This window comes from Rhinoderma darwinii, unplaced genomic scaffold (assembly GCF_050947455.1).
Source record: "Rhinoderma darwinii isolate aRhiDar2 unplaced genomic scaffold, aRhiDar2.hap1 Scaffold_68, whole genome shotgun sequence".
Classification (NCBI taxonomy): domain Eukaryota; kingdom Metazoa; phylum Chordata; class Amphibia; order Anura; family Rhinodermatidae; genus Rhinoderma; species Rhinoderma darwinii.
In genome coordinates, this window is record NW_027464238.1 from 1283815 (window position 1) to 1355903 (window position 72089).

At 44.3% G+C, this 72089-nt stretch overlaps 1 pseudogene; it reads right to left on the bottom strand.

Annotated features, from left to right (window-relative positions):
* Positions 1 to 24339: 24339 nt before the first annotated feature.
* LOC142728494 (syncoilin pseudogene) lies at positions 24340 to 27019 on the bottom strand (annotated as a pseudogene).
* Positions 27020 to 72089: the final 45070 nt, after the last annotated feature.

A 72089-nucleotide genomic window follows, 5' to 3' on the forward strand; every position in this document is an offset into this window, starting at 1 on the left:
CATTAATCGACTCCCCATAGATTTTTTTTTTTTATCCCTTTTTTTTTTTTTCAAAATCTATTCTTTAACCCCTTAGTGACCAGCCTATTTTAGGCCCTAATGACCAAGCTAATTTTTCCGTTTTTCTATAGTCTCGTTCAAAGAGCTATAACTTTTTTTTTATTTTTCCTTCGACATAGCTGTATGAGGACTTTGTTTTTTGTGGGATTAGTTGTACTTTTTTTATGGCACCGTTTTGGGGTACATGTTTTTTGAACAACATCTGGCGGGGGGGGGGATAGAGAAAAAACCCTGAAATTCCGCCATTGTTGTATGCGTTTTAAATTGATGCCGATTACTGCGGCGTAAATAACACATTACTTTTATTCTATGCGTCGGTACGATTACAATGATACCACTTATGTATAGGTTTTTTATGTTTTACAACTTCTGCACAATAAAAACAATTTTGAACTAAAATTATTTGTTTTTGCATCGTCTCTTTCTAAGAGCTGTAATTTTTTTTTATTTGTCTCTCAATGTAGTGATTTTTGGGGCTTGTTTTTCGTAGCACGCGACGTAGTTTTGATTGGTACTGTTTTGGGGTACATGGGATTTATTTAACTGGTTCCCGACCGCTGGCTGTGCTTTTACGGCCAGCGGTCAGGGTCCTTAAAACCCGAGCCATAGACTTTTTACAGCTCTGGTTTTAACTTCCTGCCCGAGCGATCGGGCAGCTGAATGTCTGGTCTCCGGCTGTCAGTGACTGCCGGGGAACCTAAGGAGAGGATAGATTCTGCCTTCTCTGATCACTTGTACACAGTGCTCAATGAACGCTGCGTATAGGAATAGAGGCAGTGGCGCTGTCTCTATTCCTCCCGGTGATCATGTGACTGGTCACATGATCGCCGGGTGCTGTTACTGACAGACTGCTGCCGGGTCTTACTAGACCCAGCACAGTCCTATTAGTGACAATCGTCACTATGAGAGGTCTGATTTCACCTGTAACTGGGGCTGCTGTGCAACATCACCCCAGTGGGGCATTTAGTGCAAAATATTTTGGAGTTAGCCTCTAGTATAACTTTCCGAATTTCCTACTCCATAATAACTTAGCAATTTCCCAGGGATATTCTCAGTTATTTAAACGCCAGCCTCTCCACTGAGACATTTGGCCTGCCAGGAAATACATTTGAGTTTTTGGAACAGCTAAACCCCTCCCCTCTCTATTTCTCTGCAGGATGTTTGAACCTATTCTTTCATTGCGGCCTTTCCATATTATATCCCTATAATTTGCATCTATTGTCTTAAATATTTTAGGATTCCGCCATACTGGGCTATTTACCAGGATATACAATACCTGGCGGTGCAGCACAGATTTAACCAATGCAGACCGTCCATGTAAAGAGTGGGAGTTTTGACCAGATTTTGACCTCCATCTAAATAGGGGTTTTGTATTCAATTCAAGATAATCATCAATATTTTTAGAGATATTTATCCCCAAATATCTGAACGAGGTGTTACAAACCGGAAGAGAAATGTCCACACATGAGTTATCCAGAGGCATAACTAAACTTTTCTGCGTTAATCTGAATATTCATGTATTTTTTTTCCATATCTCTGGATAGCGATCTCCCCCTATCCTCCAAGAATAACATTACATCATCTGCATATAACATACATTTTTTTCTCTAACCTGCCATATCTAAAGCCACGTATACCCAAGTCTCCTCTTATTGCTACAGGAAGAGGTTCAATTACGAGGGCAAACAAGAGTGGGGACAGAGGGCACCCCTGACGGATACCTCTACCAAGCAGGAAGTTAGATGTTTTTCCCCCCATTAATTAGAACATGTGCCCATGGTCTAAGATATGTTATTTTTATCCATTGTCTGACTATTGTACCAAAACCCATCCTCCCCAGTACGTCTTGCAAGAGCCCCCACTTAACCGGGTCAAAGGCCCTGGAGGCGTCTAGTAATACCAGCAGATGTTTAGGATCAGGTGGGGTGCCCTGCGTATTCAAACATAAACTACTAATATTTTACGTTGTGCGTCTATTGGGCATAAACCCTGCCTGATCTCTAGTCACCACTTCTATAACTTTTGAAACTGTTATCAAAACCCTTGCCAATATTTTGCCATCCACATTAAGTAGAGAGATTGCTCTATATGAGGTGATTTCCTCTATATGATTTCCTGGTTTTGGGAATATCAGCACTGCTGCTTCATGCATTGAATCAGGGAGGTCCCCAAAAAAAAATTACGGCTTTTGGAATGCGGCGATGCAAAAATAAGTAATTTTCTTCTAAAAGGGTTTTTATTGTGCAAACGTAGGAAAACATATAAAACCTTTACATATTTGATATCCCCGTAATCGTGCCAACCCATAGAATAAAGTTAACATGTTATTTACGCTGCATAGTAAACAGCATAAATTTTTAACTTGAAAATCAATGCTGGAATAGCTGCTTATTTTCAATTATCTCCTAAAATAAAGTTAATAAAAGTTAATCGATATATTATAAGCATCTAAAAATTGCACAATTACAAAGTACAACTCGTCCCGCAAAACACAAGCCCTTATACGGCTATATCGACGGAATAAAAAAAAAGTTACGACTCTTGGAATCCGACCGTGAAAAAACAAAAAATAATCCTTGGTCATTAACGTGCAAAATGGCCTGGCCTTAAGGGGTTAAATAAATAAGTAAACCACAAAAAATGGCACGTTTACTGTGGTAGTTTTCTAAAGATGGGCTAGTTTTCAAGGGTATGTTCCAAATTCACATCAACAATTGACATACTGCAGAATGAAACTCCGTTCAGAATGTGAATTTCTGACCACACTTTCTGTGGGTTTAACCCCTCCCGACATTTGTCGTATGGATACGTCATGGAAACTGGTGCTTCCCGCATTTTGCCATATCCATACGACAAATTGTGGAAAGCGGTGCCACCATCTTCTAGCCGACACCCTGGGGTAATGGCGAGGACCGATGTTTAAATGCAGCTGTCAAAAGCGATCGCTGCATTTAAGTTGTTTGCAGCTCATCGGAACCCCTGCAATAACATTGCAGGGGTTCCGGTGGCTTCAATGGCAACAGGAGGCCTAATACTGGCCTCCCGGTATGCCTAACACGGGAGCCTTACAGGACCCGCCCGTCGGCGAAGCCTGAAAAGCTCCCGTAGCCGACTGCAAGATGTCGCTGGCTCAGGAGCTGAACCGGCGTAATCAGCGGTGGATGTCAGCTCTATGTTACAGCTGACATCCACCTGTGAGCTAGCTCCGATCCCTGCCATTAGCCCCTTAGATACAGCGATCGGAAACGATGGCTGCATCTTAGAGGTTGCTTGCAGATCGCCAGCTATGAAATCAGGGCTGGCGACTGCTGCTATGGCAACAGGAGACCTAACAATGTCCTCCTGCTCTGCCATTACGGAAGCCGAATAGGCCCCGCCGGGAGGTGAAGCCTAATCGGCTTGCTGTTAGTGAATGACTAACAGATCTAATACATTGCACTAAATAGGTAGCGCAATGTATATATATAAAAAAAAAACAATCTGAGAGTTGGACCTTCAAGTCTCCTAGTGGGACTTGAAAGAAAGTGTAAAAATGTTTTAAAACATATAAGAAAAGTTTCAAGTAATAAAATAAAACACAATCGCCCTTTTCACTTATCAAGTCCTTTATTATTGAAAAAAAGAAACAAACCAAACATGTTTGGTATCGCCGTGTCCGTAATGGCCTGAACTATAAAAATATTGTGTTATTTATTCCACACGGTGAACGGCGTAAAAAACTATACCAGAATTTCTGGTTTTTGGTCACTTCGCCCTACAAATATCGGAATAAAAAGTGATCAAAAGTCGCATGTATCCGAAAATGGTACCTATATAAACTATAGCTCGGCTCTCAAAAACAAGCCTTCATACAACTCAGTCAGCAAAAAAATTTAAACGTTATGGTTCTCAAAACTTGGTGACAGGAAAAACAAATTTTTGCAAAAAGTTGTAAAACATAAAAAAGTGCTATAAATTAGGTATCGCCGGAATCGTACTGACCCGCAGAATGAAGTTAAAATGTAGTTTATAACGCATGGTGGACGCTGTATAAAAAACCCCTAAAAAAAACAATGCTGGAATTGCAGTTTTTTGGTCACCTTGCCTCCCACAAAATAGGATAAAAAGTGATCAAAAAGTCGCATGTACCCCAAAATGGTACCAATAATAACTACAGCTCGTCACGCAAAAAAACATCCCTCATACCACTACGTCTATGAAAAAATAAAATTAGTTAAGACTTCCATAAATCAGGAAGTAAAAAATACGCAGTTGTGCAGGCCCGAGGGGAACATTTCTTCTGTTTCAAGAGGTGAATTATCAAGGCCCTAAAATTAGGGAACCAGGAAGGGGAGGGCCTAAACATATCTTCTGGACAACACTTTCCCAGAAAAATTCCTCAAACTGCAAAGGTGCGAAGTGTGGACCAGAAGTGGGGGATAAGGAAGGACATTTATCAGTGCGACACTGGCCTGTGCAGAAGGGATTGTGTCACAGTGTAACACACATCTATGGATTATTTTACTGTTTTTTTTTAACCCAATTATTATACCACATGACTATGCCCCTGATGTACTCTGCCAAGCTTACATATGCCCCCACATTATAAATGGAAACACCAGCAATACTCAAACAAAATTACTACCAAGCATATCCACACTCCAAAAGCCAAATGGTGTTCCCTTCCCTCTGAGCCCTACAGTGTGCCCAAACAGCTGTTTACTTCCATATATATGTCATCGCCATACCCGGGAGAACCCTTTTAACAATTTTTGGGATGTGTGTCTCCAGTGGCATAAGCTGGGCACAACCTATTTGCCACTGAAATTGCATATCTAGGGAAAACTTGACAATTTTACTTTGCACCATCTGCAGCGCAATCATTTATGGAAAAGTCCTGTAGGGTGAAAATGCTCACTACACCCCTTAATAAATGCCTTGAGGGTGTAGCTTCCAACATGGGGTCACTTCTCAGGGCTTTCTTGTATTATTTCACATCAGAGGCTCTGCAATTGTGAACCAATACTTTGTAAATCGCCAAATTAGGCCTCAATTTTACATGGTACTCTTTCACTCCTGAGCCCTATCAAATGTCCAGGCAAAAGATTAGGGCCACATGTAGGGTGTTTCTAAAATCAGGAAACACAGCATAATAATTCGAGAGCTGTCTTGTTATGGCGGCACAAGCTGGGCACCACGTATTGGCATATCTATGGAGAAAATCCCATTTTCACTCTGCAACATCGAGTGCACACTAATTTCTGCAAAACACCTGCGGGGTTAACATGCCCACTACACCCCTAGGTGAATACCTTGAGGGGTGTAGTTTCCAAAATGCTGTCACTTCTGGGGGGTTTCCACTGTTTTGGTCCCACATGGGCTTTGCAAATGTGACATAGCGACCAGAAACCAATCCAGCGAAATCTGCATTCCAAAAGCCAAATGGCGCTCCTTCTCTTCTGAGCCCTACTCTGTGCCCAAAGCAGTTTATGACCACATATGGGGTATTGCCGTACTCGGGAGAAATTGCTTTACAAATGCTGGGGTGCATTTTCTTCCTTATTCCTTGTAAGTATTACAAATTTCTATGTTTTTTCAGAAAATAATTATTTTTCCTTTATTTGTTGAGAAAATGAAAATCGTTGAGCTAAATCTATGTCTTATTGAAGAAAAGGATTGTTTTTATTTTCACTGCCCAATTCTTATAAATTCTATGAAACACCTGTGGGGTCAAAATGCTCACTACACCACTAGATCATTTCCTCAAGGGATGTAGTTTCCTAAATGGAGTCACTTTTTGGACGTTTTCACTGTTTTGTCCCCTCAGGTGATTTGTAAATGTGACATGGCCTCCGCAAACCATTCCTGCTAAATGTGATCTCCAAAAGCCAAGTAGTGCTCTTTCCTTTCTGAGCCCTGCCGTGTGTTTTACTCGGGAGAAATTGCTTTACAAATGTTGCTTTTCCCCCTTTAGTCCTTCTGGAAATTAAAAAAAAATTAGCTAAACCTACATTTTCTTTGAAAAAAATGTAGATTTTCATTTTTATGGCCTACTTCCTATAATTTCTGCAATAAACTTTTGGGGTCAAAATGCTCACTATACCCCTAGATAATTTCCTTGAGATGTGTAGTTTCCCAAATGGGGTCACTTTTGGGGGATTTCCACATTTTTGGAACCTCAAGAGCCCTTCAAACCTGACATGGTACCTAAAATATATTCTAATAAAAAGAAGGCCCCAAAATCCTCCAGGTGCTCCTTTGCTTCTGAGGCCGGTGCTTCAGTACATTACCACACTAGAGCCACATGTGGGATATCCGCAGAACCTGGGCAATAAATATTGAGTTGCATTTCTCTGGTAAAACTTTCTGTGTTACAAAAAAAATGGATTAAAAATGAATTTCTGCAAAAAAAAATGACATTTGGAAATTTCACCTCTACTTGCTTTAATTCATGTAAAACGTCTAAAAGGATAAAAAAAAAGCTTTCTAAATGCTGTCTTGAATACTTTGAGGGGTGAAGTTTTTAAATTGAGACTTATTGGGGGTTTCTAATATATAAGACCCTCAAAGCCACTTCACAACTGAACTAGTCCGTGAAAAAATAGCCTTTTGAAATTTTCTTGAGAAATTGCTGCTAAAGTTCTACGTTTTGTAACGTCCTAGAAAAATAAAAGTATGTTCAAAAAACGATGTCAATCTAAAGTAGACATATGGTGATGTTAATTAGAAAACATTTTGTGTGGTATAACTGCCTGTCTTACAAGCAGATACATTTAAATTTATAAAAATGCTAATTTTCTTAATTTTTCGCAAAATGTTTGTGTTTTTCCACAATTAAATACTCAATGTATCGAGCAAATTTTGCCAGTAACATAAAGTCCAATGTGTCACGAGAAAACAATCTCAGAATCGCTTGGATAGGTAAAAAGCATTCCGAAGTTATTACCATATAAAGTGAAACATGTCAGATTTGAAAAATGTGGCTCTGTCAGGAAGGTCAAAAGCGGCCAAAGAGGGAAAGGGTTAAAACTCTTTGTGTGGATTAGATTTGTTTAATCTCATGTACCTTGCTGCTACTGTAAACACTGCAGAATTTCTGGACGGAAAATCTGGTCAAATTCTGCTGTGTTTACGTTACTTGGGAACAGCCTTAGATGGATAGTGTTGGGCTGATTGTAGAATTAATTTGCTATAGACTTTTATACGACTATTTTTTTTCAGTAGTTCACAGCTCTGTACATTATGTCTGTTTAGGGATGCTTTGTTACCTCTGAGAATATCGTGCATGTTAGAACGTTTTTAACATTTCACCAAATGTAGATTTGTTTGTTGTATTTTTAAAATAAGGTGTAATAATTACTGCTGGATTTCCATTGTTAAGTATTTTATAGTCCAGGCTAGATTTTATTAACTTAAAGGGTAACTAAATGTTTGACAAACTTCTGACATGTCATAGTGACATGTCAGAAGTTTTGATTGGTGGGGGTCCGAGCCCTGAGACCCCCACCAATCGCTAAAACGAAGCAGCGGAACCGCTCGTGTGAGTGCTCAGCCACTTCGTGTCTGTTCGGCTTTTTCCGGAAAGCCGATGTATCGGAGGACGGGCTCATAGACTTTCTATTGAGTCCGTACTCTGATACACTGATTTCAGGAAAAAACCGAACAGACACGAAGTGGCTGAGCACTCACACGAGCGCTTCCGCCGCTTCGTTTTAGCGATTGGTGGGGGTCTCAGTGCTCGGACCCCCACCAATCAAAACTTCTGACATGTCATTATGACATGTCAGAAGTTTGTCAAATGTTTAGTTACCCTTTAATGGTAATGATTTTAAAAGCTGATGGAATGGAATTGTAAAGTGTATGTTCAGCTTAGAACATCCCTTTTTTACAGTTTATATAATATAAAACGTTCATTACTTTTTAGATCCAAAGTAACAGCCTGTGTTAAATTCTAGAGCCGCATTCATTGCAGACACTGAAGCGCCTAGGGAGAGTGTCAGGGACTGCAAGGGGTTAAGAAAGGATGGAACGGTTTAAATAATGCCCAGGACCAGGATTGGTTAACAAGGGGTAAGAGGGGCGTGGTTAAGAAGATATAAGGCAGGGGTTTGGAGCAGAAAGCCCTCTTACCTTCAAGCTGCAGTGGAAGAAACACCTTTGCTGCTGCTGTGGAGATTCAGAGCGGGTTCCTTTCAAGAAGATGGCAGAAGAACTGTTGCGGAAGGTGGCACAGCGGGTAGCATCGGAGGAACCTGCCTGGCTGGAATCCCTGCTGGAGGAAGGAGAAAAGCGAGGATCAGAGCGCGGCACGGAACAGTCGGGAGCGGCTACCCGAGGTAGGCCGCAGCGCGTTACACGCCCTCCGGTTCGACTGAGCCCTAGCCCCGTTGCTATGAGGGGTGCTGTGACTGCTGCACAGTCATGCGGTGGTCCCAGCAGGTCCCCTAGGCCTATGTCGACGGGCGCTTCGTCGGTCGACAAAGTGCCCCCCTCCCCCCGCCCACTCGTCGCGCTGGCGTCCTTCCCCATGGCGGTAAGAGGGCGGCTGTTAAACCGGCACGGGCATGGTACAACCCGCCTCGAGCTGCTGATGCGGGCGCGGAGGCAGCGGTCGACTTTCGGGACAGTGGGGTGAATATGGCGGGCACAGGTGATTGGTCCGACATGGTCGCTTACCATGCGGCATGTTCACGGGAGCTGGGACTTGCTTCCGGTGCCTGTGTGCAGCCGGGGTCGGCGCCATCTTTCCCCGTGCTGTTCTCTGCGCAGCCAGAATTGGCGGCGGGGAGAACAGAGGCGGGACGTCCTGGCAGGCGCAGTGCGGCCAGGAAACAAGATGGCGGCTCACATAAAAAGAAGATGGCGGCGGGTTCGGGGAAGCGGGCGGTGAGCAAGCAGCCCAGCCAGGGAGCGGGGGCTTCTGCGGTGCCTGTCGCTTCTCCACCCCGGTCCCCCCCGGGCCCCTGTCAGCATGGGTCAAGGCCAGGGGGGGAGTGTGCTAGGAGGGATAGGGTCGAGGGTGTTTTGGACTCGATTTGCCCTTCTCCTGCCTTGTCATCTTTTTCTCCTGCAGGTCCAAGGAGGGAGCGTTCCAGGCGAGGGAGGAAACGCCGGGCTGGAGGACATCGCCGGCACGGCCATCAGAGACGTCGCAGATCAGGTGACGTGAAGAGGCGTGGTCGGCGGTATTCCTCGTCTTCCAGCGATGGATTCTCCTCGTCGGCGACGACGTCTGCATCATCAGGATCGTGGAGGAGGTCGTCGCGGAGATCATCACGGCCGCAGAGACGCAGTCGACGCCGGGAGGTGCAGCGCTTGTCGGTGGATCGGGAGCAGCTGTCCCAGGTTGTCCCTCTCGCCGGGCCGGTGGAGGAGGTGCAGGCCGTGGTTCCAGTGCCGCGGCAAGTGGCTGAAGGACCCTCTGGAGTCGGTGGGACCTCTGGGAGCGGTGAGTCGGCCTGCGGTGACGCATGGCTTAATAAATCTAATGCATCGGTTGCGGATTTGATTTCTGTTTTAAAAGCCGTGGTGGCTGGGTTAAAAGTGAATGAGGGAACGTCGTGTCCCTCGGTGCCACCAGAGGGAGCTATGCCCCCGTCTGAGAAAGAGAATGCTTTAGCTAGTTTGACGTTTAGAGATTCATTGTTTTGTGGAGTCGCTCCTCTCGGGACTCATTTGTCAGCTGAGATCAAGGACAAGATTTGGAGGAATGAATTTGTGGATATTTGGTCCTTGGTCTCGGTGGAGCAGGTGACTGTCGACAAGGAGCGGGGTTTTGAGAGAGGTTCAGATAGGAAAGCAAAAGTCGCGAAAACGTTTGGCAACTGGGTACAGTGTTATGCTACACTGGCTCATGTTATTTGCCAACGCTATCCTGGGAAAGGGGCCGAGTTGTTTGTCTATTTTGACACAATTTTCAGCGCCCACAGGCTGCACGGTGGTGCGGCCTGGTGGCGATATGATGAAGAATTTCGGCGTCGTTTGGCTTTGTCGCCTGATATTAGTTGGGCGACGAAGGCAACGGACGTGTGGTTGCAGCTTATCTTAGCGCAAGGGAGCAGGCAACAACGCCCCTTTCCCAGTGCGGCCGCAGCGCCGGGCCCCGCCCCTGGAGTTGCGGCCGCTAGGCCCTGGGTGCCTGTTGGCTCTACAACGAGGGCCACTGTCGTTTCTTTGCCGCGTGCAAATTCCGACATGAATGCTCCATCTGTGGGGGCGCTCATGCGGCGCTCCGGTGTTTCCGGAGAGGTAAGCAGCCGGTTAAGGCACCTCCTTCCGGCGCAGCGGAGAACGCCGGTGAACGTGCTCGAGATGGGCCCATGGTTAGAGCAGTACCACAGGAGACGGGAAGCAGAGGTGCTCACTAGCGGGTTTTCGTTTGGTTTTGAGATTCCTTTTGAATATTCTGCGACATTGTCATTGGCTGACAATTTGAAGTCGATCAATGAGAATGTGGGCATTGCGCGGCTAAAATTGGCGAAAGACGTGGAATTAGGGAGAATGGCAGGTCCATTCAGCGAGCCGCCGTATACGAATCTGCGAGTTTCCCCCCTTGGTTTAGTTCCAAAGAAGGAACGGGGAAAGTTTAGGCTGATTCATCACCTTTCCTCGCGGTGGTTCTGTTAACGACGGTATTTCTAGGGCGGAGGCGGCGGTTTCGTATACGTCTTTCGATGTTGCAGTAAGGCTGGTACAGGCGGCTGGACAGGGGGCGTTGTTAGCTAAATCTGATATTGAAGCGGCCTTTCGTTTGCTGCCGGTTCATCCAGAGTGTTTTCACCTGCTGGGTTGTTGTTTAGATAAAGGGTTTTACGTTGATATGTGCCTTCCCATGGGTTGTTCAATATCATGCAGTTACTTTGAGATGTTTGCGTCATTTCTAGAATGGGTAGTTCGTTTGGAGTCTGGTTGTGACTCGGTCATTCATTATCTGGATGATTTTCTTTTTGTAGCTCTGGGTTGTGCAGCACGTTGCTGAGAGTGTTTCGACAGGTGATGTCGCGTTTTGGTGTACCTATTTCCGAAGATAAGACGGAAGGTCCGTTAACTGTTTTGTCATTTTTGGGTATCGAAATAGATAGCGAGCGGATGATTTTTCGCTTGCCTGATGAAAAATTGGCAAGGCTAGTGACGCAAGTTGACCAGGTCATGGGGTCGAAAAAAGTGACGTTAAAACAGTTACAGTCGTTAATGGGACTGCTGGTGATTGCTTGTCGGATAATTCCAATGGGTCGTGTTTTTTCTAGGCGTTTGTCTTTAGCCACTAGGGGTATCTCGAAGCCGAATCATTTTATCCGGGTAACCTCTTGGATGAAGAAGGATTTGTTTGTCTGGCATTCGTTTTTGAGTTCGTTTAATGGGAGGTCGGTATGTCAGGACGCGGAGTTGTCTAATGTAGACTTGGAATTGTTTACGGATGCAGCCGGAAGTGATGGTTTTGGAGCAATTTTGGGCCGAAGTTGGTGTAGGTCCCCTTGGCCCTCGCATTGGAGTGATTTGGGAGTTTTACGTAATTTGACACTATTGGAATTGTTTCCTATTATAGTTGCAATAGAGTTGTGGGGTAGCGTGATGGTGAATAAGAGGATTGTATTTTGGACAGACAACATGGCGGTGGTGCATGCGGTGAACGGGTTGTCGTCTAGTTCATTGCCGGTATTAGCTTTATTAAGACGGTTGGTTTTGAAGTGTTTTCGTTTGAATGTGTGGTTTCGTGCAAAACATGTTCCGGGAGTCCGTAATGTGATGGCTGATGCTTTGTCTCGTTCACAGGTGTCCCGGTTTCGGGAATTGCACCCGGCAGCTTTGGCAGAAGGGGAGTCCCCGCCCCTTCACTTATGGGCCCTGGTCGAGGACAACTTATGAGGCTGTTGAGGGGTTCGGTGGTACCGGCGACTTGGAAGAGTCATTGCAGAGCGTGGGATCGATGGTTGGAGATTGCGGGGAATAACTTCCCATCACAGGATGGGTGTCACCTGGACGTCACGTTAGCAAGTTTGGTACAATTACGTCAGGAAGGGGGTAGTGCGGCCACGGCGAGCAAGTTTTTAGCAGGGGTGGCCTTTATGTTAAAATTGTGGGGATGCAGAGATGTTACAAAAGAATTTGTAGTTCGGCAGTCTTTAAAAGGGTGGAAAAAAGAGGCGTGTTCCAGGGACACGAGGCGGCCAGTATCTTTTTCGTTTCTGGGTCGGCTTCTAGCCGTTTTATGTTTTGTGTGTCGGGATGAATATGAAGTGTCCTTGTTCGGCGCGGCGTTTTCTTTGGCTTTCTTTGCCGCATTACGGGTTAGTGAGCTGGTTCCGCACAGCGTGGGTGCAAGCGGTGGTCTTCTCGGATCTGATGTAGTGACGTTGGGAGATTCTCTCAGGGTCTGTGTGCGGAGGTCAAAGACTGACATGGTAGGGAGGGGTGCTTGGCTGTCGATTGGGAGGATTGGGGGGCAGGATTGCCCGGTAAAATGGGTCCAGGAATTCGTGTTGGTCCGATTGCCCGGGGCTCAATTCTTGATCCATCAGGATGGATCCGCAATGTCGCGTTTTCAATTTGAGGCGATTTTTAAGGCCGGTTTGAAGTACCTGGGTTTGCCACCGGGCGAGTTTGGTACACATTCGTTTAGGATAGGGGCGGCAACTGAGGCGGATGCATTGGGCTTGGATTCAGCGGCTATCATGCGTCTGGGTAGATGGCGTTCTAATAGCTATAAGTCATATGTGCGACCTGATTTGGTTTTAAGAGTGTGTAAGCTGGAAGGTTTTCATAGTAAAAATGCCCCCCCCTCCCCCCCCTACCCCCCCACCCCTGTTTTTCCTTCCTCGTTTTATATGGAGTGTTATGTTAATCCTGCCTGTATCTTCATTTGACCGGAATGTAGCTTGATTTTCTTTGTTAGGGTCGCGGCGCCCCCAAGTGTGGATCTTGGGGCATTCGTATGTGCATTGGGCAGCAGTTCGAGCGGGACGGAGGCCGTTGGGTCCGAATTTGGGCCTCTCACAGGCCGACGTCCATTGGAGAGGTGTCCGGGGATTACGGTGGGTGCAGTTACTGCCAGAAGTAGTGGCAGTTACAAGGCACACGTACGGACCTGTTGTCCTGTTCATACATGCTGGTGGAAATGATATCGGCCAAGTAAAAATGGCCGAGTTATTATCATTTATACGGACTGATTTGGCGCGTTTTCAGGACCTGTTCGCCCGTTGCGTGGTAGTTTGGTCCGAGATAGTGGCGCGCACGGTGTGGCGAGGAGCGAGGAACATGGCAGCATTGGAGAGAGTGCACAGGCTAATTAATGTGCGGGTGTCGCGGTTCATTCGCTCTATAGGGGGGATAGGGTTTGCGACACCAATCCCTGGAGGGGGATAATGCAGATTTGCTGGCGCTGGATGGAGTGCATCTGAATGATATCGGGCTCGATATCTTTTTATTGGACCTCTTGGATGGTGCCGAGAGAGGGTTGGCGTTGCTTGGTGGGGGTGGTCGGGGGACTGAGTAGGTTTCTCAGTTCCCCCTTCTTGGCGGAAAGTACGGCAGATGAAGACGGAGGTAGCACCCTACATGCCTGATGGAGACAGGGAGCATCGGCATTTCAGGAGAAGGAGAGAAAAATATATATATATATATATATGTCTTCATGCCGATGTTTGTAAATAAGAATAAAGCTGTGGCCACTTCCACATTTCCATAAAGAAGGTGTTGGTGAGTTAATTCAAAGAAGGATGGTTAAGGTCCTGGGCAGGTAGCGTGGATAATGGGTCCTTGCAGTCCCATTCTGCCTGTCATTGGAAACGATAAACAATCTTACTCAGACACACTTTAAAGGGGTTGTCCACTACCGGATAGCTGATGACCCATCCACCAGAGCACTTATTAGCAGACGTGCTGCAGGATAAGTGCATGTCTGCTAGAACACTCCTCTCTGACGCTGCACACGCAGCCAGAGAGGAGCAGGTCAGGAGGAGCAGAGCGGCCTGTGATTTAAAAGGTGAGGCTAACAGAGCGCCGCTTACATTACTCAGCCTCCTGCCCCCACTAATTTAAAAGTGATCGTCCGACAGCAAAGGGCTCTGTGGGGGAGAATAATCCCCCCCCCCCCCATACAGCCCTCAGTAGCTACTATACTGCAGGGGGGGTCTGAGCATCTGACTGCAGAGGGCTCTGTGGGGGGGGGGATTAATTTCCCCATAGATCCCTCAGCAGTTAGACACTCAGACAGTAACTACTGAGTGCTCTATGGCGGGATTCTCCCCCACAGAGCCCTCTGCTGTCAGCAGCATGACGCTCATACACCCCCCCCCCCTTTCCAGTATAATCCCACCCCCAGCATCAGCCGATCACTTTTAAATTAGTGGGGGCAGGAAGCTGAGCGTATGATAATCCTTCCACATAGAGCCCTTAGCAGTCAGAAGCTCAGACCCCTCCTTGTAGTATAATTTCCCCTATAGAGCCGTCAATATTATACTGCAAGGGGGAGGTTTGTCTAACTGCTTCAACTGTATCTAAACTTTTAAAAAATTCTGAGACACTTCAGTGACATGTCAAAAGTTTTGATCGATGGGGGTCTGAGCACTGAGACCCCATTGAGCACTAAAACGAAGCCGCAGAAGTGCTCGGGTGAGTTTTGCTTCGCTTCTGATCGGCTCTTCCCAGAAAGCCAACCAGTTGGTGTACGGACTCATAGACTTTCTATTGAGCTCATACACGGCTCCTAGAAAAGCCCATCAGAAACGAAACAGCTCAGCGCTCACCCAAGCAGCTCTGCCTCTTTGATTTATCGATCGGTGAGGGTCTCAGTGCTTGGACCCCCACTGACAATAACTTCTAACATGTCACTATGACATCTCAGAAGTTTTTAAAAGTTTAGTTCCCATTTAAAGGAAAGGTATTGTGTTATATTAGGAGTCCCTGTGTTAGCTTTTTCTGGCACACAGGACCTCCCATTATCTATTAATATTTCTGGTGCATCTCTAGGTCCTGTGCGCCACAATAGAAATGAGAGTTTATTGATGTCTAGATTCTATTGCGGCACAGCAGAGAAGGAAGAAGACAGAAGACTGCTATGGGTGAGTATACGTTTTTTTTATTTTTCAAATTGCTTATTTTGCAGGTTCCACTGGACCGTTTGGACTACGTTGAAGATTCGTTGGACTACTTCGATGATTTACGCTTTATTTATTTTTTTCTTTATAAAATGGTCAAGGAGATTTGTGTGGGGGAGTTTTTATTTTAGTCCAAAAATGTTTTATGCCTGTATGTTTTTATTGCTTTACCACCATTTTTATGCCTGTATATTTTTTAACACTTTATTACCATCTTAGTAATGGCAGTTGTCTGTTTGACGACGTCGATTACTAAAGCAGGACTTAGCACTAGCCAGTAAAAAGGTTAACATAAGCCCCCCATTATTACTTCGGTACCCACTGCCTCCAGGGCACATGATTTACACATAGGTGCATGGCTCGTTACAGTATGTGTATCAGAGCTATGTCTTCCAATGATTTCAGCAACTGTGTGTTCATCACGTGACTATGGACAGGATTTTATACCCTGAGAGTTAACAATGAATATTCCTACTCTATAACAAGAAGCAGAGATCTTGAAAACATTAATACAGAAAGTAGATTGGGAAATTTGCTAAAAAACTAAAGAACGCTTTAACGACATGTCACGTACTAGTACGTGACAGCCATTAAGGGGAAGTATGGAGTGGGCTCACAGGTTGAGCTCGCTCCATACTCAGCGGGTGACGGCTGTGTTATAAAAGCCGACACCTCACTGTAACCGGCGGAATCAAAGATCACTTTGATTCCACTTTTTTAACACCTTAAATGCCGCTGTCTATCGCGACCGCAGCATTTAAATTGTAAGAATCAGGGGGGTGCCCCCTCCGAACACGCCATCGCGCCCCCCAGGACGCAGTCGGCTGGTGACAATGGTTGTCATAGCAGCCTGGGCGACTAATAATGGCCCCCAGGTCTGCCATCTATGTACTATGAAGCCCTGCCTTTGAAGCCAAGGCTTCAAAAGAGACTTTCAGAATCACGATATACTGCAAAACATTAGTGTTGCAGTATATCATGCAAGCGATCCAACGAGTTTTTCCCATTTTTCCCCTAAAGAAATGTTAAAAATAAATAAAAGTTAACATAACTGGTATCGCCGCGTCCGTAAAAGTCTGAGCTATCACAATATAACATTGTTTAACCCGCTCGGTGAACGCCGTAAAAATAAATAAATATCTAAAACATTCAAATTGCTGCTGTTTTTTGGTCACCTTAGCTCTCCAAAAAAATAGAATAAAAAGTGATCAGAAAGTCGCATGTACCCCAAAACAGTATCGGTGAAAACTACAGCTCATCCTCCAAAATTTAAGCCCACACACCACTAAATTGATGGAAAAATAAAAAAAGTTATGGCTCTCAGAATATGGAGATACAAAACTTTTTTTTTTTTTTTAGCAAATGCATTTATTTTTTCAGAAGTGGTAAAACATAAAACAAAACATATGAATTTGATATCGCCGTAATCGTATAAACCTGTAGAATAAGGTGAATATGTCGTTTTTACCGCCTGATGGACTAAAAAAAATGGCGTAATCTATGTTTTTTGCCCATTTCACCCCACAAATATTTTTTTTTTCAGCATCCCAGTAAATTCGGCGGTACAAGAAATGGTGCCATGAAAAACTACAACTTGTCCTGCAAAAAACAAGCCCTCATATGGCTATGTCGACAAAGAAATAAAAAAAAATATGGCTTTTGGAATGCGGGGAGGAAAAATCGAAAATGAAAGAACTCAAATCGAGCGTGTCCTTAAGGGGTTAATTACACTTTCCTGCAGTTAAAAGCGGACTTCACCTCAGCATGAGCAACTATAAAACGGATTAAGGGTAAAGCGACAGGCTGCGCTCACGGTGCGTTTATGTTGCGTTTTTAAACTGCAGCAAGTCATTTTTCAATAGAAGTCAATGGTGAAATTTGTGTTATGGACAGACGGCTGCTATTATATTGCAATGTGTTTTTTGTGCAGTTAACTGCATCTTCATAATGTCTGACCGCATGCAGTTAATGACCGCGCTGCCAATGTTGTTGCTGAACTGCTTGCGTTTTTGCTAACAGTTCTGCAATGCATTGTAATGAACTATATACAGGAAGCACCTAATAAACTTCAACACGGGTGAAAACTATGTCCATCAATTATTTCCTTTAAAAACGCAACAGAACTGCAGCATTACAGAGGCAAAAACGCATGCAGTTGACTGCATGCGGTTTTCAAACGCAACAAAACCGCAGCAAAACCATGTCAACGACGCACCGTGTGGCCTTACCCTAAATGTTCAGTATGTAAATACACAAATCATTTAATTTAGCATAGTATAACAACTCATATTTAGCTACAGGTAATAAAAAGGAATAATACAGGTAATAAAAAAGTCGACTACGCTATTGCTTCCGGCAAAACGACGGATCCGGTGCACAAAGGAGACAAACGGAAACCAGGGGCACCGGCTCCGTCCCCATTGAAATCAAAGGTGATGGAGACTGAAACCTCTGGTTTGTTTCTGCTCAGGGTCCCGTTTTGATGGAAACCTCCGACGGAAAGTCAGAATTGGACCCCAACGCAGATGTGAACATAGCCTTAAAAATACACCCTGATGAGCAGGTCAATTAGATCTGTCTTATGGCTATTTGTGTGAGGACATGCATGCTCATGGGCTTCGCCTAGGCAGTTTCGTAGCTGGGAGATTATTATAAATGAATTCTGAATCTAAGGGTATGTGCACACGTAGTGTTTTCAGGCATATTTCGGGGCATTTACGCCTCAAAATATGTTTGAAAAAACGGAAGCAGCACACCTACAAACATCTCAATGGGAAATACGGCGTTCTGTTCCGACGGGGCATTTTTTTACGTCTCATTTTTAAAAAACGGCGCGTAAAAAGACACCCGTGAAAAAGAAGTGCATGTCACTTGTTGAGCTGTTATTGGAGCCGTTTTTCATTGACTCTATAGAAAATCAGCTCCAAAAACGGCCATAAAAAATACAGCGAAAAACGTGAGTTGCTAAAAAAACGGCTGAAAATCAGGAGCTGATTTCCCTTGAAAACAGCTCTGTATTTTCAGATGTTTTTTTAGTAAGCGTGTGAACATACCCTAAAGTGTGAGAGACTACAGACATAGGTGGAGTTTTATAAGGCTGGGTTCACACGACCCTGCCTCTGCGTGGAACTTCTGTCCCGTACTGTAATCATGATTACAGTACGGGACAGTTGTCCTGCAGCGAGGCAGGGACTCCTAGCATCGTACATAACTATGATGCTAGGAGCCCGGCTCCCTGCACTGTGTTCGGTCCGGGTCTTCCGGCCGAAATACGTTCCGTACATTACGGACGTAACATGGTCGTGTGAACCCAGCCTAAGAACTGATCCAATGAATAAGTGGAGTAGTAGCCCATTGTAACCAATCGGATTTAAGCTTTCATTTTTCAGATGCTATTTTGAAAATGAAAGAAGCCGGTTGATTTGTTGCTATGGGCAACTGCTCCACTTTTTCTTTGCACCAGTTTTGATTAATCGCCACAGATTCTAAGTATTATAAAGCATGAAATAATAGGCCTTGTATGCTAACAAGTACACAGTTTAAAACGTTATTTTTTTCCGAACCAAGACTGCATTGGAGTTTTTTGCAGGCAGAAAATTCTGCCCCAAAATTCAGTTTGGAATTTTGAAGCAGATTTTGATGTCAATGGCAGGTCAGAGACGTAAACGCCCGAAGATAGGGCATGTCGCTTCTTTTTCCCGCGAGACGGTTCTTCCGCTCGTGGGGAAAAAACGCCTCCGCCTCCCATTGAAATCAATGGGAGGCATTTTCGGACGCGGTTTCCGATGCGGTTTCCTTGTCAAAAAATTTGTCAAAAAACTCACTGTGAACTGAAAGGGTGACCAAAATAGATATTTGCAACCAGTACTTATCTGGTCTTCTGGTGAACATTTAAATGAATTTTGGTGCAACCATGTTGATCTATAGGTTAGGCTATTTGAAGTTGTACTATTAGTCTGGTATAGAACGTATCACAGCTAGGGTATGTTCACACGGCTTAGCAAAATACGTCTGAAAATATGGAGCTGTTTTCAGCCGAAAACAGCTCCTTTGTAGCAAGTCGCGTTTTTTTTACGGATGTTATTGGAGCTGTTTTTCGAGTCAATGAAAAACGGCTCCAAAAACGTCCCAAGAAGTGACATGCACTTCTGTTTCACGGGCGTCTTTTTACGCACCGTATTTTGACAGCAACGCGTAAAAAAACACCTTGTGGGAACAGAACATCGTAAATGCCATTGCAATCAATGGGCAGATGTTTGTAGGCATAATGGAGCCATTTTTTCAGGCGTCATTCGAGGCGTAAAACGCCCGAATTACGTCTGAAAACAGTGCGTGTGAACATACCCCTAGAAGAACTGAGATTCATCCATTCGCTGTAAACCTAGTCTGTTAGATCATGAGCTTGCAGCCAAACTATAGTCTAACTAGTGGTCTTCAACCTGTATCTTTCGAGCTGTTGCAAAACTGCAAATCCCAGCATGCCCTGAGTGCCTGTTGGAGTTGCTGGGAGTGCATAGGTAGGTTGGGTGTTGTTAGCAACTACTGGAAAGTCACAGGTTAAAGAGGCTTTATCACCACATTATAAGTGCCCTATCTTCTACATAATGTGATCAGCGCTGTAATGTAGATTACAGCAGTGTTTTTTATTATGACCTATTTTAGATTTATGCTAATGATTTTCTTAATGCCCAACTGGGCGTGTTTTTACTTTTTGACCAAGTGGGTGTTGTGGCGAGAAGTGTATGATGCTGACCAATCCGCGTCATACACTTCTCTCCATTCGTTTATCAGCACATAGTGATCTTGCTAGATCATGATGTGCAGTCACATACATCACATCAGCTGATGCTCTGCTTGGGGACTCCAGTACTGCTGCCAACGTCACTGCCCATATATGGACAGTGACAGTGAAGTTGGGTCTATACCTGGCCCTGCAAATCCCTGACTAAATCTGGAGACATGATATGGAAGGAGACCTCATGTGAATTGTAATTCAACTTACGGCCGGCATATGCTCTTGCCCTCCCGGACCTCGTGCCTCCTTATTCACGGTGTGGAATAAGCGGATATTCAGAAGAAAATCGAAAGCCATCCGACCTTGCGGTGGAGCTCCAAAGTGGGCTGAGAAACAGATGAATATATAGCCTGGAATTTGCCTTTGGAAGGCTTTTTCGTCCCACCTGTTAACAAGATTGCTCCCGCACATGGATTACAGAGGCTCACCGGAAAATTAGAGGTAAAAATACAAGTTACCATACGAAATCTTGGAAAATTGATTGCCTTTTGAACAAAGGGTATGGTTTAGCCATAACCTGTTTCTTTTTTGTGTCAACTATTAAACATTTTTGGTCCCCAGATAATCCCTTTAATTGACCACTACAAAACTGCATTTACTGTACTGTGGATATTGACGTTAAATGAGCACTGGTGGTATACAGCATTAATTGGACACTGAATGGCAGCATTAATTGATAAATAATTTTATGGGGGTATTAATAGAGTACTATATTGGAGTTTTATCTGGGCCCTTGGGCGACACAGACTTAGTGGGTAAATTACAGAGGCAGTAAAATGGCAGAAAACATCACTTTGTTCCCCCATATAGAAGTTAGACCCTGTTTATGCCCCCATAAAGAAAGTTAGGTGCCCAGATTGTACCCCCATAAATTTAGTGCCCACTGTAGATAGTGTCACACAGCCCCCTCCCTGGAAGTGGCACACAGCCCCTCCTCCCTGGGAGTGCCACACAGCCCCTCCTTCCTGGGAGTGCCATACAGCCCCCCTCCCTGGTAGTGCACACAGCCCCCCCTCCCAGGTAATGCCACACATCCCCCTCCCTGTAGGTAGCGACTTTGGGGCTCACTCTAGGAGTGGAATCCCCAACCAGAGTATTGCCGACTCTCTGGCTGGGGATTCCGCTTCAGGAGGAGCCCCTAACGTCACTATCCATATATGGACAGTGATGTCGGGGGCTTCCCCAAAGATGGAGTCCCGGGCAGAGCTGCTTCTAGCGCTCTGCCTGGGACCCCTTCTCTCCTCCTGGCGTCACTGTCCATATATGGACAGTAATGTCAGGGGCAATCCCAGAGCCAAAGTCCCGGGCAGAGAGCTAATAGCACTCTGCCTGGGACACTGCACTGCTCTGCTTCATATGACAGTGGACAGTAATGTCAAGGGCATCCACAGAGACGGAGTCCCGGAGCAGAGCCGCTTCTAGTGCTCCACATGGGCCTCCTTCTCCTCTCCTGGCATCCAAATATACACAGTGATGTCAGGGGCAACCCCTGAGTTGGAGTCCCGGGCAGAGCGCTAGTAAAGTCTCTGCTCCAGTACTCCGGCTCTGAGGAAGCCCCTGACATCACTGTCCATATACGCATAGTGACGTCAGGGGCAATCCCAGAGCCAAAGTCCCATGCAGAGCGCTACTAGCACTCTGCCTGGGACAATGCTCTGCTCCTGACATCACTGTCCATATATGGACTGTGATGTCAGGGGAAACCCCAGAGCTGGAGTCCCGGAGCAGAGCGCTAGTATAGGCTCTGAAGCAGAGAACAAAGATTGGATCTAGCGCTGATATGGATAAAAAGGAGACTTCTTCCAAGTTTTATTTGAGTGTTTAAAAACAAAATTGGCAGGATAATTTCCTGGTACAGAGGGAGGGTCAATGGAATGAATAGCCTACACGTTTCAGACGCTTGCTGCGTCCTTACTCATGGCTTATGCTCTTAAGCCATGAGTAAGGACGCAGCAAGCGTCTGACACGTGTAGGCTATTCATTCCATTGATCCTCCCTCTGTACCAGGAAATTATCCTGCCAATTTTGTTTTTAAACACTCAAATAAAACTTGGAAGACGTTTCCTTTTTATCCATATTAGCGCTGGATCCAATCTTTGTTCTCTGCTTCTACTCCATGCCGTGTGCCGACACGAGGACCCGAGCGCTATAAGCAGTACAAGTCTACATACACGGTGAGCTGGAGGATTCCTCCTTTTCTCTTCCTTCAGTATAGGCTCTGCTCTGGAACTCTGGGGAAGCCCCTGACATCACTGTTCATACGTGGACAGTGGCTTGCCCAGAGGCGGAGTCCCAGAGCAGAGCCGCTTCTAGCACTTTGCCTGGCAGGCTGTAGCCGAGTAAACGGCAGAATAGCCGTCGGCAAAACTCTGGCTGGGGATTCCAATCCTGGAGGAGCCATGCAGCGACAGTACCCGGCGGCAGAGTGGGTCCCCCAAAGGGTAGTGGGCGCCGGTACTTGCCCGGGTTCGCCGGGTGCTGACGACGGTCATGCCCATATTGACTGACAACTTTCTCTTGTGTTGCTTCTTACGCCTATTGTATTTCATTATTTGTGATTTATTTATGCATGAATTTGCACTAAGTGTAATATCCTGCCAGTTGAGAACATTTGCTGATGGAACGTAGGTTATGGGGAACTTGATTCAAATTTCTTTGACGAGGATTTACTAGGCTTAGAAAGGTTGAGAAACACTGGTCCAAAGGATTCCCCGATAAATAATGACTGACAGGCACAGAATTACTTTTTGGCCTTTGCGTTTGTGTTATATTTTTATTGTGTTCACACCTAATATGGTTCATAATATGGATAATGGCCAATACTGAACCATACTATATATTTGCATGTTTGCAAGTGTAGAAGCACCATGCATATAAGTAACATTAACCATGCATGCAGGAGTCAATACTTGGGCTCTCCCGTGTCATTTGGGCTGAACCCACGTATTGCCTGCCCAATGCAAAGGGTGAGTGGGCAAAGGGTGAGGATAAAGGGAAGTCTTTCAGATCTCTGCTCATGAGTAAAAATGTCTTATAAATAGGTTATTCCTCCATGAGCGTTCAAGATGGAAGAGGTTAGTATCAATATCAGGTGTGAAAGACATTTAACCACGTTGCAAGTCATATTTGAAGTTATCCATTGTAAGAAATGCTCAAGTAAGTTCAAAAACGGGGCAAGACATAAACCAAACTTTAGTTTAGCTTCAGTTACAACATACAACTTCGGTGCTCCCATCTGAAATTTGAATATCTTGCTGTAGGAAAAGCAGGCGCTTCTGTATCCTAGGCAAAAGTATGACGCCGGACTCCTCTCCTTCATAGATCCTATTATTTATAGGAGATGGAAGCTTCTGGAATCATAGATACCTATGATACAGGATACCAGGCACTCTCGGTGGCACATTTAAACTTTGAGCTGGAGCTACACTTTACAACACCATGGGGCACATTTTACTATGATTGGCGCTTTAAACGCCAATGTTAGACTGAAGCCCGCAGGAGTAAGATGCGGCTAATTTATTAAGAGGCGCGCACCTCTTAATAAATTTTTCGCATCTTCTGCTTTCTGTGCACCAGAAGGGGAAAACTACACAGTGACATAATTTGCGCTAAGATTTACTCTATTTTCTTGCGTAAATTATTTTGTGTGGCTTGCGGTGGCGCGTACTCTTCTGCTAAGCTCTGCCCACTTTTTAAAAAGTGCAGTGGGTGGCGGAAACCAATAAAAAGTTGCAAATTGTTGCACAAATATGGCATATGCCATAATTTGCTACTTTTTAAAGTCAGAAAACGTTATCATATAACTCTGTATACAATTGGCTATAGGCATTTTACAACTGGCTACTAATCAAAGTAGGCTAAGTTGTGTGCAAAGACCGTTAATAAAAAACAAACATTTAAATATATAGAATGATGTATTTGTATATGCAGCTGCTTGTTTAGTAGTTCTTTTTTATCCAATGGCAGAGATTGCAGATATACATTGCCATCAGTATGCATTTATTTACTGCTGTATAGTTGAATACAATCTGTTGTGTGTCAATTGCTAGTTCGGGATGGGTAGAGGCTGTAGTGTTTTTTACTGAGTTTGCAGCACTTCAGAAAAATGTCCACCCCAATGATCACTACTTTATCTCACATATCTGCAGTTCTCAGAACCCACAAAAACATTTACACTATGTTCACACTTGCATTTTGGCTTTTGTACATAATGAAAATCAAGCCGCTGTGCCGGATCCGTCGTATGATGGACCCAATTGACTTACAATGAGTTTGGTCAGGATGTCCATCGTTTTGACGGGAAGAATAGTGCTGCATGGCAGCGCAATTTTTCCTGTTAAATCTGATGGACATTTGGATGGAGGTTCAGAGCCTACAAAGCAAATGTGAACAGAGGCTTACATATATGAATTATATTAGTAGCTCTTTTACAAGATGGACATTTATGAAATCTGTCCTTGACTCCATCCATACCCTGTATAGCAGCACTTCTTCTTCCCTCTTCTTCTTCATGAGATTAATTTGCTCTTGTAGACTGCATTTCTGAGCCTGCAGTTGGCAGGCTTCTCCTTGGAGTGGCCTTATTTCCCCTCTTAGTTTTCGCAACTCTTCCTGCGCCTTTCTTAGGGCTTGTGTCCCTCTTTCAGCACACTCCAAGCGTTGAAGAAGTTTGGGCTCATAATGGTCTTGGAGGGTACTGTGTTGTTCCTCAGTCAGGCTTTGCAGGTCTGCAGAGAGCCGTCTTCTTTCCTGCAGTTCACGTGAGATTCGCCTGCGTTGTGGAGCTCTAACTCGCTGCTCTTCCCCCTGTCTCTGTTGAGTAAAGGTATTCCGCAGTTGGGAAATCTCCTCTGTCAACCGAGCTGCAACAGTCTCTAGTTCCTTGTGTTCTGCTGTTTTCTGAGCTAATTCAAGCTGGTATTGGCAAGCTACACATTCTTTAGTCACTCGGAACAATCTGCGACGTATTCCTCGTATCTCTTCCTGCAAAGTGTCCCTCTCCAGTTCTGTCTGAGCCTTCTGTCCATATGCCTGCACTATTTCCTCATGTGCCTGTTGTACAGCTTCCAATGAGGGCTCCTGAAGTATGGCCAGCTCTCGTATGAGCTCATTTCGTTCCCTTTCCAAGTCTTCCACAGCTGCGATACAATACTGGAACCTTACCCCAATGTCCTCGAGGGACAAAAGTTCCGGAGTGACTGGTGAAGGGGGACTAGGCACAGCAAGTACCCTAAAGAGACAGGAACCACCTTATGTAAATAAAACTGACAAATTTGTGTTTTTAGGAATGGATATATATACACATATATAATATATTACGCTCATAAAATCCCCCTATCCCAAGTAGGAATCTCAAACAAAATGATCATAAGAAATACAAGCTAATGCACCCCCGCCAAATTGGTAGATATGGCATATATAAAAACAACTCCACCAAATACATGCCCCTTATATACCACAAACAAATGTATATGGTGTATAGTAGTATCTATAGCAGGCACTTGGGAGCACCGGATACATGCTTGTTTGTTTAATTTTTCCTTTTTTTTTTTTTAAGCTGAGGAAACATAAATTAAGTGGTAGAAGCCGTATCTTTGCCTCTTAAAGAAATACATATAGAAAAACCCAAAGAGGTTGTGTGAATTATACATAGGTACTGGTAGTGGAGGCGGGGGGAAATCTGAAGTGGAATCTCAAAAAGACACAGCTAAATCAGTCACATGAATCATCAGCAAATAGAGCATATTTCTGCAGTAATGCAGTGTCGTTTTCAACTTTCGTTTTTTTCTGCGGATGTAGTGTAAAACATTGATTGTAACAAACTTTATGTGCGCCAGCGGATTTGCATCCATTTTTACGACGTTTCTGCTGTGCAAACGCTGTACAAAATGCAACAAAACTCAACTTGTGGAATTTAGGCTTCCCATTCTATGGCCCAAACACGCAGCATCTTCGCTTGTAATACACGGCATCGACATGCTACGGATTAGAACGCCGCGCCGCAGAACACTTTCCACGCGACTTTTCTGTATTTTCTTTCTGCAGCATGTGGCTGACATTTGCTGCTACTGTAAATGCTATGACATTTTCACACAGAATTCGGTTGCGCAAATTCTGCAGCGTATCCTGCCTGTGGGAACATAGCCTAAGTTTCCAAATATTGTGGGTATATAAACGCCACAATTGCAGTTATGCAGTGATGTTAAAATTGTTCAACTAGACTCAAAAATCAGCTTGGCCAGTACTGTTTTAGAGAGATTCCCATTGAATCCAAAAATAATTATTTTTTTCTTGGTCTAAATTCCCTCAAAAACTGAACTTATTCCGGTGTGACGTCCGCTAACCCCACTTGTGTCCCATGAATCCGTTTAGGACTCCTTAACCCTACAAAGTCAATATTTTGTAAGGAGAAGAACTTTACCAATGACCAGTGTAAAGACCCTTCCAAGCAACTCTTTTTCCTAGACCCCTTTGAGAGGGACATGCAGGTTGATGAGGAGGGAAGGGTATATGGGTTATCTGGTCTAATCCTCAGGTTTTGAGTCCTGCTAAGCTTTAATCATTTTTATTATTCATTTTTCTTACAGTTCAATTTCTGTATGGATACTCAGTTTGCTATATATTCATGTTATACAGAGGAGCCCATAATACTATACATAAGAAGTTATACAGAAAGATGTTGTCACATTTCTTCCCATTCCCATTATTAGAATTTCCTTCTGTGCTTCTTCTTTATGTAGAATCTCATCTTTGTCTGGGCCATTACGTGAACTGTTAGTGCAGCTGTTTATTGAAGACTGTCACACTCCCCAACCCCAGTGGTGCCATTTTATGCGCATCTTTCCATTCTGAGTGTGCATTTGTACAATCCCACCTTACATTGCTCCCCTATGTGGCACTTTTAATAACTTCCGTCTATCCTGCTTCAGTATCATATGTAATTCTACTTTCCTTGCACCTGAACTTCTGAAAAAAAATCCATTGTTTTCTACTCCTTAACCTGAGGCTGATACTACATCTAGGTGCTATTATATATAAAATCTTACCTCCCTTCTTGTGAGTTTTCTCCTTCCTCCTCCGGACTGGACATTTCATCTGCACAAACGGACTCCTCTGTTATAAATAAATGGTGCACAAGAGCCTGTGTGTAACGTCCCCCCGTCCCCCCCCTTCAGAGGCAGGGCGAGACTTGTAAGCTGTCACTTTATCTTCCACATGCTTCACACAAAACTTGGGCCCTTAAGTCTAGCTGGGCACGCCTGAGATGACACTGCAGCTCTTTTCCTGGCAGAGCTATAGTTTACCAGGGGTTAATTTGTACGGTGCCAAAAATTTGAGGATTGGCTAATCCAATAGAAATCTGTCAGCGGCACCCAGTGTGCTTGGTCAGGCCCAGTGAGATGCCTGTTCTAGATGCAAGCACCAGCTGCAGCACCATTTCACATGAGCAGATTTTTTGGTGTAAGGGCATGACCACACGTGGCGGATTTCCTCCGCAACTGTCCGCATCAATGCCGCACAGAATCTGCGTTGCAGATTCTGCTGCGGATCTGCACAAAATGTGTAGAAAATTGATGCAGACTAGCTGCTGCGGACTGCGGAAAAAGTGCTTCCCTTCTCCCTATCAGTGCAGGATAGAGAGAAAGGACAGCACTTTCCCTAGTGAAAGTAAACAAATTTCATACTTACCGGCCGTTGTCTTGGTGACGCGTCCCTCTTTCGGCATCCAGCCCGACCTCCCTGGATGACGCGCCAGTCCATGTGACCGCTGCAGCCTGTGCTTGGCCTGTGATTGGCTGCAGCCGTCACTTAGACTGAAACGTCATCCTGGGAGGCCGGACTGGAGACAGAAGCAGGGAGTTCTCGGTAAGTATGAACTTCTATTTTTTGGACAGGTTACTGTATATTGTGATCGGTAGTCACTGTCCAGGGTGCAGAAACAGTTACTGCCGATCGCTTAACTCTTTCAGCACCCTGGACAGTGACTATTTACAGACGTCTCCTAGCAACGCTCCCGTCATTACGGGAGCCCCATTGACTTCCTCAGTCTGGCTGTAGACCTAGAAATACCTAGGTCCAGCCAGAATGAAGAAATGTCAAGTTAAAAAAGCAAGACGCATCCGCAGCACACATAACATGTGCATGACAGCTGCGGACTTCATTGCGGAAAATTAGAATCTCCATTGAAGTCAATGGAGAAATTCCGCCATGAGTCCGCCACTGCTCCGCAACAGACAGAGCATGCTGCGGACACCAAATTCCGCTCCGCAGCCTGTGCTCCGGAGCGGAATTTTACGCATCGTCTAAACGAACACTGCTAAATTAAAGTAAAAGTCAATGGACAAACGGCTCCGCTGCGGATTAACACTGCGGAGTGTCCGCAGCGGAATTTAAGTGAAATTCCGCCACGTGTGAACCCAGCCTAACAGGAAGAAAAATCCAAGCTATTTTAAGGATAAATGATATATGTGCAATGTCAGATGGGGCTTAACATAGAATCATTTATTCTAATCCTTGGTATTAGTAGTAATAATGGTAGGAATAACTGCTATATCACCCAAACACTGTAAAAATCTTTAATCTGCCATCTGATAATACAGAAAGTCTGATAGACTGGTACAACCTGATCTGTAATATCACAAAACCAATACATTTAGAGACACCCCTGTGATTAAACAAATGTCATGGTAGAACATTGTGGTTTAAAGATTTATCATCTTAGAGGTAAATTTTATATACTATGTTATGACAGTCCAATAATCCAGAATATTCGATAATCTGACAGTTCCCAAGGGGAAAAATATTTAAGGCTTCAACAAAAATGAAGTATAAATAATAAATATATTAACAATCTAAGGTAGGGATGTACAACCTTTTCTGGCCCCCACATTGTACGATTATAACACTCCCAAGAATCACAATAAAATTTAAAGGGGTATTTCCATATGAGGCATTTATGGCATGTGTGGGGGTTCCACATCTGGGATACCCACATATATAGTGAGAATGGGAATTCCCCTTTACTCCAGGAAAGACAGGGTGGCCGCACATGTAAGCAGTTATCTCCTTTGCAATTTATGAGAGTTATGGAAATACCTGAGCATGTCATAATGCCCATAAACTACAAAGGAGAGAGCCGCACACATGCACACCCACCTCTCCACCTTGCCTTCTCTCTGGAGTGCCGGACGTGTCCGACATTACTGGCATATCTTGTGGATATGCCATAAATGTCTCTGGTGGAAATACCCCTTTAAGGAAGCAATATTGGTAAAGTTGATGTAATGGTTTGCACAAGTCATAACACAGTAAGGCCCCGTTCACACAGAGTTTTTTTGCAGGCAGAAGAAGTCTGCCTCAGAATTCCATCAGGAAATTTGAGGCAGATTTTGAACTGCCTGCACGTATTTTTCTGCGTTTTTTTAGTGAGTTTTGCGCCTGCGGCCATTAAAGCTAATGCAAGGACTGTGGGGAAAAAACAGTGAAAAACACTCAGAAACTAGCGCTGTAGGCTTTTTCTGGTCAGAGGCAAGAAAGGAAATTTTGCTTTTTTTTCCACGAGTGGCCAAAAGCCGCCCGGGAAAAAAACCACCTCTGTTGCCCATTGAAATCAATGGAGGGTGATTTTAACCGTTTTTTTGGTGCTGATTCCTACGCAATTTCTGTGTGTGAACTGACCCTGGCAGTTTTATCTGCTTAAAATAGAACTTATGCAGCCTCTGTTCCTACCATAACAGTGCCAGACACATAATGGGAAATTTATGAAGCCCACTACACCACCATAGCAAAGTCGCAGAAAACTAGCATAAATTACTGTGCAAATCTGCACCACTTCGTCGCTGGCGTAGATGTGATTTTACGGCACGTGGACTCCAGAGATGCGACTAATTTATTAAGACGCATGAGTGCTTTTCTTGTGATGAAGGTGGTGTACCTGCATTGTTCTGCTGGAGCAGGCCTAGTCAGAAGAGACCTGGTCTGCATCGCTGGAGGAGAGAACGGGGCGGAACAGGGACAGGTGAGTGCTTGTTAGAGCGGGTGGTATGTACAGGGGACATTGTGTGGCACTATGTACAGTGGGCATTGTGTGGCACTATGTAAAGGGGGCATTGTGTGGCACTATGTAAAGGGGGCATTGTGTGGCAATATGTACAGGGGGTATTGTGTGGCACAATGTATTTGGGCCAGTGTGTGGCACTCTGTACTTGGGCCAGTGTGTGGCACTATATTTACAAGGGGCAGTGTGTGGCACTCTATTTACAGGTGGGCAGTGTTTGACACTATCTACCTTGGTTTTTACACGACGAGTAGTTGTCAGCACAGATCCACTAGCCTAGCCGTTTTTATATTAGACTTTCTAATATAAAGGACTAGGCTGGTGGATAGATGCAGAACAGTACTCCTATTGTAAAAACCATAGGATAGCAGGAGCGTCGCGAAAATAACGGTTTAAAAAGTATGCATTTGGAAACCCCATTTAAAAATCCTGTTTTTTCCCATGGATGCGGTTGTCAAAAGACATCGGTGTCTAATGTCTTGATAGGTGGGGGCTGCACAGAATGGCATTGCGGGCCTATTGTGTCCCCTGGGCTGCAGGTTGTGCACCCCTGAGCTAAGATATGTCAAGCAATATGTCACGCTGAATCTGAATTTTTTGTTGTTGTTGTAGAACTGGAAATAATTGTTAGCCCCACATTTTGTGATATAACTCTTACCCATTGGTTGCCACCAATTTTATACATGTAGCCACTAGTAGGTCCATAATTAGGAGGTTCTACAGTGTATTCTAATACAGGATTCGCCAACCTGCGGCTCTACAGCTGTTGCAAAACTACATTTCCTAGCTGGAGCCTAGCTATAGGGGATGCAGAGGTAGCAGTAGCACCCAGGCATTGGTGCCTGAGTGGTCCCAAGGGCCCCTTTGCCACATAGGTAGACACCACCATTATAAATGGCACATGGTAGGTGGGGGACACTGTTACAGATTTACTATTGGGGCCCAGGTATGCCTCTGACTCCCAGCATGGCTTAAGGGGACTTTATTGACCTTTCTATGGCATTGAGAGAACATATCTGTGATGTCAGAGCAAAACTATAAAATTGACTTTTATCGGGGACAAACTACTGTATAAAAAACTGCATGTACAATCACTTTTTATTTATTGTTTACAGTTATACAATTTTTAAAAGTAGTTCTTCTAGGAATGTGTCCTTGAACTTCTTTAAAAAAAAAAAAAAAGCATCGCAATATCAAATTTTTTGCCTTACTTTGTTTGAAAGTGATCCATGCAAAATGTAAAACTAGCTTCTCCCTCAAGAATTTGGTGTTGCCAAAAATCACAAATGCATTAAGAAAATGTTTCTTTGTAAGCACATTTAACAGGGTTAATAAAACAAAATAAAATATTGATCTGTTAGTAGAGACTCATGAAAGAATTGTATCTTCTTAGTCTAACAACTATACGTATGTATGTGCTCACTATAATTATTGTGTGCTATCCTTTCTCTGCGGTTTTGGAGTGCATGCTAATGTCAGCTGTTTCTTTATCCTTCTCCAAAGGTCATATTCCATAATCCTCATTTATTTGAGTGCATGCCAGATTCTGGTGTAATCTGACCCTAAACAAAAACCCAAAAGCAACGGCTCCCATATTTTTAGCCTAAGACAGAACTTGTCTTATATTATACATATTTTGATTTTATTTGGTGGTATCTAAAAGAGTTATGTTTTAGTTTTGTTTGAGCATGTTGGCTGTATGTTACAGTCGAAACTTCACTGCAAAGAGCGTGATTCCGCTTGTTTAACCCCTTTAGATGCTGTGGTTAATAGTGACCTCAGCATCTAAGCCACCAGATAGAGGGGGCAGCCTTCTCTGATGTCCCATTGGCTCCCCGCGACACGATAGCTGGATGCTGAAAGTTGTCATAGTAGCCTGGGGGTCTAATGTGGGCCCTCAGTTCTGCCATATTCATTAAGCTTAATAAGAGCCTGTAAAAATCACGATATTCTGCAATACATGAAATCAATACCCCACAAATAAATTATTTTCAGTTTCCCAGTACATTATATGGTACAATAAATTGTGCCCTGAAAAACCACAACTCGTCCCACAAAAAACAAGTCCTCATACGGCTATATTGACGGAAAGATAAAAAAGTTGGCTGCGAAGGGAAGGGATTAAATGCAATACTAAACTCCCCCTAGTAGTAGCTGAGGGCAACCAGAATTATATCCTTTAACTGTATCTGTATGTCTCTACATCAGTGATCCCCAACCACCGGGCCGCAGACCAATACCGGGCCGCGGATCATTTGGTACCGGGCCGCGGTATCTGGTATCCGCCCCGTTGGCCTGTGACTGGCTACAGCGGCGGTCACATGGGATGAAACATGATCCCAGGAGGCCGGCCCTCTAACGTCATCCAGGCCAGCCTCCTGGGATGATGTTCCATCCCATGTAACCGCCACTGGTCCCAGTTCCAATTTGCATCCTTACTATGCAGGTACAGTTTAATTGCATGCTGGAGCAAGAGTGACGGCTCCTTGCCCCAGCATTCACTCTGCCGTGAGCGGGTCGGCGCAGGCAGGCGCGATGTTGTGACGTCATTGCGCCTGTCTGCGCCGAGTCACTCATAGCACAGAACAAAGAAGGATCCTCCACCCGTCGTTGGAACGGGGATAGGTAAGTAATTATGTTATTATTTCTTATTAGGCACATATGGGGGCATTATACTGGGTATGGGAAGGGGGGCTGATATTGTGGCAGCATGGTGGCAGCATTTTACTGTATGGGGCAGCTAAGGGGGGCCTTATACTGTATAGGGTGCCTTATACTGTATAGGGGGCCTTATACTGTATGGGGGGCCTTATACTGTATGGGGGGCATTATAGTGTGGGGGCAGCTATGGGGAGCATTATACTATGGGGGCAGCTATGGGGGGCATTATAATGTGAGGGGGCAGCTATGGGGAGCATTGTACTCTGTGGGGGAAGCTATGGGGAGCATAATACTGTGTTGGGGCAGCAATGGGATGCATTATACCATGGGGCATTATACTGTGAGGGGGGCAGCTATGGGGAGCATTATACTATGGGGGCATTATACTGTGTGGGGGGAAGCTATGGGGGGCATTATACCGTAGAGTCAGCTATGGGGGCATTATACTGTGGGGCAGGGCCGCCATCATGGCAGTACTAGTGGTACTCCCGTTAGGGGCCCGGCCACATGGCTGAAGAAAAGGGGCCCGTCGGGCTGTTGTCGTCTACCCTGGACTGTCGCCCCCCCCTCACAATGCTTGCGTGCCCCCTGAAGACCTGTTGTAACTTCACGAACTGGACACCAACTTTAGCATTCCAGAGGAATAACAGAAGAGGAAGATGCAGAATGAGAAGCAGAAGCTCGGTGTGGAGATCCCGCCCCCCAGCCAGCTCCTTCTCTACACAGCCGCCTGTACCTGTAGGCTGGTGAGTGTCCCCCCCCCTCTCCATGCTGCTTCCCATCCCTCCTGACCCCACTTGTAGAATATATAAAGTATGTTAAAATGTTTTTTGTTTTTTTTCAGTTTACCTAGCATTTTTTTGCCCCGATTTTTGCAATCACGGCAAAAATGGCGCAGTTTTTCCGCGATTATATAAAAATCGCGCCAAAACCGCGTGATTTTTGCTGCGATTATGAAAATTGCATAAAAAATGGATACAAAACATGAAAAAATAGTGCTGTTTGGCTATATTCTCACAGTGCGGTCAAATTACATGTCGCGACTTTGCAAAAATTGTGGCAAAAAAAATGGGATTTGGCAGCACTGTGTAATTATGACTAAGGACTTAGGCCTCATTCACACGAGCATATCAGTTTCATGCGGGTGAATCTGGTCCATGTGTGTTGCATTATGCATCAGTGTGCTTTGTGAGGGGCATGCGTTATTCACGCACTCGCAAAGCACATAATTTTTTTTTAAATTATTTCAATTGAATTGATGTGCAAATCATGCACAGCACACGCATGTGCATCTGTGTGCGGTGCGCGGTTTTCACGCACTCATTGACATCAATGGGTGCATAGGTGCATGATAACGCACCAATATACAACATGCAGTGAGTTTCATGCAACGGACTCTCGCTACAAGAAAAATCACGCATGTGTGAATGGGTCAGTGTGCTGTGTGTTGTTTCAATGCACAGCACACGGACATGACTCACGCTCGTGTGAATGGGCCTAATTCAGACTGCCGTGTTCGGTCCGTGATACACGGAGCGTGTATTGGCTGTATTTCCCAGGCCAACCACAATTCAGGGAGCCGCACATAGTTATCAATGCTGCTTGAAGCCCCTGCCTCTCCGCGGGAATACTGCTCCATACTGTAATTGTAATGACGGGGTAGGGAGACAGACAGGTATGCCATAATTTACCTGCCACTCAGTCCCTGACTACTTGCACGACCCGTCCTAGGCGACGGCGTACAACTGGGCGACGGTCCCTACGCTCAGTATGTGCACGACAGACAAACAGACAAGGGTACACAGAAGCTAAGGGAAATGGGGCAGTTTCCCACGGCAACACTGTGAGCAACAAGATTAGTGAACGAGTCGAGTCAAACCAGGAGTGTACGAGGTACCAAATTCAGAGCAGGAACGTAGTCAGTAAAGCCAGGGTCAATATGAAGCAGAGGTCAATAGTAATAGCTGGAACAGCAGAGCCAGGAAACAAGAGAGAATCACAGGCAAAGACCAGAAGCAAATGAAGGCCAGAGTGTGATAGGTTCTCCCACTCCTCAGCCTACCAGCCTGAGTGGTAGCAGATCGAGTCACTCTATCAGACCTAGGAGCAGATGCAAACTGAATAACCACGGGCGTCGACACAGAAGCTGTGTCTGGCAGATCCTTTACAGTACCCCCCCTTTTATGAGGGGCCACTGGACCCTTCCTAGGTGGACCTGGCTTATTGAGGAACCGAAGATGGAACCTACTGAGCAATACCCCAGTGTGAACATCCCGGGCGGGTACCCAAGTCCTCTCCTCAGGCCCGTATCCTCTCCAATGGACCAGGTACTGGAGGGAGCCTTGGACCATCCTGCTGTCCACAATCTTGGCCACCTCAAATTCTACCCCTTCAGGGGTGAGAACAGGGACCGGAGGTTTCCTCGAGGTAACCAAGGACGGGGAGAAGCGTTTCAGGAGGGAGGCATGAAACATGTCGTGTATTTGAAAAGACGGGGGTAACTCCAGCCGGAAGGAGACAGGGTTAAGGACCTCAATGACCAAAGTTTTTGGACGGAACCTTAAGGCGCAAATTTTTTGAAGACAGCCACACCAGATCCCGAACACAAACAAGGGGTTAGCAGAACGTCTTCTATCTGCCTGAGTCTTTTGTATTCTCTGGGACGCCTCTAGGTTCTTCTGAACCTGGGCCCAGACTGTGCACAGTAACCGATAAACGACATCTACCTCGGGATTGTTGGAACCACCAGGTGAAACGGAGGAGAACCGTGGATTAAACCCAAAATTACAGAAAAAGGGGGAGACCCCTGACGAGTTACTGACCCGGTTATTAAGGGAAAATTCGGTGAGGGGATTGAAGGAGACCCAATCATATTGACAGTCAGAGATAAAACACCTTAAATATCGTTCTAGAGACTGATTAGTCCTCTCAGTTTAGCCATTAGTTTCATGATGGAAGGCCGAGGAGAAGGACAGATCAATCTCCAACTTTTTACAGAAAGCTCTCCAAAACAATGAAACAAATTGAACCCCTCTGTCAGAAACAATATTGACAGGAACCCCATGGAGACGCAGGATGTGTTTGACAAACAAGGTAGCTAACGTCTTGGCATTGGGTAGTTTCTTGAGGGGCACAAAGTGGCACATCTTACTAAAGCGGTCTACTACAACCCACACCACCGACTTGCCTTGAGATGGAGGCAGATCGGTGATAAAATCCATAGAGATATGGGTCCAAGGTCTCTGGGGAATGGGCAAAGAACATAGTAAGCCCGCTGGTCGGGACCTGGGAGTCTTGGACCTAGCACAAATTTCACAAGCGGCGACGTAGGCCCTAACGTCTTTAGGCAACACAGGCCACCAATAGTTTCTAGCACGGAGGTGCTTGGTACCCAGGATGCCTGGATGGCCAGATAGTGCAGAGTCATGATTTTCCCTGAGTACCCTTAGCCGGAATTGCAGGGGAACAAACAGCTTGTTCTCAGGAAGGTTCCCGGGAGCTGAACCTTGATCAGCCGCACTTTCGGAGACTAAGTCTGAATCAACAGAGGATGTTATTATACCTGGGGGCAAAACACAAGCAGGATCTTCCTCCGAAGGAGGGCTGGCCATGAAGCTACCCGACAGTGCATCAGCTTTAATACTTTTAGACCCAGCCCTATAGGTGACCACAAAGTTGAATCCAGTAAAAAACAACGCCCATCGAGCTTGTCTCGGGTTTAGCCTTCGGGCAGATTCTAGGAAGACCAGATTCTTGTGGTCGGTAAGGACTGTTACATGGTGCCTAGCCCCCTCCAAGAAGTGGCTCCACTCTTCAAATGCCCATTTAATGGCTAAGAGTTTGCGGTTGCCCACGTCATAGTTACTCTCAGTGGGCGAGAACTTCCTGGAGAAGTAGGCACAGGGACGGAGATGGGTGAGGGACCTGGTACCCTGGGACAAGACAGCACCCACTCCCATCTTGGAGGCGTCAACCTCCACGATGAATGGCTCCATTTGGTTAGGCTGAATCAGCACTGGGGCGGAGATAAATCACTTCTTAGGGATCTCAAAAGCCTGGACCGCCTCCGGAGGCAAGTGGAGGAGATCAGCACCTTTGCGAGTAAGATCCGTAAGAGGCTCAGCGGTGACCTAGAAGTTAGCAATAAATCTCCAGTAATAATTAGCAAATCCCAGGAAACACTGTAACGCCTTCAGGGAGGCAGGTTGGACCTATTCAGCCACAGCCTGAACCTTGGCAGGGTCCATGCGGAATTCATTAGGAGTGAGGATTTGACCCAAAAATGGTATCTCCTGCACCCCAAACACACATTTTTCGGATTTAGCAAAGAGTTTGTGTTCCCGAAGGGCCTGGAGCATCTTCCTGACATGGTAAGACCATCCAACAACTTAGGAGAAGGATCTCTAGGCATATTAGTGCCATTAATACAAAAGAAGATATACCCCTCTCCAGACACGTTAGATCCTTCCACCATGGGAATGCCAATACCCTTCAGTTCTGGGGCATCACTCGAGTCAAGCTGGGCCCTAGGGCCGGCAATCTGGACAGGAAGTTGCTGCAATCGTTGGATACATAGGCTTAGCTTTCTCAGTCCTACTGGACTGAATGAGGGCTTTACCTTTGTAGCCTTCCTATAGATTCCCTTTATAAACCTAATATCTTTAACTATAGCAACACTGTTGTCATTGACAACCACTCCTACAATAATCATTCGAAATTATGAATTTACTATATCACTAATATTTGGTACATATTTATAAATCTATACATAAGCTACCAGCAACCACTTATGCAATCTGTTACCAATGTACAACACTAAGTAAAGTTTCCTCCTTCCTTTTATCTAACGATATTCTATCCTCATTAATTCCAACCTATAGATGAAGCCTGTCACTCGTGAATCCAGTAATGATATCTAAACAGCATTTCAATAATAACAATAGTAACATAAACGCATACTGGTCCAGTTTTCCTGGACTAATGTCTTTTCTTTGCGGTGTTAGATCAATTCTGGCACCTTGCAAGTGGTAAATTACCCCCTCCCACACATGGGCTAATCACCCCAAATAGAAATATACCTACTATTCTGGAGATACCCATGAATGTGGCTGTCATCGCGACTTGACGCGATGCGCATAGCACGCATCTTTCTGCCTTCACTGACTGACTGGGGTAGCCGCATTCGCGGCTATAAGATATTCTATCACCCGGCTTGGCCGTAAAGGAACATGGGCCCAGATCGCTCGGTGATTGGGTACATGGCTGACTCACCCCATTGGTCACCCGATATGCCAGTCTGGCTACACGAGGGCTCGTCCCTCGTTGCGAGCCTTGACTGGCTGTCATATGGGAAGACACTCCTTTCGGAGGTCTATCCCATATTACAAAAGGAAGAGGAAATCGCACGCGTGCGTATTAGCCCTGATTTATCCCCTGAGGACGCTGCTTATGCAGTGAGACTTGTCGGGGGGGCTAGCGCAATTTTAATCAACACAGTCGGCTTTAGTAACTATATCCAACCTCAGTGTGACAAAAGGGTTTTCTCAGCAGTCTGCAGCTACTGAATGTGTCAGTCACACTGCATCTATGAGATGTACAGCACACACATCATTTCTAATGACATGCTAACCGCAAGTTTTTAACTAACTACATGTTTTACGTTCTTTTGCTCAATATTAACTTTAATAATAAAAGCTATATTTTAATAAACTAATTAATTCTTTTATCAACAGAAATTGTACTTAGAGCATATATCAAACCATCAGGTATGACAATGATTATCATAATATAACTTTTTCATACATATCACATGGCCACACCACGACATTTCCACCCTTATCCGCTGGTTTAAATATAACGTCTTTCATCTGTTTTAATTCCCTGAGAGCCTCCCTCTCACAAGGTGCCAGGTTGTCACCAAAATTATTGGAGATAGATCTCAAATCCTCAGTTACCAATCTAACAAAAATATCAACCTGTGGACAAAGGGAAAAGGATGGAAATGTCGTGGATTTCTTACGGGCACATGGGGGAAGTATAGATGTACTAATCAATTCAACAGAACTTTCCTCCCTTAATTCCTCCAATGCTCTAAGGGCCTCCCTTTCAGTATCATCACATGGTATAAATTCACCCGAATTGGAAAAATAGCGTTTAAGCATAAGTTTACGGGCAAAAAGGTGTAAATCTTTAACCGCTTCAAAGAGATCAAAGTTAGCGGAAGGTGAAAAGGTCAATCCTCTACTTAAAACGGAGATCTGTGCATCTGAGAGGTTGATACTAGATAAATTAATTACCTTTAATGTTTCCGTACTTTCGTTTGGTTCTCTCTAAAACCTCCATAATTTTTCTTTTTGTAGTAATTTCGGGTATGCATTCGAGATCGATCCGTTTCCTCTTGATTTATTGAGGTTACACGTTTGTCTAAAAAACATTCCCCTACATTGCTTCTGGTAGATGAAACCGAAGATGATCGCGATGAAGACACAGGTCTCCCTGATCTTTGCCATTTATAGGCAGTATTAGACTGGTAATCTGCAAGGTCTCGTTTACATTTTCTAGCCTTATCAGCTAATTACCTACTACTGTGCACTTTATATTTATAATTGTCATATATAATTAAGGGTCTGGTCCGTTTTTTGGTCCTCTTAAATTATTTTCTCATGGGTGGGTTTTAATCCACATGATATTTTATGTTGGATCCTGTGTGTTACCTTTAATCACATTTGATCATTATGTGTATGATATATTACAAGTAATGAATTTCTTAGAACTAAAACATAATGATGATATTTGTGGTCAGTCATGTATACTTATTTATATAATTACTTGTTGAGTAATCTAATTCTGGATTTAATGTTACGCATAATAATGATACTTTCGAAATATTCCGGTTTATTTTCATGTGCATGTACATATGTATTATTGATAGTTTTTGACAGTTCCAGGGATCGGAATGATTTAGGACACTTTCCCCTACTGACAGTATGCTTCCTGCTTCACCTGTTGGGTACTTGATGGGTGCGCATGCGGGTCGCGTGATCTCTCATGCGTCGGACCGGAAGTTGTCTCTAGGTCTGAGAACGAGTCCTGGTTTCCAGGTACGAACTTCCGGCCGTGACGCGGATGGTCTGACGTGTGGAGATGGGCGTGACCTGTCATGCGCCGCTTCACATCACCTCATTTGGAGGTGTACTTAAGAGAGGAATCATTAGGCATACCTCACCTCCTGACGAAGGAAGCGAAACGCGCGTCGAGGTGGTCCTTGGATCGGAGTGTGTTTCTTTACCATGTCCACTTCAGGTAAATGACGATCTATTTAGACTTTTATAGACCTTGGTGTACTTTTGCATTAATATTGAGTCATATCTTGCCGTCTTAGTTGATCATTCTAGATATTGGATCTTCTGGCTATTCTACTGATATGTCTTATGCTGTTATCTTGTTATAACATATGGTCATTTCCGTGGGACTTGAGGCACATTCCCATCCGGGGTGTTTTTAGTTTTTTGTATTTTAAATGTATGTTTTTTGTGGGTAACTTCTCCCGTATGGGATAATAAAGATTTACATATTTTATCTTTTGTCTACTTGGTGTTATTATTTTTTACATCAGGTATATTTTTGGATTTCTAATTAATTCTTTTAGTAGTTGGGAAATTGGGACTACTGTGCCTTTGCACATCAGTCGTTTCTTTATATAATTATATCCCTGGCAACTACTAGGGTCCTTCACCTGTTCCTAGATGCTAAATGTCACGGACGCTGGGTTTGTGGACCCACTAGGCCGCTCCGCCGTAGTGGGGAGGCAGCTGACAAGGTCACAGTCTATGTGAAAGTAAGATGGCAGACTGTAATGCTTAGGTACCTGAAATAGTCCGGACGGTGGCTGTTGCTTCAGCACGGATAGAGGCAGGTGCGGAGAGTGGCGACAGACGTGGCGGGCAGTATCCGATGAGCAGATGGCACTTGACGTGGCAGAAGACACTTGACGTGGCAGATGGTACTTGACGTGGCAGATGGCACTTGACGTGGCAGATGGCACTTGACGTGGCAGATGGTACTTGACGTGGCAGATGACACTTGACGTGGCAGATGGCACCTGAACACGGGTAGGCACAGGAACAAAGCGGAATACAGGAGCGGTAACAGGGCACGGGAAACAGCTGGAACGGGAGACACTAAGGGACCATTTGCGAGACAGACAGGGAAAAACTAACAATGCTCAGGCAAGGATCAGAAGGGCTGGGGCATTCTTATAGAGCAGGGAATCACGTGGGTTAATGATCATAGTTTTCATGTGCGCGCGCTGGCCCTTTAAGAGCGGGCGCGAACGTGCGCGCACACCCTACGGGACACGGCCGCACGGAGCGTAAGTGAGCGCTGGCATCTCCTAGGAGGGAGACGGAGGCCAGCGCTCACAGATCCATGGCTGCGGGCGTCGGGAGGTGAGTGAACCCGACGGCACGCGGCCATGGGCGCTACACTAAATAAGTCCCCCCACACATAGTGTTCACCCCCATCCTCACAAAAAAACTATGTATTAAGAAGTCCCCCTCCCCCAAAACATAGCATTTACAGTAAAATCCTCCCTGTCCCACAAAAATACAGAATACCCTCACCCCACACATATTTAGTCAAGTCCCCCCTCCCCCACACAAAAACGATTTGTAAACACACACACACAAGTCCATCCTCCCCACAAAAACGATTTATAAAGAATATTCTCCCCACACACATAACACTTAGGGTATGTTCACACGGCCTATTTACGGACGTAATTCGGGCGTTTTTGCCCCGAATTACGCCCGAAAATAGCGCCTCAATAGCGCTGACAAACATCTGCCCATTGAAAGCAATGGGCAGACGTTTGTCTGTTCACACGAGGCGTAAATTTACGCGCCGCTGTCAAATAACGGCGCGTAAATAGACGCCCGCGTCAAAGAAGTGACCTGTCACTTCTTTGGCCGTAATTAGAGCCGTTATTCATTGACTCCAATGAATAGCAGCGCTAATTCCGGCCGTAATTGACGCGGCGCTCAAGCGCCTGCACATGCCGGTACGGCTGAAATTACGGGGATGTTTTCAGGCTGAAACATCCCCGTAATTTCAGCCGTAACGGACGCCCTCGTGTGAACATACCCTTACAGTTCCCCTACTTGCTCAGAACACTACAGCTGTACTTACCCGTCCTCAGCTCCATGGAGGGATTCTTCATGTTCTCATGGGTCACACGTTGCAGGCAGGAGGAGAGCTGTGTGTATAACTGCTCCTTCCCAGCACTCTTTTCCTCCATCCTCCCGGCATGTCTGCTATGTAAACAGCTGGGGCCGAAAACAATGTTCTCCTCACAGGCAGAGTGTGGCCAGCTGCATTATATGACGTCACATGTGACGTATAATACACGCTGTTCCTGTGCAGGAGAATGCAGTACATTACACACACAGCTCCTGTCCTCTGCGCTGTCCCAGCTTTTTAATAAAGTTTACAGGCCTCACTGCCCCCCGGCCCAGCCCGCTCCTGGTTCAGTACCTACATACTGTACCTCTCAGTGGAGCGGCCGGCCCACCAGGAAAATTCCCCGCAAACTACATGGCTAATCCGCCCCTGATAGTGGCTCATTACCTAGTAAAAAATGTTCTTTTCTTTCTTTACTAAAAACATTCCTCATCAGACTGCACTTTGAATGTGCATATTAATTGTGGTATTGTTGGTGAATCTGTAATTTTGCCTAAAATTATCTTCTGAACTGCCGTATAGAACTGTCACTCATATCACCCTTTCTATGGTGCTCAGATTTCTATCAAAAGCAATGTCCACCATTTTTAGTTGGTGGCGGGGGAGGGAATATTTCTCCACCGGTCACCACATAACTCAAGACCGGCCTAGACTTCACACAATACATTTGTGATCGCAATTTGAGTCACGTTACGCCTTGATCTCCATGCAGGTTCAAATCAGGTGGGGGGGGGGTGGCGAGCTCGGAGAAGCAACAGATACACTGAGACGTTTCTCAAAGTAAAAATCCTTCTGACTTTATTTAACCGTAGTGGTCGCTTTTATAGCATCAGACAAACAAAGAACATTCCATAACATATGAGTCATCTGTATATTCAATCCTTACATCCTTCTTTCCCATAAAGCCCATTGGCGGAACTCAAGGTATTCCCTTAGGCTTCCTTTATGCTTAGGGGGGGGGGGGGGGGGGTTGGTCAATTGATTGTCCACCATCTGTTTGCAATTTCAATGGACATCAAAGCAGCTGTAAACTATTTCCTCTCTTACCCTTTCTAAAATACCCATTCTATTGTAACACATGTTCTCCTCTATAACATTTCACTCCTTGGGGCCCCAGATACATTATACACATATTTATACCATAACAATCCCTCCTTTTGTGATTCTACCAACACCTAAATTCCAATGCTACTTCTATCTCCTGATAGCAAGGCTTCGATCCATTTCTTCACTTGATTCACACAGGTATGTAGGTGGGGTAATCTCACAACACTCTTTCATCATAATGTATAGGCCTCTGTTTGAATGCTTCCCTTATTTTGCAAAATGTATAACAATTGAAACATGTAAGCAATATAAACAATATTATGAAACATATCAAGGGTTGGAATAACACATGCAGTATCTTAGTGGCAGTGGGGGAAAATCCTGTAAATATGTCATACCAATGATGGGCACTGGCATCTTTTATTGCCGACGATAAATTTATTACTTCCCTAGCTGCTATTGTAGCCAATACTTTCACTTTACTTAGAGTTACATTATGGGCTGCTATCAATTTCTTTACATCTTTAGACTTTTGTAACACTTGTTTTAACTCTTCCAGTGGCAAACTAAAATTTCCATAGGGCAAAGGTTCAGGTACCCATACAGTGGACATTATTTCTTCTAAAGTAGGCAGGAACACTATAGTTTGGTTCCCCCAAGTCAAATGCGTCACATTGTATAGACATCCTGAAAATGGTCCTATGAGATTAAACTGGCTAAGGGTCTGCTTGTTGTTAGTTATTAAACATACATGCTGTGGACCTACTTCAATATAAACCTGTAGGTTAGCTTCTGGGATTATAGTGAGTGCGCATACATTATCCTGCTGCTGCATTAGACAGGGTTCATATATCCCTGACTGTTGATTACATACATATCCTTGCTCTGTTAATTGGCACAAATCTATATTCCTTGTCTTATTTTGAGAATCTATGTGTGTTCCTTTTATTTCTGGCATCCAATATTGTCCTAATAATGTCACCGGATCAATCATTACCATTGGCATAACAATAAATTTGCATAATAGAGTAGGATTTTTCACATTAAATGCTATTAGTCTTCCTGCGCACCATCTAGGTGTACACTCAGTATACTCAGGCTGTAACAATAACCACGTATCATTTCTCTCTCCTACGGGCAGAATGTCTGTCCATTGCCTAACATGACTACTAAACAATTTATTCTTAAAATTATTCATCTGTTCTTGTTGCCACATCGTTTTAAGCGTACATACTGTCCAATTTACAAAAGTTGATACATTCTGTAATGTTCTATATTCGGTTAGCATACTTTCATTAAAAACATTTAGAAACAGTTCATCTATAGCTAACCCTTTCTGTTGTATGGCAAAGGTAGTAGGTAACCATGAGGCACCTATCCTTAATGCAGTAGATGTGTCGTCTCCCACTGAGTTTAATTTGTTCATAACTGTTTCTAACTGTATACCATTCAATACTCCTAGTCCCGTTCCTACCCCTCCTAATAGCGTGTCATACCATTCTCTTTTTTGTCTATGACAGCTGGGGGATTCAGGGAAGGAAATATTGAAGTGTACATTCTCTTTCTGCTGTTGGGTTACAGCATTCTTACATGTATGTGGTATTCTTTCTAAATTCTGTTCAGTAACATTTGGTTTGTGGCCATCGTGTAAAAATTCAACACATAACACATAGGTAGTTCTATTTTCGATCTTGGTGTTATTGGTGCACCAAAGTCCAAACATATTTTGATCAATAGAGAAAGTATCAGCCAATTTTGGATATTTGTATTGTGTTTCATTGTAGAACCTCCATCTGTCCGTATTTCTTGGGGCATCATATTTCATCAGAAACCCTACCTGTCGCTGTTCCTGCATAAATGTTCCTTTTGGTATCTGATAACAATCAAGATACCCTTTTAATTTCATAGTTATATTATCACCATCTTTGGGTATTCTTACATACAACATCCGTGAATCTGGGGGTCCATTTTGACATAAGGCTGGTGCAGAGATAGAAATATTGGCAATAGTGCAAAAACTACTCCCGTTCGCTTTTTCCGGAGGGGAAGGTGCACACGTAAAGTTACCGTGTTCCGTTTGGTTGCTCTTCTGTAACCATCCTGCTTTAAAACTTCCACAATCCTGAGGAGGTCGTGTTAATTCTGACGGTGTATGGGGGGCAATTTCTTTCAAGATTAGAATTCCCAACATCCACATAAAAATTCTAAACATCTTCCTTAGAGTCTTCTTTCGTTTGTACTGTAATTTTTTTGCAATGGCTGGCGTGAATCCAACTTGTCTTTCCTTCGAGCTTTACAGAGGTGCTTGTTGTGAGTAGGACTTGAAACGGTCCGTCAAATCTTGGGTCTAGACTTTTCCTCACGTGTCTCTTAACGACCACCCAATCTCCCGGTTCCAGCTTATGCGTCCCTTCAACTGAATCGGGATCTGGAATGGAAGCAAAAACTTGTGCATGCACCTTGGTCAATTGTTTGTTCAGGGTTGATACATAATCTGTTAGTCTACCATACTGCATTTGGAGCACCTGTGGAAAATAACATCCTAATCTGGGAGCCGACCCAAATAAGATCTCATATGGGCTGAGACCTGTTCTTTTTGTGGGCGTGTATCTTACTGAGAACAAGGCTAATGGTAGACACTCGGTCCATGGTTTCCCGGTTTCTACCATTGCTTTTTGGATTTTCAATTTGAGAGTCCCATTTAGTCTCTCAACCTTCCCACTACTTTGTGGATGGTATGGTGTATGTAGGGCTTGACTTATGCCTAGAGCTGACAACACATGGTTCATGATTTCACCCGTAAAATGAGTTCCTCTGTCGCTCTCGATCACCTCTGGAACTCCATATCTGCACACCACCTCGTTGATCAGTTTCTTTGCTGTGGCTACGGCTGTAGCTTTGGTGACTGGAAAAGCTTCTGGCCATCCTGAAAAAAGATCAATACAAACAAGCACATACTCATAGGTACCAACTTTGGGTAGTTGAATATAGTCTATCTGCAGTCTCTGGAACGGATATATAGGTCTGGGTGTGTGCTTCTGTGGTACTTTTACAGTTCTTCCAATATTATGTGTTGCACAGATCATGCATCCTTGTGTAAAACTGCTGGCCATCACACTAAACCCTGGGGCATACCACACCTTGTTTACCAAGTCCATCATTGCCGTTTTTGACTGGTGTGTCTCTCCATGTGTTATCTGGGCCATCATTGGGAACATTGTCTTAGGCAGGCACAGTTTATTCTGGCACTGCCAGAGGCCATCTTTTCGTAGCGTTGCTTCTTGGGCCGTCCACTTGTCTTTTTCTTCTTTTGTTGCTTGTCCTTGAAGTTTTTGCAGTAGTTCCGGGCTTACAGCTGGTCTTGTTTCCTCTGGATCGTTTATCTGACATACGGCTGCTAACACGGGTAGCTTCTGTGCTGCTTGCTTTGCTGCTTCGTCTGCCAGGGCATTTCCCCTTGCTTCTGGTGTGTTGGCCGTAGTGTGAGCTTTTATCTTTATTACTGCTACCTCAGTGGGTAACATCAGGGTCTCCATCAAGTATTTTACAAAGTCTGCATTCTTTACAGGTGTACCTGCAGAGGTCAAAAATTGTCTTGCCCTCCATATGGGGCCATAATCGTGTGCAATCCCAAATGCATATCGAGAGTCAGTGTAAATATTTGCTGTCTTTCCTTCTGCATGTTGGCATGCTGCTGCCAGGGCCTTAAGCTCCGCTTCTTGTGCTGAGCGGGATGCTGGTAAGGAGGCTGCTTCTAGGACTACATCTTCGGTGGTTACTGCATATCCTGTAAGAAAAGATCCTTCTACAAAATACCTTGAACCATCCACAAAGAGTATTAGGTCTGGGTTTTGGAGTGGGGTATCTTTTACATGTGCAAACCCCACTGTTTCCTGGGCCATAAGGGCCATACAATCATGTTCATCAGTTTCAGGCAAAAATTGTGACCATACTTTACCTACATCTTCTCCCCCTTGCTCCAAAGGCAGTAAGGTAGCTGGGTTCAATGTAGTACAGCGGTGTAAAGTAACCTGCTCAGGAAGAAGAAGAGCACAGGTTAATCTCAAATGTCTTGCAGTTGACAAATGCTTCGGCTGTATTTGAGTAAGAATAGCAGTAATATCATGTGGTGCAAACACTTGGACTGGAAATGCTAGGACCAAATCTGAGGCCTTGTCTAACATTGAATTTACAGCAATGATAGCTCTCACACATGATGGGGAACCTCGGGCCACAGGGTCTAGTCTAGCTGAATAATATGCTACCGGGCGCTGCTGTGGTCCATGACTTTGTGTGAGAACTGCAGTGGCATGTCCATTTTGTTCAGTACAGTACAACCTGAAGGGTTTGTCATAGTCTGGAGTACCAAGGGCTGGAGCTGTTTGTACTACTAATTTAAGGCTATGAAAATTCTCTTCAGCTTCTGGGGTGAGTCCGAATGGCTGACTTTTTAGGCAATCATACAGGGGCTGCATGAGGATCGATGCTGATCTGATCCAGGGCCTGCAGTAAGAGACTAAACCTAAAAATGTACGTAAAGCATTTAAAGATTTTGGAACTGGTATTTGTACAATAGTTTCTACTCTGCTGTGTGTGAGATGCCTCGTGCCTTGTGCTACACAGTGTCCTAAAAATACCACTTGTGTGCAACAAAACTGCAACTTGTCTTTTGATGCTTTGCAGCCATGGTTAGCTAGGAACGTGAGGAGTGACACAGAAGCCTCTGCGCACTCTTGTTGGGAGGGACAGCAAAGGAGTAGATCATCAACATACTGTAATAATACTATTTCCTCGGGAGGCACCCATTCTGCAAGTACCGACTGCATTGCGGCCGTATAGGTACTTGGAGAGTTATGTGCTCCCTGGGGCAAAACAGTCCATGCATACTGTTTTCCCTCATGGGTGAAAGCAAAAAGATACTGACTATCTGGATGCAATGGGACTGAGAAGAAGGCGTTTGCCAGATCCACCACCATGAAATGCGAAGATGCTGCTGGGATCTGAGCCAATAATACATGGGGATTTGGCACTATCGGTGTGTTAAAAACTGTTGCCGCATTCACTGCCCTCAGGTCTTGGACCATCCTATATTTTGTAGGTTGGCCTTTTTCTGATTTCTTTTTAACAGGGTATAAGGGAGTGTTACATGGGGACACTATTTCCCTTAGTACTCCTGCTTGTAGGAAGTCCCTGATGCTACTGGTTATAGCATCTGATTGGGCTTGACTGAGGGGGTATTGTTTCTTTTGAGGTAGTGGATGATTGGGTTTCAGTTTGACCTCTACCGGGGGTACTGGCAGTATGCCTACATCTGTAGGACTTTTTGACCACAACTTGTGTGGTACATATTTCAAACATTGTTCTTGCTCTGTGGGAGTATATGCTTGTACGTATGCTTGCGTAGAGGTACTCCATGGATTGGTGTCACAAGCCGCTACCAAACACAACTCCTCCTCATTCAGCTGGCCACATAATTTTACCGTCCCATCTGGCAAATACTCGATGGTGGCCTGTAATTTTTGTAACAGGTCAGCACCAAGCAAGCAAGCGGGAGTAGTATCACAAGTGACCAACCTAGTAACGAGCGAGCTGTGCGGTCCAAACTGGAGTGTGACAGGTTTACTTATTTGATTTTTCACCACAACTCCTCCCACACCCACACATTCTTGATAATCTGGGGACAACATCTCGGAAGGAAGTAATTGGGTTTTGATGACAGTCATGGCTGCTCCCGTATCTATAAGGAAGGGTATGGAGGGACCTCCGTTTATCTTTAACGGGACCGTAGGGGCGGGGCCTAAGGAAACTACTTGTATCTGTGTTACTGCCCCTTCCTCGGGATTGCCACTGTCCTATGCTTGGTATGACTGCATTTGTTGTATCTGCGGAGGTGCCGCTTGCGGGAACTGTCGTGGGCGTTTTGGACCTCTACAGTACCTGGCTACATGTCCTTGCTTCCGACAATTATAGCAAGTTATATCTTTCTGTAATGGCCTTTGTGCCTGTTCCTGTTGCTGGTACTGAGGCTGGTATACTCCAGCACCAACAACTTGTTTCTTTCTTTGCCCTTGTGCTTTTTGACCCTGCTCTATACCTTGTGCTATTTTTAACAGGTCTCCTGGGGCCAAACTTCGGTACTCAGGTCTAGCTACTAACAATGCGTCTTTTATGTGTCGTTTTAGCCCGTCTACAAAACAGTTTGTCAGTAGTCTAGTATCTAGTTGGTTATCTCTTCTGTATCCCATATTTTTCCAGCTTGTCTGAAGTCTAGCATAAAATTTCTCCACTGTTTCACTTCCCTCTTGCGTAAGGTCTGTCAGGTTAAGTCCTAGCTCTGCCTGCTTTTTTACTGCCCATTCTTTCAATTGATTTACCATGTCCTGTCCTGATGGCTCCGTCTGAGCCCAATTCCCTCCTACCGGGGAATCTAAATCATCCATGACAGTAGAACTATAGATTCCCATTTTGGTATGTATGAGCTGCACTAAGTCTTCCCATGTTGCTGAATACATTTTCTGAATTTGTTCTATATATCTCCAAAAAGGGACAGGCTCTGTCTCCGGGTCGGGGGCTTTCTGAACTAAAGTCAATGCATCCCTAGGGTTCCATGGCTTATATTTATGTTCTCTACCTTTATTGAAATTTTTGTCAGCTTCAGCCGCAAATAGGTCTGTCAACACTTGTAACCTTTTTCCCACGTTTTCTAATGCTTGCGTCGTATCTTTTGACTCGGGAAGCTTCCTTGCTGCTTCTGCCTGATCCATATTACGCTGATGTCTTTCCCTTTCCTCTTTCTCTTCTGCCTCCTCTTTTTCTCTTTTCTCTTTAAACGCTCTAGTTTCTACTCTTTCATCTGTTGAGCCCTCAGCTCCTCCTGTTACTGGGGTTATTCCTGCCAACACTACAGGGGCCAACCCTATTGTTTGTTTATATGGTTCTGGTACTTGTTGAGGTGAGGGGGCAAAGGGGTTTGTGCTATTCATTCTTGGTACCACTGGATATATCCCTAGGGGATTTTTCCCTCCTGCTCTTGCTGCCCCGCATGCAAAACAAGTATCCCTCCATGCTTGATTCTGCTGACCACACACTCCACACGTCCATCCCCCTGGTCCCTGCGTCGTGACTACCCCATACCCCGGTGGGCTACTTGCTATTCCGTTTCCTTGTTTACCACCTTCATTATAACAAGTGTAGTAAAACTTATCTTTACATTCTGTTTCCCTGAAACCTCCTCGTACTACTTCTTCTGACACTTTTCTCCATGCTTCTGCTTTCCCCTGTAACTTTTTATCTTTCAACCATCCATGTTTTGTGTCACAACATTCATTCCATTTTTCCAGATCTAATCTTCCCGCTTTTCCCATTCCACATGCCTTCATTAACTGATTCGTTCCTTTTGTCACATCCTTTCCCTCTCTTCCCGCCACTACCTGTTTGGCTGTCAGTCCTTGTGGGTGCTCATCTTGTAATAGGGACACCAAGTTCCCCATCTTGCCTAGTTATAAGTGGTCGCCTATGGGCAGACCCTAAGTTACGTAGGGGGTAATTTTCCTGATAGGTGAATTTCTTTCTCACCTATTTTAAACAGTTACTTATCCCCTCGAAACTTCTTAATAGGAACACCAAGTTCCTCATGTGACTGTAAGTGGTGGCCTTTTTTGGCACACCCTAAGTAATTCAAGGGGTAGTTTTCCTGATAGACAAATTTCTTTCTTGCCTATTTTCGACAGTTACTTATCCCCTTGATACTTCTTATTTTGTTACAGATTTTAGCTACTGACAGATGAATTTCTTTCTCATCTATTTTAGACAGTTCTAGTTTCCGTACTTACTCTTCTACTCTGGCCAGAGGATCTTTCCCTTTCACAGTCCTTTTATAACTAGCTTACTTTCCTCGTCTGAGACACCACTCAAGGAGATATCCTCCACACCATAAGAGTAATATGACAAATATTCCTAATCCAAATAACAAGGCAAACGTAAAATCAAGCTGTTCATTTGACATGCCGGATTATCAGATTGCAGAAAATTCTGGAATTTTGAGCTGAAAATCAGTGCATGATAATCTCCGCAAGTACCTCAATGCTGTACACACATTTTCGTTATTTTGCCGGATTATCAGATTGCACAAAATTTTCGATTTCCGGGCTAAAATTTTAGCCTATCATAATCCCCGTAGTCACCTGAAGCATGTACACATGTTTCTGGTAATTTGCCGGATTATCGGAAGTTTTTTCCCAAAAACAATTTCCTTATTCTAAAATGCATTTGTGACACAAAACTGGGTTTCTACAACATTCATACAAATACTGTCATGGAGATCAGGCACTTTATCCTGAGGGTAGGATTACATATAGACTTGACCAGATTTTTACACTAAAAATACCCTCATGTGGCCCCTCTATTCCTCAGGAGTACTACCGGGAAGGTGACCTACCAGACAGGAAGGTGCAGAGCAGAGTTTGTAAGAATTAAGTCTTCTTACCTTGCTGCAGCAGTGGTCTGCCCGTTCCTTCGTCCGGGAGGTCGCCACTCTAGTCCCGGGAGATCCCCTGGGTGGGGTGCCGTCCTTCTGGTCAAGTCCCTGGTTCGGGCGCCAATTTCTGTGATCGCAATTTGAGTCACGTTACGCCTTGATCTCCATGCAGGTTCAAATCAGGTGGGGGGGGGCGAGCTCGGAGAAGCAACAGATACACTGAGACGTTTCTCAAAGTAAAAATCCTTCTGACTTTATTTAACCGTAGTGGTCGCTTTTATAGCATCAGACGAACAAAGAACATTCCATAACATATGAGTCATCTGTATATTCAATCCTTACATCCTTCTTTCCCATAAAGCCCATTGGCGGAACTCAAGGTATTCCCTTAGGCTTCCTTTATGCTTAGGGGGGGGGGGGGTTGGTCAATTGATTGTCCACCATCTGTTTGCAATTTCAATGGACATCAAAGCAGCTGTAAACTATTTCCTCTCTTACCCTTTCTAAAATACCCATTCTATTGTAACACATGTTCTCCTCTATAACATTTCACTCCTTGGGGCCCCAGATACATTATACATATATTTATACCATAACACATTTATAAAGCAATAACCCACATACTCATTCTATTGTAATCTTTTATAGGAATGAGACATAGGATCATTCAGGAATCCAAAGCCAGTGGTAAGAGAAGAAACGTGTCTTTTACTCAGCTTTACATGTCAACCATGGTGATGGTTTGTTTTAATTGTCAAACCATATGGACTACTCACCTTAGACCAGATACTGTACCATATACACCACAGATCATAATGGTTTCCAGGTCCTTATTTCAGGAGGGGTTATTATCCAGGGGTAAGATGCATAATGCGTGACACAAGTGAGAAGGGGCTCAGGTCCCATAAAGTTCTTGTTATGCCCGTTCCTTTATGTTTACTTTTCTCAGACTCCAGATAATCCGCTTCTGTGGACTGTTCTGTACCAGACTGAAGGGATTTTGGTATATTTATGTTAACCCCTTAGTGACCACTAATACGTGTTTTAACGTGATTCACTACTGGGCTTTAGGCTAGGCTGACGCCTTTTCACGTCAGCCTAGTCTAAGTCCTGCACGGGTCTCCCGTGCAGGCAGGAGCCGGGGCTCTGCTGTCTGATGACAGCTGAGCTCCTGCTCCAACGCCCGCGATCGAAGTTTACTTCGATCGCGGCCGTTTAACCCGTTAAATGCCGCCGTCAATAGCGACCGCGGCATTTAACTTTGTTTACAGAGGGAGTGCGCTCCCTCTGTCACCCATCGGCGGCCCGCGAATGAAATCGCGGGTCTCCGATGGGGTGTCATGGCAGCCGGGGGACTGATAAAAGCCCCCAGGTCTGCCCTGGACATATGCCTGTTAGGACGCGCCGGAGGCACGTCCTAACAGATTGCCTGTCAGATTTACACTGACAGGCAATAATGCTCTGGTATACGAAGTATACCAGAGCATTATAGCAGCGATCGGAATATCGCACAGTAAAGTCCCCTAGTGGGACTAATAAAATCAGTCATCAAAGTGAAATAAAGATTATTAATAAAAAGTACAGTAAAAAAATAAATAAAACCATTTTTTTCCATAAAAAGTGGTTTTATTTTGTAAAAGTGTAAAAAAAAAAAAAAAAAGTACACATATGTGGTATCGCCGCGACCGTAATGACTCCATTAATAAAGTTAATATGTAATTTAAACCGCAAAGTGAACACCGTAAAAAAAAAACGCCAAAAACTATGGCGAAATTGCAATTTTTTTCCATTGCCCCCCAAAAAAGTCATAATAAAAATGAATCAATAAGTCCCATACACCCCAAAACAGTACCAATCAAAACTACGTCTTGTCCCGCAGAAAACAAGCCCAAAAAATCACTACATTGATGGAAAAATAAAAAAATTACGGCTCTTGGAAAGCGACGATGCAAAAACAAATAATTTTAGTTCAAAAGTGTTTTTATTGTGCAAAAGTCGTAAAACATAAAAAAACCTCCACATATGTGGTATCGCCGTAATCGTACCGACCCATAGAATAAAGGTCACATGTTAATTACGTCGCACAGTGAACGGCGTCAATTTAAAAACGCATAGAACAATGGCGGAATTTCAGTTTTTTTTTATAATCCCCCCCAAAAAGGTTAATAAAAGTTAATATAAAAATTATATGTACCCAAAAATGGTGCCATTAAAAAGCACAACTAATCCCGCAAAAAACAAGTCCTCATACAGCTATGTAGATGAAAAAATAAAAACGTTATAGCTCTTTGAATGCGACTAGAGAAAAACTAATAAAATAGCTTGGTCATTAAGGCCTAAAATGGGCTGGTCACTAAGGGGTTAATGTTTTTGTTTTTTTTAGAAGTAACAGACGGCAGGAATTTACAATTTATTACCAGATCGTTCAGGTGATTTCACACCTATCACAGAGAAAAGATGACACGGACACAATAAGTAAATTAAAATAGGTTTTATTAGTACCTATTATAACTACCTACCTAAACCATCCAGGACAATTTATAGAATTTACTGCAATAAAAGAGGTGTGAACCAGAGGAAGGCGAAACATAACCCCCATGTGGGGGAAAAAAAATTCCTTCCTGACCCCAAGTACTGGCGATCGGCTACTCCCTGGTTCACTGCAGTGATAACACTGGATGGGGCCCTATTGCTAATACTTTTTTAACAGGAAGGAAATCCGACGTCAGAGCGTGAGGGCGTCAGGACAGAATTCCGGCGTCAGAGAGGGAGGGTGTCAGTAAGAAAATCCGGCGTCAGAAAGGAAAGACAGAAATCCGGCGTCAGGGAGGGAGGACGTCAGGAAGTTAATCCGGCATCAGAATGAGAGGGCGTCAGGAAGGAAATCCGGCGTCAGAGATTGAGGTCGTCAGGAAGGAAATCTGGCATCAGAGAGTGAGGGCGTCAGGAAGGAAATCCGGCGTCAGAGAGTGGGGGGCTTCAGGAAGGAAATCAGGCGTCAAAGAGGGAGGGCATCAGTAAGGAAATCCGGCGTCCGTCAGAGAGGGAGAACGTCAGGATAGTAATCCGGCGTCAGGGAGGAAAGGCGTCAGGAAGGAAATCTCGCGTCAGAGAGGAAGGGCGAAAGGAAGGAAATCTGGCGTCAGAGAGGGAGAGCGTCAGAAAGGAAATCCGGCGTCAGAGAGGAAGGGCGTCGGAAAGGAAATCTGGCGTCAAAGAGGGCGTCAGGTAGGAAATCCGACGTCAGAGAGTGAGGGCGTCAGGACAGAACTCCGGCGTCAGAGATTGAGGTCGTCAGGATTTCCTTCCTGACGCCCTCTCATTCTGATGCCGGATTAACTTCCTGACGTCCTCCCTCCCCGACGCCGGATTTCCGTCCTTCCTTTCTGACACCAGATTTCCTTATTGACACCCTCCCTCTCTAACGCCGGAGTTCTGTCCTGACGCCCTCAGGCCGGATTCACACGACCGTTGCGTTTTTGCGCGCGCAAACAACGCAGCGTTTCGCGCGCGCAAACACTATTTGACAGCTGCGTGTGTCATCCGTGTCTGATGCGCGGCTGCGTGATTTTCGCGCAGCCGGCATCATAGAGATGAGGCTTGTCGACGCCCGTCACTGTCCAAGGTGCTGAAAGAGCTAAATCTTTCAGCACCCTCGACAGTGAATGCCGAACACAACAGCGAAAAACCTGTAAAAAAAAAGATAAAGTTCCTACTTACCGAGAACTTCCCGGCCGTTGCCTTGGTGACGCGTCCTTGGTGACGCGTCCTTGGTGACGCGCCTCTCTTGACATCGAGCCCCACCTCCCTGGATGACGCGGCAGTCCAAGTGACCGCTGCAGCCTGTGATTGGCTGCAGCCTGTGCTTGGCCTGTGATTGGCTGGAGCTGTCACTTGAACTGAAGTGTCATCCCGGGAGGTCGGACTGCAGGAAGGAGACAGGAGTAATCGGTAAGTTAGAACTTCGTTTTTCTTTACAGGTTCATGTATTTTGGGATCGCAAGTCACTGTCCATGGTGCTGAAACAGTTTAACTCTTTCAGCACCATGCACAGTGAATGTCTCCCGACGTCGCGGACCGGAATTTTTTTTGCCGAGTTCGGCCAAAACGAGTTTGGCCGAACCCGGTGAAGTTAGCTTCGGTTGTCGGGTTTCGCTAATCGCAAAGACACTCCGTTTGGATGTTCGGAAACAGAAAAGCACGTGGTGCTTTTCTGTTTACATTCATCCTTTTGACAGCTGTTGCGCAAACACACAGTTCGCACGGAAGTGCTTCCGTGCGACATGCGTGGTTTTCACGCACCCATTGACTTCAATGGGTGCGTGATGCGTTGAAAACGCTGAATCAACGGACATGTCGTGAGTTTTTTGCAACGGAGCAACGCTGCGCAAAAAACGCTGCCATGTCTGCACGGCCCCATTGTCTAATATAGCTACGGGCAACGCACGTGAAAATCACGCGCGTATTTTACGTTCGTCTGAATAAGCCCTCACTCTCTGACGTCGGATTTCCTTCCTGATGCACTCTTTGACGCCAGATTTCCTTCCTGATGCCCTCCCTCTCTGACGTCGGATTTCCTTCCTGACGCCCTCCCTCTCTGACGCCGGATTTCCTTCCTGACGCCCTTCTGACGCCTGACGCCCTCCCTTTCTGACGCCTGACACTCTCTCTCTCTGACGCCTGACGGCCTCTCTCTGACTCCCGATGCCCTCCCTCTCTGATGCCAGATTTCCTTCCTGATGCCCTCCATCCCTGACCCCAGATACCTGCCCTCCATCCCTGACCCCAGATGCCTGCCCTCCATCCCTGACCCAAATGCCTGCCCTCCATCCCTGACCCCGATGCCCGCCATCAAACCCTGATCTAGATGCCCATCCTGCATCCCTGACCCCAGGTGCCTGCCCTCCATCCCTGACTCCAGATGACTGCCCTCTATACCTGACCCCAAATGCCCGCCCTCTTTCCCTGACCCCGATGCCCGCCCTCCATCCCTGACCTAGATACGCGTCCTCAATCCCTGACCCCAGATGCCCGCCCACCATCCCTGACCCCAGATGCCTGCACACCATCCCTGACCCCAGATGCCTGCCCTCCACCCCTGTCTACCGATGCCTGCCCTCCATCCCTGACCCCAGATTCCTCTCAGACCGAAGATTCCCTTTACACCCTGAAGAAGGACGCAATCCTGGCCCTTGCTCTTCTGACGATCAGGAATGCTGGAATGCAGAACCAGGCGCAGCTTTGTGTTTCCTCTTCTTCAGATGGTTCTGCTGGTTCCTGTGAACAAAATGAAGCAATTTCAAAGACCGTATGTTCTGTACACTGAACTCCCCCATGTGTATTGATTTTTGGGCCTAACAGTGATAATGGCTATGTATAATGTAGTTTATTTCTGTAGGGATGCTAGTGCATCTCTATATGCAGGGTTAGCTTTAGGCCTTATTCACACCAGCGTATTTCACGTCTGTGTTACGCGCGTTAAAACAACGGACGTCACATGGACCTATGCAATTCAATGGGGCTATTTAGACAGTCAGTGTTTTTCACGCAGCGTGTGTCCGCTGCGTGAAACTTACTGCATTTCCTTTGTTGTGCGTTTCTTGCGCATCACGCAACCATTGAAGTCAATGGGTGCGTGAAAATCACGGACAGCACACGAAGGTCACCCGTGTGCTGTCCGTGATTTACACAACAGTTGCTAACGAAATGATGAGAAAAAGAAAACCACCTCCTTCAGTTTTTTTTTGCTGACGTAAAAAACGCGTGACATACGGATGACATATGCGCGTAAAAAACGCAGACGCACACCGTACACGGATGTCACGCGGAACTGCAACGCAAGAAAAAAGCACCTACGGGTTGTGTGGGTGTTTATAGCAGGTTTATGGGAGTGGCTATTGCCTATTAAGGGAGTGATTCCCATAATAACAGTACGTTAGGAAATAATTTAGAATGCCGTTTCCTTTGCATTTAATGTTAAATGTGCAGAACGCTGAGCTATTTATACTAATATCTCAAAGAAAGCAAAATGAAAACTTCTACAGTAGAAAGAATCTGAAGCTTATTTATTCAGCTATGCAAATCAAATTCAATACATAACAGCCACCATCACTTATCGCTCCCCACTCCTTTTTTCAAAACTTTGTTTATTTTGTTTTTTTATATAGCCAGTAGATCATTTATGCCATAGACTGCACTATCACTGTATTGAAATCTACTGCAAAATCAGTACATTGCTTAATTGCATCAGTGCAAATTTTCCTATAGCAGGACTGGGAGCGTTTACAAGGTTCTCGACTGCTATAGGAACACACCGGCTCCCGCAATGTCGCCACACAGGAGACGGTGACCGGCCACAAACAGGAAGTGAAAGTTGAAAACCCCTCAGATGGCGGTGGTCACATCTGACCCGAGCATCTGAAGGGTTAAATGCTTGCAATCAGAGATGTCTCTGATAGTAAGCATTGCTACTGGGCCCCTGCTGTGAAACACAACAGAGACCCAGGGTCTATGGCACCTGCTGGGCTTCTAAGTGGGCGCCATTTTTAAATACCCTGTCCTGACATAAAAAGCGATGGGAAAGGGTTAATCTAAGGCCGGCCCGTCTATAAGCTAGGGAGTCAATGACATCTATGAAACCCAGGACTACACATTTAAATGTAACAGATAATGTTAAGAATGCATAAATGCTGAGTGTGATATATGTAAGGAATCTGTCAGAGACATTGTGAGCGCTATTTCCTGTAATAAGTAGGTTTTTGGTTTATTATGATGTGAATATAAAGAATTTAATGTCAGGTTAATATGTAGAGAAGTTGTGAATCTTCATAAAGTAATACCATTATCTGCTGACATCACTTACATCTTCCGGGATCCGTATGCCGTCGTCCAGCTTCATGTAGATCGGCTACAACAGAACAGGGAATAATTAGTTTTTCTGGGTTATATAATAATGTTACATTTCATTTCCTATTTTTCTTGTGAATGCCATGTTCACCCATTTAAGGTTCTTTCTCACTCTCTGCTGTCAGTACTGAATAATCCTACCTGTAGATTTATCTATGGAAAACTCCTTCTGAACAATATTCTGCAGAATTATAGACCCTCTGGTTGGGCACTGAGATGTTTAATGTTATTCTGTGCTGTGGTTAAAATTTATGTTATGTCTATCTAGTAATAGTAACAGTGAGGCTCTTACCCCGTCCTCAGGATCTTCTGCATCTTTATCCTTGTAGAAGGAAAGAAATAAAATATAATTCTACCATATCATTTTCTTATAATTCTTTTATATATATATATGTGTGGTGAGGGAGGGGGGCATTTGTGCTGTTAAAGCAGTTACTGTGATAAATCTACTTTTCCAGTACGTCCCTCATGACAGCACCAAAGGAGATTGCGCTCTTGACCTCCTAAGGGACAGGAAGACAGAGAGGTTATAAGGCCCCCCCTCCACCCATTTTCCAGTCTTCTTCCAGGCCCTACAGGGTCAGGTGCAGAGAGAGATCGGTACTAGAAAATTCAGGCAGGGGGCAAGATCGGGGAGTCAGTGAACTTCTCCTTCTATTCCCCCTATGTGCCAAGGCTAACACCTTTCATATGACAGGTCCTTTAGCTTACCGAACCAAAGCGCTAACCTTTATAGATCCTAGGCTGGATTCTTATTGCGTGCAGGTTCAGGACTCCCAAATACGGCTTTGAGCCGAAAACCGCGAGGACCCACTCGGAGACTGGAAGCTCCATATATTTGGAACACGGGAAGTAACCTTGGCATCTCGGGAGTAGCCGTGTCACCAGAATTTACATCCGACTACTTCCGGTCTGCAGCCATCTTGGAGGACGGGAAAATTCTAAACACCGATGTATAAAGGGACACGCACAGGTATGTGTTGGAGCTAATAACACTAACGTGGATATTTACAGTTTATATTATATATCTTTTGAGTTGGATATTGGATTATATGCTTAGTGCGGTGATGGAACTGCCTCGTTCTGATGGAATTCCAGTCTCACCCTTGGGGGTTAAGGGGATGACTCCGAATGAAAGTAAGGTTTGCTTTATCTGCCTTTTGTGTCTCTAGGATAAAGAATCCTTCCAGAGACAAACAGACCTTAAAAAGCAAGTTAAAAAATAGCTAGAATAACATAAGAAACAGTTGTCAGGATTGTATCACAAAACTACTCAAAGAAGAGCAACTCACGTTTATGTCTGAGCTGAGGGCTATTATTTGTGAGGAATTGAATCAGTCTGTAGCCTCCCTCGCCTCTCCTCAAGAAATTCTGTCGTACTCCCGTGCAAAGAAACCAAAATAGAAGTAGAGCAAATATGGTGCCCATCTTATCAGGGTTCTGACTCTGAACAAGAATGTTATTATTTATTGGAAGGTGAATTGGAAGAAGGGGAAGAACTGTTACCTTCAAACTCATCCACACAGGAGAAGATATTTTACTTCTCTTCTGACATGTCCGATACCTTAATCCAGGCTATTAGGGAAACAATGGATATCCCAGAAGAAAACCAACCCCATACCGTCTTGGATAAGATGTGCAGGGGCCTTACAGAAAGGAAAACTAAAGTTTTCCCTGTGAATAAAAATGATTATGGCGGAATTGGAGGATTCTGAAAGGAGTCTCTTCATTTCAAGAAAATTCAAAAACAGACTTCTTTTTGATCCTTTGATCCAGAAGACACAAAACCTTGGGATGAAGTCCCAAAAGTTGACGTCCTGGTGGCTAGAGTTGCTAAAAAAAAGGCAATCCTCTTTGAAGATTCCTCTCAGTTAAAAAATACCATGCACCGAAAAGCAGAAGGGCTGCTGAAAAGAGCCTGGGAATTTTCATCCGCATTAATTTCTACAAATGTCGCTGCTACGTCTGTCGCAAGATCGATGTTTATTTGGTTGAGCCAACTCGAGGCCCATTTAATGATGAAAACTTCAAGAGAAGATATATTGGAATCTCTACCTTTACTAAAAATGGCAACAGGGTTTTTGGTAGACGCATTAGCCGAATCGGTCAGATTTGCATCCAGGAATGGGGCTCTATCCAACGCTGCTAGAAGAGCATTGTGGCTCAAGATGCGGTCAGGAGACACGAAATCTAAAAACAAGCTTTGCTCCATTCCCTTCACAGGATCTTTGGCTTTTGGGCCTCTCCTAGACAATATGTTGGAAACCGCAACAGATCGGAAGAAGGGGTTTCGAGAAGAAACCCAAAAAGACTACTCAATTTCGTAAGTTTCGGCAACAACCAAACTACAGAGGTAAAGGAAATTCGGGCCGCTGGAGTTAGCCCAAAGATCGAAGAGGTCGGGGATATCTTCTCGACCCCAACAACTCATTCCAGCCCTCAAAGCAATGAAGCCAGAAGTGTAGGAGGAAGACTCCTACACTTTTAAACCAGGTGGACCAAAATATCCAGAACCCTTGGGTTCTACAAATTATCAAAGATGGGTACAAAATAGAAATCTCCTCTCTTCCACCAGGGAAATTTCAACTAACCATGTACCAATTAAGAAATCGCCATCAATTTCTCATCTTGGACATCCAGAAACTTCCACAACTAAAGGCGATTGCTCTGGTACCGCACAAAGAAACAAGGGCCACTACTCAAAATTTTTTGGGGCCAAAAAACCAAATGGTTCTTACAGGACTATCATCAACCTGAAAATATTGAACAAATGGGTGAAATATCGCAGGTTCAGGATGGAGTCTATCTAACTACTCCACTGATAAACCAAGAAGCATCAATGTGTACGATAGATTTAAAAGATGCTTACTATCACGTCCCTTTCCACCCAGCCTACCAAAGATTCCTCAGATTCGCGATTCAGGACAGTCCTTCCATTCTTCACTCCAAATTTGTTTGTCTCCCCTTTGGCATTTCCTCTGCCCCCAGAGTATTTACAAAAATTCTGGTAGAGATTATGGCGTTTTTAAGGAGTCAAGACGTAGTTATCATCCCATAACTAGACGATTTCCTTCTGGTAGCGGATACTCTGTCTATACTAAATAACCATTGGTTACAGGTTCTTACCCTACTACAGAAATTGGGATGGATAATATACTTCGAAAAGTCTTCCTCCCCAGAAACAGAAGGTACTAGTACTATTGTTAGATTCCTCCCCCCAACATTCCTTCCTTCCAAGGGAGAAACTATTTCATCTACAGACTGACGTGAGAAAATTTTGTGAAAAAGACACCTGTTACATAAGAGAAGGAATGCGGATGTTAGGTTTGATGACGTCTTGCATACAGTCCATTCCGTGGAGCCAATTCTACTCCCAAACCTTACAGAATCTAATTCTATCCCAGTGGAATCGAAAACAAAAGTCCTTGAATTCAAAAATTTGGTTTCTCGAGACAGTGAAATCATCTCTCCACTAGTGGCTCTGCTCAAATAACATAAACAACGGGGTCCCATGGAAAACTTCTCCTTATGTGGTAATAACCACAGATGCCAGCAAACAAGGCTGGGGGTCCGTGGTCCAAGACAAACAGTTTTAGGGCACGTGGCCTCTTCAGGTGAAGATTACGTTTTTAAACCACAGAGAACTAAAAGCCGTATGGGAAACATTCATAAAAGCTATGCCCATCATAAAAGGGATGCATGTAAGAGTCCTATCGGACAGCCCAACTGCAGTATCCTTTCTTTGCCATCAGTTGGGCAGAAGAAAATGTTATGTCGGTTTCCGCAGTCCACGTGAAAGGCTTAGCAGACTTCCTGAGCCGGAAGAAAATAGATCCAGGGGAATGGTCCCCTGGCAGTTTTCCAGTTCCTAACCCAAAAATGGGGTTATCCTCAAGTGGAACTATTCACCACAAGAAAAAACTCCCAGGTAGAAGCATTCTGCTTTCTGGATCTCAGAGAGAACCCATTGGGGAGCGGTTGCATTGTCCCAACCCTGGGACATGAATCTGGCCTATGCCTCTCCTCCATTTCCTCTAATTCCAGTGGTGTTAAGAAAAATTCAGGAGGAATTGACAAAAGTCATCATCATTCTTCCTTATTGGGCAAAGAGAAAATGGTTTCCAATCCTAAAGTACCTGGCATTGGAAGACCCTATCCTGCTCCCAGTCAAAAAGAGCCTTCTCTCCCAAGGTCCCTTACTTTTTTAAGGAGTAGAAACTCTGAAGTTGTCAGCATGGATCCTGAAAGGCATATCCTGAGGAACCATGGTCTGTCAGACGAGGTAATTTCAACTATTTTATTAAGCCATAAAGAAGTTACCTCAAAAATCTATCGAAAAATTTGGAAGAAATTCTGTTCCTGGTATGAAGATCCTGGACCAGACCACTTTTTTCCTAACATCGCAAAAATCCTACATTTTTTACCATCAGGATTCAAAAAATGGCTTAGCCCTAGTTCCTTAAAGGTACAAATTTCAGCTGTAAGCTATTTTTTTCAATACTCCCCTAGCTGAACATAGTGGATCATAAGATTCACACAAAAAAATTTCTAAATTAAAACCATCCCTAAAGAAATCGGTACCTGCCAGGGATTTGAATGTAGTTCTAACGGCTCTTTGTGATCCTCCTTTTGAGCCCATCGACTCAATTGATATAACATTTTTTACGCTAAAATCTGCATTTTTAGTCGCTATTACATCAGCAAGAAGGTTTGGAGAAATCCAATCTCTTTCGATCATAGAACCTTACCTAAAAATTCAAGAAAACAAGATCATTCTAAAGCTAGACCCTTCTTTTATTCCACAGGTGCCTACTGCCTTCCATAGAGACCAATAAATAATTCTATCTTCCTTTTGTCCAGACCCAAAAGACCAACAAGAAGAAAAGTTCCATTGCTTGGATGTGAGACGAACAAGTCTTTAGTATCTGGATAGAACCTCCTCTTGGAGACAGGATAAAAATCTATTTGTCTTATATGGTGGAAAGAATAAAGGAAAGAAAGCTTCAAAAAGCTCTCTAGCAAGATGGGTGAAAACTACCATACAAGAAGCGTACAAGTCCCAAGGACTCTGTGCCCCTCAAGGCATAAAAGCTCATGCAACGAGAGCAGTTTCGGCATACTGAGCAGGAAGAAGAGAAGCCTCTATGGACCAAATCTGCAGAGATGCCACTTGCTCGAGCCATCGTACGTTTTGCAGACATTTTAGGCTAGATGTTCTGTCAGATACGGATTTAAGTTTTGGCTGCAAAATCCTCCAATCTGTATTCCCTCCCTGAGCATTATAATCTGGTATTGCTCCTGTGTTGCTGTCACGGGGGACGTACTGGAAAGGAGGAATTAGACCTACCGGTAAATTGTATTTCCAGGAGTCCATCATGACAGCACCCTTACATTCCCTCCCTTTAGTAAAATTCTGATTTGTGCAAGTAACATGTCAGTCATTACCCCTAAAAATAAAATAGGGTTGCATCCATCCTGGTGTAGTAGTTGAAAAACACTGGCAAGTGGGTGGAGGAAAGGGCCTTTTAACCTCTGTCTTCCTGTCCCTATAGAGGTCAAGAGGGAAACCTCCTGTGGTGCTGTCATGATGGACTCCTGGGAATACAATTACCGGTAGGTCTAATTCCTACTTTCAGCTGTTGGAGTGCAGACATAGGCTTTTATGTGAGGTGTGTATATATATGTATATATATATATATATATATATATATATATATATATACACACATATATATATATATATATATATATATATATGTGTGTGTGTGTGTATCTTTACAAATATTCTATGTGTTAATAGGATGGTCTGTATTCTGCAGATGATTTGCACCTAAATGGAAGGGGGTCCGCTGTGCTGGGGGAGAGAATTCTAGCTGGGGCTGAGGAGGGAGGCCAATGTAGAAAATAAAGGGATAGTGAGGTTAGAGAGGGGTCAGACTATATTGGTGGGGGGAGAAACAGACTGTGGGGAGAGAACTAGGCAACAGGATAAGGAGATCCTTTCGTTACAAAACAGCAGTGAAAATAAAAATCACATTTCTGATACTGAAAGTGAAACATTTAAAGGCAAGATAAAGCGTATGTTCACAAATGCCAGAAGCAGGGGCGTAACTAGGAAAGACTGGGCCCCATAGCAAACTTTTGACTGGGGCCCCCCCTCCCCTGGGTGTCACACAACCCCCCCCCCCCCCCCCTTGTATATAGTGCCTTTTTTACAAACCCCCCCCTTTTGATAACGCCATACAGCCCCCCTGTAGACAACGCCATACAGCCCCCCTGTAGATAACGCCATACAGCCCTTTGTAGATATCTACAGAGGGGGCTGTATGGCGCTATCTACAGAGGGGGCTGTATGGCGTTATCTACGGGGGGACTGTATGGCGTTATCTACGGGGGGACTGTATGGCGTTATCTACGGCGGGACTGTATGGCGTTATCTACGGGGGGACTTATGGCATTATCTACGGGGGGTCGTTCCCTACAGAGGGGGCTGTCTGGCGTTATCTACAGGGGGGACTGTATGGCGTTACCTACAGGGAGTCTGTATGGCGTTCCCTACAGGGGGGTCTGTAGGGAACGCCATACAGCCCCCCCCTGTAGGGAAAGCCATACAGCCCCCCCCTGGTAGGGAACACCATACAGCCCCCCCCTGTAGGGAACGCCATACAGCCCCCCCTGTAGGGAACGCCATACAGCCCCCCCCTGTAGGGAACGCCATACAGTGTCCCCCCCCTGTAGAGAACGCCATACAGTGCCCCCCCCTGTAGGGAACGCCATACAGCGTCCCCCCCTGTAGGGAACGCCATACAGCGTTCCCCCCCTGTAGGGAACGCCATACAGCCCCCCCCTGTAGGGAACGCCATACAGCATCCCCCCTCCAAAAAAAATGCGACCTACAGTGTGTCCTAATAAAAGACATGTATCCCCTATCCACAGGATAGGGGAGACATGTGTGATCGCTGGCAGCGATAGGGAGAACGGGGGACCGAAAGTCCCCCTGAAGTTCTCCATGACTAACCTCTGACTTCCGGCGTCTGCGCAGCTCTATAGAAATGAATGGAGCGCTGGTCACGCATGCGCACAAGCGGGACCGGCGCTCCATTCATTTCTACGGAGCTGCCGACACAGACCCCGGATGTCCGAGGTTTGTGATGGAGAACTTCAGGGGACTTTCAGTCCCCCGTTCTCCCTATCGCTGCCAGTGATCATACATGTATCCCCTATCCTGTGGATAGGGGATACATGTCTTTTGCTTAATGGCAGAGCAGGGAGATACCTCCCTGCTCTGCCGTACTGTTCAGTGGCGTCCCGCTGTAGCAGCCATAGCGGCTGCTAGAGGAGCCTCCGGCCATGGTGGGGGCCCGTGCCGGCGGGCGACACGGGCCCCCTCATGCCGCGGGCCCCGTAGCAGCCGCTACTGCTGCTACGGCGGTAGTTACGCCACTGGCCAGAAGTCTAGCAAAATGGGGGAGCTGGAGGCCTTGATACTGGAAGAAAATATAGATATAGTTGGTGTTGCTGAAACATGGCTGGATTCTTCACATGAGTGGGCTGTAAATCTACAGGGTTTTACACTGTTTCAGAAAGACAGGGCGAATAGGAAAGGTGGTGGTGTATGTCTGCATGTGAGAAGCAATATGAAGGTGAGTGTCAATGAGACATTAGAGGGTGAAGATTGTGAGGAGGTTGAAACCTTGTGAGTGGAATTACAAAGAGAGGTAAACACTGAAAAAATTACTTTTGGTGTAATCTATAGACCCCCCAATATAACTGAGGAGATGGAATGTCAGCTATATAAACAGATGGAGCGGGCTGCACAGGCTGGTACAGTAGTGATAATGGGATATTTTAATTACCGGGATATTGATTGGTGTCATGGTTCGGCTTCAACTGCAAAGGGGAGACATTTCCTCAACCTGTTGCAGGAAAATTTTATGGACCAGTTTGTGGAAGACCCGAGTAGAGGTGAAGCTCTGTTGGATCTGGTCATTTATAATAATGCAGAGCTTGTTGGGAATGTCAATGTTCGTGAAAACCTTGGTAACAGTGTTCATAATATAGTTATATTTTACATATACTGTAAAAAACAAACACAAGCTGGGAGGGCAAAAAGACTTAATTTTAAGAAGGCCAATTTCCCCAGGATGAGGGCTGCAATTCAGGATATAGACTGGGAAGAACTAATGTCAAATAATGGGACAAATGATAAATGGGAGATTTTCAAATCTACTTTGGGTAATTATAGTGCAAGATTTATTCCTATAGGTAACAAGTATAAACGACTAAAATGAAACCCCACATGGCTTACACCGTCTGTAACAAGGGCAATACACGACAAAAAAAGGGCATTTGAAAAATAGACATCTGAGGTTACAGCTGTAGCCTTTGTAAAATATAAGGAGCTTAATAAAACCAGCAAAAATACAAAATGAAAGGCAGGTGGCCAAGGATAGTAAAACAAATCCTCAAAAAATTTTCAAGTATATAAATGCAAAAAAGCCAAGGTCTGAACATGTGGGACCCCTAGATAGTGGTAATGGGGAGTTGGTCACAGGGGATCAAGAGAAGGCAGAGTTACTAAATGGGTTCTTCAGCTCTGTATATACAACAGAAGAAAGAGCAGCTGATGTAGCCGGTGCCAGTGCTGTTAATATATCAGTTGATATACTGAATTGGATGAATGTAGATATGTTGCAAGCTAAATAAAATAAATGTACACAAGGCCCCGGGACCAGATGGGTTACACCCAGTTCTTAAGGAGCTTAGTTCAGTTATTTCTGTCCCCCTCTTCATAATATTTAGAGATTCTCTAGTGACTGGTATAGTACCAAGGGACTGGCGCAGGACAAATGTGATGCCTATTTTCAAAAAGGGCTCTAGGATTTCCCCGGGTAATTATTGACCAGTAAGCTTAACATCCATCGTGGGGAAAATGTTTGAGGGGCTATTGAGGGACTATATACAGGATTATGTGACAAAAAATAGTATTATAAGTGACAGCCAGCACGGTTTTACTAAGGACAGAAGCTGTCAAACCAACCTGATTTGTTTTTATGAAGAGGTGAGCAGAAGCCTAGACAGAGGGGCCGCTGTGGATGCAGTGTTTTTAGACTTTGCAAAGGCATTTGACACTGTCCCTCATAGACGTCTAATGGGTAAATTAAGGACTATAGGTTTAGAAAGTATAGTTTGTAATTGGATTGAGAATTGGCTCAAGGACCGTATCCAGAGAATTGTGGTCAATGATTCCTACTCTGAATGGTCCTCGGTTATAAGTGGTGTACCACAGGGTTCAGTGCTGGGACCACTATTATTCAACTTATTTATTAATGATATAGAGGATGGAATTAATAGCACTATTTCTATTTTTGCAGATGACACCAAGCTATGTAATATAGTTCAGTCTATGGAAGATGTTCGTGAATTGCAAGCTGATTTGAACACACTAAGTATTTGGGCGTCCATTTGGCAAATGAAGTTTAATGTAGATAAATGTAAAGTTATGCATCTGGGTACCAACAACCTGCATGCATCATATGTCCTAGGGGGAGCTACACTGGGGGAGTCACTTGTTGAGGAGGATCTGGGTGTACTTGTAAATCATAAACTAAAAACAGCATGCAGTGTCAATCAGCTGCTTCAAGGGCCAGCAAGATATTGTTGTGTATTAACAGAGGAATGAACTCGCGGGACAGGGATATAATATTACCACTTTACAAAGCATTAGTGAGGCCTCATCTAGAATATGCAGTTCAGTTCCGGGCTCCAGTTCATAGAAAGGATGCCCTGGAGTTAGAAAAAATTCAAAGAAGAGCAACAAAGCTAATATGGGGCATGGAGAATCTAAGTTATGAGGAAAGATTAAAATAACTAAACCTATTTAGCCTTGAAAAAAGACGTCTAAAGGGGGAGATGATTAACTTATATAAATATATGTATGGCACATACAAAAAATATGGTAAAATCCTGTTCCATGTAAAACCCCCTCATAAAACAAGGGGGCAATCCCTCCGTCTGGAGAAAAATAGGTTCAACCTGCAGAGGCGACAAGCCTTCTTTACTGTGAGAACGGTGAATTTATGGAATAGTCTACCGCAGGAGCTGGTCACAGCAGGGACAGTAGATGGCTTTAAAAAAGGCTTAGATAATTTCCTAGAACAAAAAAATATTAGCTCCTATGTGTAGAAATTCTTTACTTCCCCTTTCCCATGCCTTGTTTGAACTTGATGGACATGTGTATTTTTTCAACCGTACAAACTATGTAACTATGTAACTTACATAGTACTCGGTAATCTTCAGTCCTATGTCTCTCATCTGTAAATAAATTGAATAAAATACATAAAATAAATTGATTCTTGTCTTTTTGATCTAGTACTGCTCTAGAGAAGTTCCTGGAAAATTAAAGTGTAACTAAACGTTTAACAAACTTCTGACATGTCACAGTGACATGTCAGAAGTTTTGATTGGTGGGGGTCCGAGCAATGAGACCCCCACAAATGGCTGAAACAAAGCTGCAGAAGCACTCCGGTGAGCGCATAGCTGCTTAGTTTCTGTTCGGCTTTTTTCGGAACTTGATGTAGCGGAGTATGGGCTTAATAGAAAGTCTATGAGCCTGTACTCCGCTATGTCAGCTTTCCGGAAAAAGCCAAACAGAAACTAAGCTTTCAAACAGATAAAAACAAGGGGACATATAACACAAAAACACAGAAAAAGGCCATACTTACAAATGGACACAGAGAGGTCAGAAACGCTGATGAAGGAGAGCGAACAGGTGCTTTAAATAATAATAGCCACTCCCACTAGTCTTGAGGGGAGTGGCGTGTGCTGCATGGGATGTGTAGTAAAAAATAATAAATGAATAGTGTATGTGCAAGTGATAATAATAGGGGTGAAATATAGGGGGCTGTAATGAGTAAGGTGCATAAATAAAAATAAATGAATAATGGGGTGCCAGTGTGTGAAACATGGAGGGATAGTGTGTATAGAGCGGGCTACCCTGCTTACTATGCCAAACAACAGCACACCATACTCTCCCAGAACAAAAAAATATTAGCTCCTATGTGTAGAAATTCTTTACTTCCCCTTTCCCATCCCTTGGTTGAACTTGATGGACATGTGTCTTTTTTCAACCGTACAAACTATGTAACTATGTAACTTACATAGTACTCGGTCATCTTCAATTCTATGTCTCTCATCTGTAATTAAATTGAATAAAATACATAAAATAAATTGATTCTTGTTTTTTTGATCTAGTACTGCTCTAGAGAAGTTCCTGGAAAATTGAAGTGTAACTAAACGTTCAACAAACTTCTGACATGTCAGAGGGACATGTCAGAAGTTTTGATTGGTGGGGGTCCGAGTACTGAGACCCCCACCAATGGCTGAAACGAAGCTGCAGAAGCACTCCGGTGAGCGCATAGCTGCTTTAGTTTCTGTTCGGCTTTTTTCGAAACTTGATGTAGCGGAGTACGGGATCAATAGAAAGTATATGAGCCTGTACTCCGCTATGTCGGCTTTCCGGAAAAAGCCAAACAGAAACTAAGCTTCTGCCGCTTATTTTTAACGATTGGTGGGGTCCCAGTGCTCGGACCCCCACCAATCAAAAGTTCTGACATGTCACTATGACATGTCAGAAGTTTGTTGAAAATTTAGTTACACTTTAAAGGCTGTCTAAAACTTTGAAAGTGATTTATTTATTTTAATAAAAATGTCAGTCAGTGTGTTTGGTGCAACTTTCAAATTAGTTTTTATTAAAAATTATTTTTACTTTTTTTAAAAACAGATGCTTTGTATCCTGTTTACAGAGGAGCTATATCGTCTGCTAAGACCTGAATCTGTCAGTCCTGTGGACCTGATGGGTTCAGTGTTAGCGGGTGATGCATGTCTCTGACACACATGGATAACAGGTGATGGATAACAGATGGATCTTGCGTGTCAGAGACACGCAGGACCCTCTATCACTGAAGACGTCAGTGCCACGGACCTGACGGATACAGGATTCAGCAAATGATACAGCTGCTCTGTATACAGGATACTAAGCAGCTGTATCTCAAAAAGTAAAAATATTTTTTAATAAAAACTAATTTTAAAGTTGTACCAAACACACTGTCTTTTTTTAAATGAAAAAATAAATAAAAAAATCACTTTCAAAGATGCACATTGCCTTTAAACTCAAAGAGGACTGGTAACTTTAGTCCTAACCCCTTAAAGTCTTAATGACCAAGCATTCTTTTTCGTTTTTTCATCTTCGCATTCCAAGAGTCTTTAATTTTTCCATTGACATAGCCATATGAGGGCTTGCTTTTTGAGGAACAAGTTGTTTTTTTTTCTAATGGCACCATTTTTGGCTGCATATAATATGTTGATTAACTTTTATTAACTTTTTATGGGAGGGAATTGAAAAAAAACGCTATTCCAGCATTGTATTTCGTGTTTTAAATTTGAACGGCGTAAATAACGTTACCTTTTCTTCTATGGGTCGGTACGATTATGGCGATACCACATATGTATAGGATTTTTATGTTTTCAGAATAAAAACTATTTGAAACCAAAATTATTTGTTTTTTTGCATTGCTTCATACAAGGAACCATACGTTTTTTTTATTTTTCTGCCGATATAGCCAAAAGTGGGCTTGTTTTTTGTAGTTTTTATTGATACATGGGAGTTATTGATAAACTTTCATAATATTTTTTGGGGTGGGAATGGAAATGTTTTCAATTTTGTCATTGTTTTTTTTTAACAATTTTGTACGGTATTCACAATGCAGTTTAATTAATGTGTTAACTTTATTGTTCAGGCCGGTACGTTTGCGGTGCTACCATATATGCTTATTTTTTTTTTTCGTCTTACACTTAAAACTAAAACCACCTTTTATGCAAAAATATGGTTATATTTTTACTGTATTATTTTTTTTTATTTCTTTAAATTAGTATTTTAGTCCCACTAGGAGATTTCACAATGCAATCTCCTGAACGCTGATATAATACTTTGGTTTCCTCCGTATACCAAAGCTTTACTTCCTGTCAGTGATTCAGTTTAAGGGTATGTTCACACGATAGCAGGCATTTACGGCTGAAAGGACAGACTGTTTTCGGAAGAAAACAGCTGCGTCGTTTCAGCCGTAAATGCTCCTCCTCGTAATATACGAGGCGTCTGTGACGCTCGTAAATCTTGAGCTGCTCTTCATTGAGTTCAATGAAGAACGGCTCAAATTACGTTGCAAAGAAGTGCCCTGCACTTCTTTGCCGAGGCAGTCAATTTACGTGTCGTCGTTTGACAGCTGTCAAACAACGACGCGTAAATTACAGGTCGTCGGCACATTACGTCGGCAAACCCATTCAAATGAATGGGCAGATGTTTGCCGACGTATTGTAGCACTATTTTCAGGCGTAAAACGAGGCATAATACGTCTCGTTTACGCCTGGAAATAGGTCGTGTGAACCCAGCCTAAAAGAGGTTTATCCAATCCCAGTTGTTGGAGCCCAGCTATCAGTCACAGCTGGGCTCCCGCGGTAATCATGCACTTCAGAATGCGGGATGGGGAGCCTTCCCTTGACGAGCATGTACGTAATGCTACGCTAAGAGCACGTTCAGACGTGGCAGAATTTTTCCACTGCAAATGTTGGTGCAGATTTGGGGCAATTACGCAACAAATATTTGACAGGTAATTCAGACGTTGCAGATATCACAACGGACTTGCCACAGATTTCAGTTTTTGCATTGCAAAGGCTGAAATTCGCAGTGAAATTCTGCTTCTCCGCAACGTCATGAGCATG